This window comes from Falco biarmicus, chromosome 1 (assembly GCF_023638135.1).
Source record: "Falco biarmicus isolate bFalBia1 chromosome 1, bFalBia1.pri, whole genome shotgun sequence".
NCBI lineage: Eukaryota > Metazoa > Chordata > Aves > Falconiformes > Falconidae > Falco > Falco biarmicus.
The window spans coordinates 53,887,994-53,946,738 of NC_079288.1; the positions used below are offsets into that span (position 1 = coordinate 53,887,994).

General features: G+C 41.4%; 1 protein-coding gene across 17 annotated transcripts; it reads left to right on the forward strand.

The window, feature by feature from the left end:
- The first annotated feature begins 649 nt into the window (after positions 1 to 649).
- LOC130150074 (melanopsin-like) lies at positions 650 to 50,590 on the forward strand. 17 transcript variants are annotated; one of them, XM_056340681.1, is made up of 16 exons: positions 650 to 2,139; positions 3,637 to 3,702; positions 4,200 to 4,413; positions 5,818 to 5,941; positions 7,570 to 7,656; positions 8,708 to 8,815; positions 24,601 to 24,743; positions 27,075 to 27,208; positions 28,747 to 28,950; positions 29,363 to 29,534; positions 31,285 to 31,440; positions 32,568 to 32,675; positions 37,679 to 37,853; positions 39,967 to 40,053; positions 41,739 to 41,888; positions 47,136 to 50,590. In XM_056340681.1, the coding sequence occupies exons 6-16, from the start codon at positions 8,792 to 8,794 to the stop codon at positions 47,523 to 47,525; spliced, it is 1,743 nt and encodes a 580-aa protein (XP_056196656.1). In that variant the 5' UTR covers positions 650 to 2,139; positions 3,637 to 3,702; positions 4,200 to 4,413; positions 5,818 to 5,941; positions 7,570 to 7,656; positions 8,708 to 8,791; the 3' UTR covers positions 47,526 to 50,590. The 17 variants fall into 17 exon arrangements, 13 of the variants coding, with proteins under 13 accessions (XP_056196656.1, XP_056196673.1, XP_056196665.1 ...); XM_056340698.1 differs by lacking the exon at positions 4,200 to 4,413; XM_056340690.1 differs by lacking the exon at positions 3,637 to 3,702.
- The last annotated feature ends 8,155 nt before the right edge of the window (positions 50,591 to 58,745 follow it).

The following is a 58,745-nucleotide window of genomic DNA, read 5'->3' on the forward strand; positions in this document are numbered from 1 at the left end:
CTGTATCACCCAAAACCCCCAGCTAGGCTCTTGATGAGAACAGCTCTGTGTTGGGCAGGCTTTTAAATTCAGAAATTAGGCAAGGGATAAAAGTGAGCAGAGTGCAGAAGTTAGAAAAAGTAGTAAAGTCTAACAGTCAGCAATTTGTGCCGAGAAATAGCTCTTATTAGCAACATGAAAATAGAATAAGGCTGTGTTGCGTGTGATCAATGCTGTAGACCAACTTCTGTTTTCACTACCCTAATACAAACATATGAGCCCAAATGAAGCTTGTGATGTAACAGTAGAATTTGGTAGTGTGATTTAAGTGATTTGTTACTCAGGTCCCAATGGCTAAAGGAGAAATGGACAGGAGGAGTAACAAAACCGAATTTGTATGAACAGGTTTTGCTGAAAGACATCTTAGCATTTATTCTGTGTATCGTACCAAATCCAAATTTGCCATTATTTGTCTTTACTAGATTGAGGTGGGTGGAGTGACAGTTTAATTTCATTTTTATTTTATTAATAACAAAAAACCCATGGCAAATCTTGCCAGATGAGCACAGGACTTTTTCCCCCTCCTTGGCTTATGAAGCGACATGGTTGCTGTGATGCTGCATGAGGTGTCTTCATCTCTTTCCTCGGCATTAGCTGTTGGTTTCTGACAGAGCTGCCACACTGAACTTAACGGTATAGCTGGACAAATCCTACAACATTAAACATACCTGAGAGCTCACAAACCTATGCTGCCTGCCTGACAGAATCTGCATTAGGCACTAGCTGTTTTCATTCCTCTGAAGCAAATTTGGTAAATTCTTCTTGTATTCCATGTATAAAAATGAATGCTTCCAATCATTGCTTGAATGATGGCACTACACAGTTTTGACTGATGAAGTGGGTAAGAGATATTTAGATGATATAGCTGGACCTTTTCCATCTCTGTATTTTTTGGTTTCTCACTGTTCTACTCTTTTCATCTGGAAATTAGTTTGAAGTATAGCTGTTGCTGAAGTGTGTAAACCTCAAAGACACACGCCATGCTGCCAGAGTGTACCTCTGACAGAGAAACATTTAATTCCTGTTCTTTGTATCATTTGGGAAAAAGGTGGGGAGAATATTTGAAAGCATTGGGAAAGAGTAAGAGAACTGGAGTATTTATTTAATATTGTTTTGCTGTTATCCTATGCAGCTATATTTCTTGAATTTAGCTGTAGGAAAGCTTACTTTACAATCTAGCATCCCATTATTTTTCTGAAATGGCAAAAAATGTTGTTTTCTGTAGGCCAGCCTTTTCCTGAGCAGAACAGTCAGGTGGAGAGTTCAAAACTGCAGTTGCCAAAAGAAATAATTGGTAAAGGCCCACTTAACTTCAGCAAGGAGAATTTTTTCACTATATTAGGAAGTGTTTTTTTAATTGAAATGACTTTTTATCAAAGTGTTCATACAAATGCACACAGATGCAGGCACTCCCAGCAGCTTAGGGCATAGAATACGACCTGTTTATAGCTCTAATCCAAAATTTTCTGTAACATTTACGCATAAAATTGTGGTTTAAAAAAAAGCCACTCTATTTAAAATGTTTACAAGAAATATGAACCCTGTTTCAGATATACCTGAAATGGTTCTCAAAGTAGCATATTCCCTCCATCTCCTGACAAATATCTCCTTTTAGCCTTTTTTAATATCTTATTCCAATCTGCTTCTCTCTCTGCTCTGCAGTTTTGAGCTCTGGTGAAGTCTGTCCCTAAAGCCGCCTAGAGCTGATAGCTGCTTTTACATTCTGGCTATCCCTTATTCACTGTGTGTTTGGGGGAAAAAAAGTTTAAGTCATTTCAAAGCTTTCCTCATGAATTATTTCTAGAGGAAGCAAAGCTTCATCGCCTTCTCAGGGAACACATGCCTTTGGTGTTTTGGTTTCTGTGAGAAATGCAAGAAAGCAGCTCTAGAACTAGCTGTTCCTGCTTATGCCTGTTGCAAAGGGAAGGACACCAGCCTGGTCACAGAAGCCCAGACACCAGAGTCCCGTACCAGCTTCCTTCATGGTATTCATCAAGTCTCTTGATTTGTATGCCCTGCTCTTAGGAATAGGGTTTTATCTTAAATGTTTGATTTTAGTGATGTGCTGGATTTTCAGTAATATCTGGTTTTCTGAAGAAGGTAAGTGCACCTTGATGACTTCTGTACCAGATGGGATAGGGAATACAGAAACTCATATGACATTAGACCAAGAAAAGTCCAGAAATGGGCTCAGTCCATGACAAAGAAGAGATTATAGAGTGGAGATTATATGGTAAAGGGAAGAACAGTGTTCTTTTTTTCTGTTGTTTCTTCTGGACAAAATGTGAATTTAAGTATCAAATCTCTTTCTAAGGTGTTTCTCTTTTTCTGGAGCAGAACTGAAATTTGTGGAGATAAAAATCACAGAAGATCCTGCCTGAAAGAAAGATTAGATAAATGGAGTTTGTTTTTCTTTCATTTTAGCACCAGCATTTGAAAACCAGTCTCAGATTCACATGTCAAATTGTCATCCAGAGGGTATAACTGATGGGTTGTTTTCAGAGCAGAAATGAAAGTCAAGTTTCTCCTCGCTTCAGGATAAATGTATTATTATGCATCTAGTTCAGTTACTGTACACTATTGCTTCTGTTTTCTGAGGTAAGAATCAACAGTGGCTTTTGTATTCGCCATTAAGTCTTGATGATATTTAAGACAAGACTCTAAACAATTTAGAGGAGTTTGTAGTTTAAATTCCATTCCGTAACAACCCAGGACCCAAAGGCCTGGGTCAGCCTTGTTTTAAGAAAACTTTATGTGAAGAACAATTCAAAACACAGGACTATTGGGCCTAAAATGGCTGAAGAAATTGCTATGTGTTGGTCTTTGCTTCACAGTACATCTTGAGAGCTTCTGAAATTTATTACGATCTTATACTTTTAATGAGAACTGGATTTTTTAGTTTCCCTGGTTTGAGAGTTGGCTGGTGGGAATAGATCACAATGAAGGGACTTGCCGAGCCAGAGCTGGTGTCTGATCGCTGAGGTGCTATCTGTTGGGGCACAGCTCAAGAAGGTCACGTCGCACGTGCTCCCATCTCTGCACTCTGCAGAGTGCCATAGTTAGAACATGGCAGACCATTACCTGCGAGCTCCCCAGCGCCTGCAGAGCTGACGTCACCATACCGCTGGGGACTGTCAGAGCTGTGTCAGCTGCCATGGTGGGTCCCTTGGAGCAGACACTTAACAGGGCAGAGCATTTTCTGCTAAGTGGTCGGGGCTGGGACATCGGGGCAGTAATATGGCTGTTTCCTAACATGTATTCCTTCTGGATTTCAACAGTTGTCCCTCTGGCTCTTCAAGGACGTGCCAGTCACAGTTACTTTACATCCAAGGATATTCTTCCCTCATTAGCATATAGAAACTGAAGACCTATAAGGGCTTCCTTGTTTCAGTATATCTCTTTTTAAAACAGTGTTTGAATTAGGGAGCCAATACAAAGTTTGGATTTCTTTTTTTTGACCTTATTACCAAGAGCCCTTGTAAGTGTCGGTAGGACTCTGAGGCATTCAGCTTCCAGGATGGAATTCTCCAGGCCAGCTTTTTACACAAAAGGATTTTGTTTCAAGCATTTAAAGTGCGAAAATGTTTCCCTTTATAGAAATAAGTCACCTTTGACCAGAAATGGAAAACTTCAGTATAGAAGATGACAGTACAACAAAAAAAGGTCTGTGTGGCTGTCACTGCCATGACTTTGACAGCAAAAGTTGTGACTTTTAGGGTTTTTCCATAAGTTGTTGGAGAAAACTTTGTGATTGAATGGGGCCAGAGGAAAACTTGTGAGTTAGTAAAAAAATCAGAATGTCTTTCCCGTGGAAAATTCTGGTATCACAAAATGTGGCTTTCAACCAAAATGAATGTTAAAAGTAAAAATACAGTATTTTGTTTACTGAAATTTTGTCGAACCACCATAATCTGGAGTTGGTTTATATGACTGGTGGCAGCAAAGATGTTGATCTGAGGACCATGTTCCAGGACATGTCCATTTCCATTGCCATTCCAGTTCAAACAGCCTTTCTAGAGGGTACGTAACAGTGCCAGAAGCAGCAGCTAAGAGCTGGGAGTGTCTCCCCAGGGGACTATGAAGTTGAATTCCTCCCCCCTTGCCCTCTGGCCCTTTGACACTTGCATTTCTTCCTCTGCTGCTGTCTGCCTCCAACACAGGTAACACTGCTTGGCTGTGGCATGGTGCTGAAGCCCCTCTCCTGGGAGGCACGAGTTTCAAAGGCCATGAAGACTCTAAGACATGGCTAAAAATCTTCTGCTGTACCTGAGAAAATGAATGTCCTCCCCTGAAGAGTGAGACTGGGAGTGAATTTGGACTGGGTTGTTCTTTCCACAGAAAGGACTCCAGGAAAGGGTGAACCTCGGATGAAAAGTAATGGCTGAGTCCTGGTAACTCATTCCTGCTGGTGGGATATGGGGATAGGAGGGATATCAGCCCCTATGGGGAAAGTGGAAAGAGGCTGGGGGAAGAGGGTAGGAATTATGATAAAGCCCCTGTTCGAGCAGGGGCCACCACCTTAGGTATCTCTAGCTTCTTCCTCTCAGAGTGACAACATGCAAGGGTTTCTGTAGGTTTGGCATAGGCAAAGCAGAAAGAAAAAACCAAATGCATAATGAAATTACATTGTTGGCATTAACATATGCCCTCTGTTAGTGGGGGAGGAGAAGAAAAGAGTCAAGCTTGTACAGCTTTACAGTTTTGCTAGTGAGATGACCTTTACCTAAGATGTACCCTAGCTAAGCAGTGCCATGGTGTCTTTGTCCCTTGTGAGCAAACTTTGATGATGAGACAGGCATTCTAATCCTGTGATTGAATCTAACCCATCCCTTGCTGTTAACTGACTTCATTGATATCCTAAAGCTTAGTCTATACTTTACATGTTCAGCAATTGAAAAATCATTGGTTTTCCATGATGAGTAACCCTACCTGAGAAACACTTGACCAGGCAATGCACAAGGCAAGCTAGCCTGGCCCATACTAACTCTTCATTTTCCTTTGTAATTAAAATGTTTCACCTTGTAATTGAATTTCATTTCACTTTGTAATTAAAATATTTCACGTCGAATATGTGAGACTTTTCAGAGTTGTCAGAAGCTCAGTAGGATGTCATTGAGTGTTTGCACTGCATTTTATAACAATCCTGAGATTAATTCCCGGATCAACCTTGTAGCTGGTTGATTTTAAACCACTGGAAGACATGGACTGCTGAATTAATCCATTTTGCTCATTGGCATAGGATTCCATTCCACTTTTTATTTCACTCTTCCTTATTCTGCAGCTCAAAACACATTTCCAAACGTGCCTCTGTGCCATTCCAAAATGAACATGTGACTGTAGATTATCCATCAATCTTTGACAGCCTAGCCTTTCCTTTGGTCTGACAGCAAATCTGGAAAGGGCTTTGGATGCTATTCTTTTCCTTTTAAAGCTAGAATATACCAGTTCAGTGGCCATATATTTCTCTTTCATTGCACTCTCTTCTTTCTGCCAGTTTTGGGTATTTTATTTTTTTTTTAACAATAATGATGTGCTCACCTTATTTTGCACTCTTCAGTGATCATAGCATCAGTGGCCACAAGTATGACTATAATTCCTTAAAAAGACTGAGATCCCTGACATGACTGTGAGAGAAGGGGAGTGTGAAACTCACCCCCATCCCACTGAATCTGTAGCCTGGTGGAGCTTTTTGGTGCAACTCTGTCTCCTTTGCCATTCTAGATAATAGTCCTTTAACATACACCAAATTTAGCCTGCCTTTCTACCCTGTTTTGCTAGTGTGCAGAGATTTCCAAGGACCTGGTCAGGCAGTCTGTTGTCAGACCCATGTGCTCTAGGAAGCAGCATGTGTGAATAGTCTGTTGGATGTGAAACACCTTTGAACCTCACTGTGTCGTCAGAGGTAATGTTTTTTTCTGGAATGTCCATGTTCAGGCTGCAATGAAAGAAAGATGACTTTGGTGAAGGCTCAGCTCAAAGTGGACTGTTGAAGTGTGCAGCCTCTCTTGATTGACCGCTGGATCTGTCTTTGTGCCTGGATGTTTACGGTCAAGCTCTGCTCTCTCCCTGTCTGGTGGATATAGCACTCAGGCACTGCAAGGAGTGGGGTTATGGGTTGTGAAGGCACCTCGTGCTGAGGCGAGAGCCCCAAGGAGCTGGCTCATAAGAATGCCTACCCTGAGCATGGCAGGTCTGAAAGATCTGTGATCATGTCTTCATCACCAGTGGTAACTGGAGAAATACTAGCAGAATCTTTCCCAACAACTGTTCAATCTAGGATTCAGCACAAGAGTTCCAGCTGTTGGCAATTATGCTCTCCCTGTGGTTTTCCTTAGATAATGGTGTTTGTCACAACAGATCAAACCTGTTAGACACTGCTTCTTGCTTCAGTGGGAATGCCTTTAGTGGCATAAAATGATTTCGGTGTACGGTAGATGATGTCCTTCAATCTGTTAAATTTGCCAGCTGCTTTGGGAGCTTGTGGGATGGAAGGTGTCATAGAAATGTAAAGTGCTATTATTCATCCTAAATGACTCTGCTCCATTTTCTAAAAAAAAACAAAAACAACCAAGCAACCAAACAAAAAAATTATGTATACTTCTTTCCTGCATTTTGTTCAGCGTTAGACTGGTTTCTTTAAGTCTCCACATGGAACTACTACTGTTAGTCCCTTAGCCTAGGATCTCAACTACTCTCAGAGAGGTCATTTTTCTGACCTTTGTTAGGCAGTTGTTGACATTACCTACTACTTTAGTTACTTGAACAATCTATTCTCAGTGACTAATTGTAAGGCACTGATTTGCAGTGGTTTTTACCTAAACACGTCGTGAGTTTAAGCATGCAAATGCAGTTCATAATGCTCAGCGAGTCCGAATACTGTCTGGTTATACTCACTTGATTGATTTACTGTATTTTCCCATGTCCCAGGATTAATTACAAACAGCTGAAATAGAAAGGCCTGACAAAGAACTAATCTTGGTGTGAGAAAGAGGAAAGAGATGTGTGAGACAAAGCTCCAGTAAGCCTCTAGCTGGAGGCTTAGTTGCACTTAAATGCTGTCATTCATGGAGCCAACTCAAACTGTCAATCAAAAATCCTGTCAGTCTAAACAAGTCTGAAGTTTGAAAGAGTTTGCTTTAGTTGGCATTTAACTTTCCCTTGGCATCCAATTCTTGTCTTTAATTAGAATAGCTCACGCAAAATAGGGTTCATTTTGAGTCCAACTCTGTGAGGCGTTGTGTGTAGTGGCCTGATCTCAGAGAAGTTTCAGCTCCAGCTTGCAGATGTAGCAGTGAACAACAACATAAGCAAAGCAAGCAGTTCCTCATAAAGGACATCTGAACGGTTTGTCAGGTCTCTCATTTTTTCAGAAAGCAGCACTTCCACATTTCTGTAAGTAAAGAAAAGAGGGAACCCACCTGCAGGTGTTAGAGGGCTGATGACTTCTCATGTGGCCTCAGTTGCCTTAAAAATATTTAAAACTCCTCAGTGATAAAATATGCTGTCAGCCAACCAATTATGAATCCACAGGTTCTGAGACTGCAAAGACGGTGTACACTACTGGAATTGCGTATAATTTTTCCCCTGGAAGCTAATGTTTATGGAAAAAGTTGTAAGGTAAGCAAAAACTTTACCCCTCACAATACATCTAGAACATTAACAAACTATTTTCAAGGGCAGCAAAGGTAATCTAATGGATCACTTCATTTAGATAACACAGAGATGCAATGAACAAAGAAAAAATAACTATGTAACTGTTATGATGTCTAAAGTATGTGTCATTTGGTGGATCTGAGGTTGGAGAGTATAAAGGAATGGAGAGAACCGTAGTTTGCTTCCAGACATATCTGCAACCAGCACATCATAAGAGATCAAGTCAATAGGTGGATCTGTAAGAGACAGCAGCTAATACTGATCTTTTGTTTTACTGGGCATCTTCAGAGAAGGAAAGTAGAACCTCTCAAGTCAAATAATTCGCCAGAAACAAGGTAGTTCAACAAAGACTGAAAACCAAGGATGAAGTAATAATGATGAACATACAATACCAATGTCTAAACCTTTATGTATGACAACGATACCATCATTTTGTCTTTTATAATATAATGCATAACAGCATATTGCATTTTCACTGAAGCACTTTTTTTTTCCCCCCCTGTTCTGGCAGATTATTCATTTTATTGTAACATATCCATCATGTCTTTAGGATATTAAATGCCAAAGCAAACTTTGTTTTGAAATCTAGGCCTCCAATTCAGGAAGTTCTATTGCATTCTCCAGCATTTACAAATTATCTCTGTGGTATAGGTTTGCCATATTTGTAAGTTTTGTGTCTGTAGTTGAATTTCTATAATCTTTAAAATTATCAGAGATAATATGTTGGCAGAAATAGGTTTAAGGTTCTCCTGCAAAGCTGTGACCTCTGTCATGCCCCAGATGGTGAAGGCATGTAAGTCCCTGCAACAGCATGTTTAGATTGCTGTTTCTGGCTCCTCTCTCTGCTACTTCGAGCCTTTTTTCTCTAGACAAAGCTCAATCTCACAAATCCTCTCCATTCATGCCCTTGAAAAGGGGAGCACTGAAACCAATTATGTTGAAAATATTGTGAATACACTGAAAAAAAAAAACAGGGATAGAAATGTAACTGTTTTTGTGATGTTTTTCTGGCCAGAGTGTAGGAGAAAGAGGCTCTTGAAGAGCAGGCCTGCTCTTCTTATCGTGTTACAGCATCTCTGAAGAGCTCAGCTTTACAAACATGACTCCAAGAGGAGCCTGTGAGGTAAGAAATTCCTGTGCCCCATTCAATGCCACTCACTTTATTTTCTGTGGTTATTCAAGCATCTGTGGGACAGATGATGCTTGAATCTCCAGGCATATGCTGCAGGTGAAATTTTGATAACTCCAGGGTGAGTTGCTGGGAAATGGCTACGTTTTATACCCAGCCCCTGTTTCTTGACAGTCCTCTAAGAAACCCAGCTGTGGGTTTCGGCACGTGGCTGCTGACGTGTGCAGCAGGCAGGGCCACTCTAACCTAGCCATGGGGGTTCACGGGCCATGGAGATGGAGCACAGAGTGTGCAAAGAGAAAGCCAGAGCTGGGTTTGACCAGCCAAGAGAGGCTGGGGGTGGGCGGTGGGGGCCGGCTGCTGTTTTCAGCCACCTAAAGGGGGGTGACAGGGAAGGCAGAGCCAGGCTTCTTGCAGCAAAAGCATAAGAGGCCATGGGTGTGAGTCACTGCAAGGGAAATCCCAGACGCTGCTCTCCGTCTCTGGCTACCCACACTGCCTGCACGGGACTGCAGGGAGGAGGTATGGAGCAGGCAGAACCCCAGGCGCTGACTGCCCAAGGATGCCTCGCCTTGGGGGTGGTACTCTTGGGGGCTGCAGATGCTCACAGGCTGGGCTGGGCAGAGCTAGCCAGCTGGGATGCCCTGGAAATGAGCTCCTCTGGGTGTCTATCCTTTAAAAAAAAAAAAAAAAAGGAAAAAAAATGTAAAACTGTGGGGTATTTGGGTTTGTTGTTTTGTTTTGTTTTGTTTTTAAGTAATTTTCTTGTGCTTGAAACAGTCATGGTGGGGCCAGTCAGGCTGAATAACGGGATCGGTGGTTTGCTGGGGATAATGCTGCAGTTCAATATGCTTCCAGAGCTGTCAGGCTGCGAGCGGAGGAGGGCTTGCTTGCGAGTTGCTTTTTAAACCTTGGGATTTCAAATGCTTCTCGGGATGAGTCGCAGCTCGGCAGTCCCGCACAGAGTGGATGTGCAGAGGGAAGGGAGATGCTTTCGGCTGAACCCAAAAAGTACGTGACAAGAGGAAGGCTTCAGAAAGTGGGAGCTGGGCAGGGAGAAGGGAAGGGAGCATTTCTCTTCTGCTTCATTTTCTAAGGAATGGTTTAAATTAATAGCTTCTCCTTTAAAAGGGAAAAAAACAACCATCTCATTGAAGTTGTTTTGATGTAATGAATTTTGATTTATTCTTTTGTGCAGCTGACCCAGCTGTCACCAAAGGGAAATGTATTTTCTTTGTGCTGTTTTGTTTAGATTTTTAGGATGGACTTGGAGTTTTGGCTAGTGGGAAAACTGGCTATGCAGGGGAGGACATAGCAGGTGATTGCTTATGATGGTACTTGTTGCATCATCAAGATCTAGTTGATTAAACCTTATTGTGATTTGGTTATTAATAGCAGGAAAATGTCAATGAAAAAGGAAATATATATGAAGTCCTAAAGCAGATTTCAGAGTTGTTATCCTTTGGTGGAGCCGATTAATGTAATGTAAAGTGACCTAAATGAAGTGCTGTAGGAAGGTTTGTCAATTGTTCATACGTTTATCTAGGATTATTTGAAAACATTCATAAAGAAAAGAGGATTTTCTTGTGCATTGCAAATTAGTTATGATGATTGGGGGCAGAAGTCTGAGGTAGGTCAGCAAACCAAATACAAAGAATTTGTGTATCCCTGTCCTCATACCCCCCTGTCACTGTATATCCCAACCTTATACCATTACAATACCTTATAAATTTTAGGATAGAAGATTTCCTCCTAAATCTTTGATAACTTGCTTGGACTTCATTTCATTATCCAGCCCAACCCAGGCATTCAGAGAATACTAATATATTTGTTTCTTTTTCTAGTCTTAAGAGAGTGGAAGAGAAAGGGTTATGGGGGAACAGTATGGAAGAAAGTCCAGCTTGGGAGGGAAGCTGTGGGTGTCATTTCATTGCAACAGGTTGTTACCCTGGAATAAATCAGAAAGAAAAAAGTTGGACAAGCATTTTATAGAGTCCTCTTCAGTAATAAATAAGTGGCAAGTGAACAGGTGTTTGAGCATGTAATTTATAACTCCAAATTATTTAAATGCACTGGGTGCATTCTGGCACTGCTAGAGGTCTTAATTTTTAATTGATTTTGTCTTTTTAATCATATATTTATCATGGTGGCTGTGTGGGCTATGTTTGCTGTTAAACTTTCTCTAAAATTTCCTAGGAAGTCCCAAGTTTTCTTTCCGTGTCATTATATATTCACCAAATTTTGAACTAGTTCACATTCTGTATTACTTTCTCTTGCCATAAACTTAACTGTACAAAAACATGTGTATGTGGAAATATACCTCAGTAAGTTGATCAAGGGATTTAAAGTTGAAAATTTCTTTCCGTTATTTGACTGCCTTCAGAGGCTGCAAATTATCCTCCCCAGGATGTCGTGTGCTTCCAGTGTGCTGGGGTGCCAGCCTGCCGAAAGCGTGTGACTGCCGAAGATGGTCCACTTAATCCAGCAGTCCTTGGCCAAGCAGAGTTTGAAGCAGAATTCATTGCACATGCAAGACTGGGCCCAGAATAGAAATGTGTCTGCATTATCATTGCAGGTAATTAAACAAGGCTGATGACATTCCTGAACTACCAAAGCATGACAAAGCAATGTTACTAGATGAGATGATTCAGCCTTTGGTATCAATGTACCCAAGGGTTTCTCAAAATTATGCAAACATAACAAGAAACATGGAATTGCAAGACATGACAACTGCAATACAAGCCAAGCTCTCTAAGCCCTGAAAAGTAGGAAATTTTAGTATACTGGTGCAAGGCAAGCTGAGAGGCAACCATCAGGCTGACTTGCATGAACTGATTGCACTCTGCTAAAGCATTCACAAATATGGCCAGTAGACACTTCTTATAAATTCTGTGGTGAGGACAGTCATGCTGGGAAACACTGAAATAAAAAGAAGTTGTTCAGACTTTATGTGCAGCTTTGGTAGATACCAGGATTTAGGAGCATGCTAACAAGTACATAACTAACCAGTCAGAAATGTCTGGTACTGGATGGTGGTAGTTCAGCAGAGGATGTGACACATGCAGAATGCACGGCATGGTTCAAATACGCAGACTTGGGCTGCTGTGCAGCTGGATATGCCTCTGGGGCAGGTTGTTGCAGTAAGGTCTGAGCCTGAAGTCACCAACTCTTTTGCTGACAGCAGACCCAGGGAATGGTGTCAGCAGCTTCGTGTGACAGCATTTGCAAAGCCCAAGAAATAGTCAGATGGACCTTTCTGATGTTTGCCGTGCAAAAGGACAGGGCACTGTGAGAGGCTGCTGAGTTTAATTGGAGGATGCAGACCAGAAGATTGAATGTCAGGTGGGGATATGTGCCTGATGCCTATGGAAATTTACTGACTGCCATCAGCATAGCTGTTCTGCCAATGAAATGACTGGCTAGGTGAAACCAAGCCCACACCGATTAGATGATGAACACGATTTAAACAGCTACAGCTAGTCTAGAGCTAAAAGAGCAACAGGAAGGAGCGTGTTTTCTTCGTGTCTTGTTAAGTCAGCAATGCCTGGAAAAGGACTTGATCTCAAGTGAGCAGGAAATGTATTTGTTTTTTTAATTATAAAAATCACAAAGTACTTCCTCTGGACTTTCTGCAAATAGTTCTAGTGATCAATAAATTACTTGCCTTTTTTTTTTTTTAGAAAGAAAAATATGCATAGTTTCTAATATACCTGATATCTTTTGCTACAACTTCTATACTGAAACTTGTGCCAATATTCAGAAAACCTAGCTGAGGAAACCTTCACCATGATAGAAAAAGAGTGATCATGGCTTAGAAACACACAGTGTTGGCCTCACCGTGCCCTCGCTGACGTAAGAGGCCCCTCCCTTCGCGGCATTGCAGTAGACCATTGCACAGAAGATGGACATTGGCAAATGAAGGTTAGCGGTGACAGCAAGAGCAACCAGGGAGTTCCTGGATTAATGCTGGTGCTTTGGAAAATTCTAGTGGCGCTGCTGAAGGTAAGTGCCAGTTAGTTACTCCTAAAGTAGCTGATGGGGAAGGCAGGTTGTCTCAAATGCTGAAGGGCTGCAAGATCTGCAGTATTTGCAGTCCCTCCTCAATAGTGCATGAGGTAGCAGTTTGATTGTGTCCTGGATGATGCTTCCAGACCCTTAGGTAATCCATTTGCAATAGAATTATTTTGTATTCAGCCATAATGACTGTACAAGTGCTGTGAAATTGCTTTTCAACACTGTTATTAGCTCAGTGTTTACTGTTTGGTCACAACAAAACCAACAGTAATAAACTATTGTTCAAGTTCAATATGAGCTTGCAATTAACAGTGCTTTCAATGGGCTCTTTACTTGTGGAGAAATCTTAAATGACCCTCTTACCCCAGAGTTTTTGTGAGTAGATTGTCCCTTCACCTGTTTTTCTGTGGAGAAATGCTCTTTAGAGCGGTGCTTTTCTGGAGTTGGATGGACTGAGAAAGGCTCAGTGTGAGCTTAAATTTGGTATCAATGTGACTTGAGACACATACCATGCTTGATTAGACTTACTTTTGTTTGTTTTGTGAGATTCTCTGGTGCATATTACTTTCCTGGATTGCTTATTTGCTTTTTAAAAATAAAGGTTCAGAAGGAGTTAGTTTTTGCCTGAGATGAGACGTAGGGCTCTGTAGAAAAAAATTTGTGGGGACTCCCTGAGGCTTTCTGATTTGACACAGTAAAACCAGGGTGTTTTTTCAGCTAACCAGATTGTGGGCTTCTCTTTTTGTAAAATGGCACTTCCTCCTTAACTCGAAAGAGGACGCTGTCCTGTGCTGAGATTTTCTTTTCTGGTAGCTCATCATGGTTCAAATCGGTGTTGCAAAGACCATCTGGGAGTTGCTTCAAATGTACCCCATATCTGGAGATTATTGTGAGGGTTGGAGAAGATGTTGTTTCCTAGTATAGATGTGGTAAACCTATTCTAACCTTTCATAGAGGCTTGAAAAGTGGTCTGCAGAACTAAAACAAGAGACCGTGTTGAAACAACTACATTGTCCCTATTTTCAGTGTACTACACACATCAGTGGAGAGGGAAAGAATGAAACTCCTTCACTATCAAGACACATAGTCGTCTTGATGCTTCTCCAGACCAAAGTAAAGGCACTTGCTTTTGTGTGAGATGTTGTTAGTTCCTCCAAGATGAGCACTGCCATCAAATAATTACATTTTCTGAGAGGTGCAGAAATTGCTTTTAATATACACACCTGTTCCCACCAAATGTGTCAAAGCATGCTCCATTGTTTTAGTATTTTATAAATTTGTAAGTCTTTTGATTGCTGTAAGTTCTCTCTAATTGTGAGTTTATGTTGCAGTTCCTTATTAGTTTGCTAGTGCTGCTTCAATCTTCCTCTGAAATAAATCTTCAGTACTGCCGTAGCTTGCTACTTGTAAATGGAGTTGCCAGTTTCACTTGTTCATTGGATGTGGGTCTGTTTGTTCCTTTAGCAATGCTAAGTCCACAAGGAATTTATAAATGCTTCCTGCTCCAGGTGGCTAGAAAAACAATTATCTCCTTCTTGTATGAGAGTATGTTTTGGTCTTGTTTTGGAGAGTTAAGGGAGGTTGCGTTACTGCCAAATGCTTTCGTTTTGCAATAAAGATTTGCCTTTTGCTGCAGAGATGGGTCATCTTGAATATATCTCACCTGATAATGTCCTCCTTTTCCCAGTCATCTCCATTACCTCTGTTAACTGTGGCAGCTATGTGCTTTATTCTAAACAGAGTATTTAGAGTATCTAGTGGGAATCTGTCAGACTAAAATACATAGGCCATTGGACTGGACAATGTATCAGTGATCCAGTTTAAAATGTCTCTAAAATTAATCATAAAATATTCCAAATCCAGATTTTCATCATACTTAGGCACCTACCAGTGCAGTTAAACACAAGGAATATTTTCAAAACCACAGAAGAGCAGTAGGTGTATTGCCACCAGTGCAATCATAGGTGTGATGTGCCTAAAAAACTCTGGAAATCTGCCTTTTCATGTAGGACATAGAGCCACAGTAGAAGAAACTGTTACAAATGAAGTGGAAGACTTATTGCAGCCTTCTCATCCAAGAAATATGGTCCCTCTACAGATTATCTGTTGAAGTTAGTCTACAGCATCTGGGTGCATAACATGCATATAGGTTCATTTGGCTTTTGTTGTCTGACCCAGTTCCTTGTGGAAGTAAAATAAGATAGGCAGGAAGATTTTCAGTTTACTGAGACAGCATACTTGTCCTCAAGTAACTGAAATAATATTTTGTTTTCCTTATGGCTTAAATCAATAGGGTTTTAACTATATATTTTGGAGGATTTGTTCCTGGTGTCATGGAATATTTTGGGTTGGATGCATGGTCATCAAGTCCCACCTGCTGCTCCAAGCAAGGGTAACTTCAACGTTTTGTAATTCTCTGTGGATGGACATTGTGCATCCTCTCTGGGCCCCTGTTTCTGTGCTTCACCAATCTCACTGAAAATTTTGCCTGCTGTGACTTGTGACTTGTGCCTGTTGCCTCTTGGCTGCTCGCTGTGCCCCTCTGGCTCTGCCCTCTGCATACCCCCCTTCCATGCATAAAGGAATATTAAACAGATGGAAGCAGATATTGCAAAGGAGTAATCTTCAGTTTAGAGTGATTAGATATTTCTTTGATTTAACAGAAACTGAATGCTACAGTATTCATCTAATATCACAAATGTTCTTGAAGTTAACAAATGGAGAGTGCGCTTGCTGTGTTCCCCATGTTCTTCCCTTAAAAGCATCTGTTGCCAGGTGTAAGATATAGTGGTTGGTGGGCTTCTGGTCTGACTACTTTTATCAGTTTTCATGTTCTTAAATCTATATGATGGAATGATTAAAATGGTGTCAAGAAGCTGGGGGGTTGCTTTTAATTGCTCTCCATCCCCACCCTACCACCCATGACAAAAATTTCTTGTTGAAATATGGAAATTACCCTAGTTGGTGAAGAATGTCTCTGGTTTCAGGCCTTCAGTTAAGAGTATTTCCTGCAGAAGAAAAATCTGTTTATTTATAAATAAGGAAATGTAGAGAGTGAGATGAATTCTTTAGAAACCTGCAATTCTTTACGCTTAGCTAGTAGAAATTGTACATAAAACTTCACTGAAATGTAGTTAATAGGGGAAGTGTATTTCTGTTAGCATTGTGCTTTCTTCATCATTCACCATACTTCATTGTAGGTGACAGACTAGAAAAAATATAGAGAAGAGAATCCAGCAGGAACCAGATGACTGCACTGATGAAAAATATTAGCTAGATGTATTTTTAAAAATGGCATTAGAAGGACTATATAGTATTAGTGTAAGTTTTTAACTTCTTGCCTTAACTGGTTTATTAGCATGTGTTTTCATTTTGTAATCACCCTTTGAAAAGCTGATGTCAGCTGATGATTTTTTTTTCCAGAGTCCTGTAAAAATAAGCACGCGTTTTCATGGGATCTATTTAAAATGTAAAGCCCACTTCTCAGAGAGGTTTCTGCACACAGATCTTCTGGCAGCAGCTGTGTGGGTCTCCCTGAGAAGCAAGGCAGTGCAATGAAAAGACTGCTAACATTTAGATGAGATGCATAAAGCCAAAGGTGGCTGGTGAAGGATTTGTTCTCAGTTATCAACAGTGAGGAAGAAAAAAATCAGGTTTTTTTGAAAACAAAGTATGAAAGTTAAGATGTCCAGAAGACAGAGTATATGTTCAAGCTCTTTGAAGGCTCAGGGCAGGATGTTATACCTACTGGCAGAGATCAGGATTTCAATATGTGGTGCAAACATCTGTGGACAGGCAAAGACAGTTCTTCATGTACTCCTGTTAAAACCAGTAATAGGTGAGCATCACTCAGCAGTTGTGCTCACTGCTGCTTGGGCTGAAGCCTGGGGCTGGGCACGGGTGAGGGCTTGGTGCAGGCAGGCAGTGCGTGCTGCAGCAGCATGTTGCTGTCAGCAAACAGTGGCAGCCCATGAAATTGCTTTTGGTGCATGGCGGGTAAGCGGGAACATCCTGGTCAGACATCCGTGGCTGGTGAAATGGGAGCAGCAATGGTCTGGCAGGCTGGGATGAGTGAAGTGGACCAGCGTGAGCTACAGGAGCTCAGAGGAGGTGGAGAGGGGAGAGCAGGTCGGGTGAAGAGCCCACGTTATGCCAGAGGGTTACAGCACCAGCGAATTCAGAGCACTCTTGCCATAGAGTGGCAAATGTAGAATAAAGGGATCTCTTTTTTCAGGTGGACTTTATATGATTATTAAAGAGCTGCAGGTAGCATTAAGGCACTCGGAGGGAGAAAAACAACCTATGAAAGTATGATGAATGATAAGAGAAAAAAATGTTGTTGTAGTGTATAAATGATTTTTCCCTGAAAAATGCAAAATTTCTTATATTAGAGGAAATAACTCTGATATCATGTTTTGACTACACATGCTTTTTTCTAACATGCTTTAATGCTCTGAAAGATATATTCTGAGAGTTCTGCCTTCTGCTTTGTTGTTGCACTGTGCTAACAGTCATGCATTGCCTCATGGCCAAGCAAATATGCACTGAACTGTAATAGTCCAGCTAATTTGGTACAGTGTTAGCATTGATCAGATTTGTTCAGCGTGCGGCCTGCCTAAGCATGCCTAGCTTGTGTTGTAATTTGAGGTGCATTTGGACATAGCATCAGATAACTGTGGAGGCATTTATCCCCAAGGGGACAATATGGTATCTCAGGGGTCACATTAAGGAACTGACTGGGTGTGCAAACCTGTGAGAGATGAGAAGGTGACGATGGACTGAGCCCTCACCTCAACTGAGTATTAACAGCTTCTGGTAGTGGGCTTTTAATTGCTTGTTTTTCAAAAATGCCTAAGTCATGGTTGAATTTGGTTCTTTTAGGTTTTATGCATTCAGGTTAGATTTGGATGTGTTTAAATAAAAATAAAATGTATGTAGAGGAAAATGTTATGAAGATCTGGTTAATTCTACTGGTCTCGATTACACAAATACACCAGTACTGGAACAGAAATGTCCTCAGAAAACATGCCTTTGGTATCTTGCTTTAAAACTTTCAGGTCTTGGAATAAAAATCCATTGCCTCGAGGTTTCATTATAGTAACTTGAATTACGGCAGGGAAAAAAACCTGTGCTATTTCGTGCTTCCCCATGAAAACAGTGCAGCAAGTAACACAGTGCTCCTCCCAAGGTCGGGTTGTGCAGGCACACTCAGCTCAGTACCTTGTACTGAGTAAGCTGTTACATTTGCTGGCCCCTGTCCAAGCAGCGCAGATAGTGCTGGAGCTGGCACAAGACAGCTTGTTTTTCAGTTGGGCTGATTTTTTCTTACTGAGTTATATTTTGGTGTTTGTGGTTTTGTTTTACTCAGAGAAGCAAATGTGTCTTTTTGCACTGGTTTGGGTGGTGTGGCTGGGGATGCACATAGCAAACAGTGTCCGTATGATTTCCAGAAAAGACTTTGCATTTTAAGGCTTTTTGTCAGTATCCAGAGAGAAGTAAACGTGCCTTTGAGATGGCTTTGTAACAAGGAGACAAATATTAAAACATATTTTCACTTTTATTGTTTACTTCTGATTTCTGTATTCTCATGTGAATAATTTTATATTTCCTTATTAATTATAAACATATGAATTATTAATACCCCTTGTTTACATTGACTCGTAAGGCTGGCAAGGTAGACATCTGGGTTTGCCTACCTTGTTGAGTTTCTGACTGGTTTAGTTTCATGATATTGAGAACCCGATTAGGGTTTGATGGTGTTCCCTTTGGTTTTTTTAAGATTTTCCTACCCCCCGCCCCAGCCCCCCACCCCCGACACATGCTATTAGATTGCTTGCAACTATGAGAAGTTTGAGCACAGATATTGAGGGCCTGAAAGAAAGCATCTTGTCAAAGCAGGGGCTGTGCTAAACACGAGATCTTCAGGATACATACCCTAAATGAGTCTTCAGGTCAGACATTAAATGCTTTTTTTTCAACTATCCATTTCAGTAACAGCCTAGAAGCACTTGCTGGAATGGAATTAACTAGATACATATTTTATTATAGAAAAAAATTCTCAAGGTTTTTCTGCAGTGACCTCAGTCTGTATAAATACCTGCCTAGGTCTGAAGCAGATGCCAGACTTTGGTACCCAACTACCTTTGCTGTTTGTCCTGTTCTACACAGCACTGGAAGTTCCTGTTCTTGTTTGTCGCTTTTGGGTGAACTGCATCAAATTCACAGTTCCATCTGCTAAACCAATTGTCTTCTTGATTAAGTGCATGCTATAAATACGTGTTTGAGTGCTCTTGGCCTTGGCGTATGAACTGGTTGGAACGAGCTGTGGAAGAAGAGTGTCATCCGGAGACTGATAAGAAAAATAACTTTTCCACATGTGGATGGTCGCGGTTTGATTTGATTTTTGAGGACCAAATTAATCTGTATTTAGTCTGTAGTGTTGTAATGCAGTACTGTTACCAGAAGTTGGTTAACAAGCGAAGCTGGTGGGGATTTGAGGCGGGGGGGATGGGGGGAAGGCTTGTTTTTTTAATACCCAAAGGTAATAACAATGTTTTCAACAAGTATGCATTTTAAATAGATCATATTTTGAAAAATATCTGACCATCACTAGCTCTACTATGGTCACCACATAGCAATGGTCTTCTGTTTCCTGATTAAAAAGTTCCTACATACAAGATATTCATTAAGCCCCAAATTTCATCATTTCAAACCAGATGGTGCTGCATACTGAAATTACCTCTTACATTGACCATCAGTGAAATTACAAGGAACTTACCAACTACTACCTAATAGCTGGTACACATGGATTGCTCCTATTTCATCATACATAAGTATTGTTTACCATTTTTCTTTAAAATTTCTAAGTGTAACTGTATAGACTTCATTTTTTACTACAGTAAAATCAAACTCCTACACTGTGAATCCATGTAGCAGGTCAGCACAGGGAGGCTCCTATGCTGTTAATTCACTCTCTTGTTAGTGCTCATTAATCCCCTGTGTAAGCAAGCCCTTACTTAAGCTCATTTCAGTCTAAATAATTTCCACAAGATAAGCTTACATCCATGACCAAAATCAGAGCATAAATAAAGCTTCAGATACTCTTATATCCACCTAATGCCAATCATACGACCATTTTCCATTATTTTCTACCCCTACCCATTAAAAGGGATCTGCCCTTGCCCTCCTTTTTTAGCCACTATTTTTTTTGCCTTCTGCATTGCATTCTTGATCAATCTTCCAGTTGGAAAGCAGAAACAGATGGCTCTAATTATTTGGACATCATTTTGTCACTAAAAATCAAATTACGAAAGCTCTCATAGAATAACTTTTCTCATCTGTTCTGTTTTCCACCCTTATTTTGGGAGAAATAGACAAAGTTTATTTTTATATCTGGTGCCTGCTTCCTTTGCCAGCTAGCTGAGGGACAGCTGTTAATTATTTGTCCTCCATTTGCCTGCAGATCTGTTAGTTGCCCTGCCATGAAAACCCTCCAAGCAGTCACGTAGGTGACAGCATTTTGATGTTGTAGTCACATCGCATGTAATGGTAAGGCCATATCATGATTTATGAGAGTTGTCAGGTCCAACATCTCATAGAGTCAAAACACAAGTGATGGTAGAATTAATTTAGGAGCCAAACAAAGCAGGATAGCCAAGTATGCCAGAAGCTGGCCTTGCTGCAATTACTAACATCTTTATGGGCTGCTCGTTTACGTTGGTATTGTTGAGTGAAGCCATCAGGTTGTTCTGGACAGTGTCTTTAAAATCTTCATTTAGGAAGTGGATGTGCATTCAGCAGTGTGCTTGAGCTTCTGTTCCAGGAGCACAAATGGAGGGAGGCAAAGCCAATCTGAGGGAAAAATGGACAGGTGAACACACCTCACATGGGCCCTGGAAAACTTGCTTCACCCATTAAAGATTCAATATAGTGGTTGAATAAAAAGTAATGCCTGCCTTCATTATCTTTACGTTAAATCACATTGTTGAAGAGAAGGAGAAAGACTGTGCCTTATACAGAACAAGGTTTTCATTCTGCATTATGTGGCTGCAATGATACTGAGCACCCATAAACACAACTTACTGAGACAGCCGTGCTGAATCCAGGGCACCCATCCGTTACCATGGCAGTGTGAAACAGCTGAAGCTGGGAAAGCATCTCACAGCATGTCTTCTAACTTTGTAAGTTTTCCAATAGCATTCTCAAGGGGTCCAAGTTCACTGTTACTAAAATTAAAAGGAATAGACTGAAGTAAAGCTGCACAGTGTACTCTAGCATTTAGAGAGCGGTGGCATGAGATGGGTCCAGAATCCATGGTTTACCAAGTCTAAATGACAGGACCCTTCCACTACTATAAACTGATTTTTTGCTGATTCATACCAGCTGTCATTGACCATACATCATTTTGGTGCTAAGAGAAAAGCTAATACAGACATAACCTGGTAAGACTCAGCAGTGACAATGGCAAATGCAACCTGTTTTACTTAGCTGCTGCCCTGCTTAACAAGTCATCTGGAAAGATTTGTAATAGTTATTTGGGTTTTCTTGTTTTGGAAAGTGTGACAGCAACTTGGAATAGTCTCCTATAGTTTAATTTTATTCTTATTACTTGGGAGAAACTAAAAGTACCCCAAAAATGCGTGAAGTAACAGCTTTTGAGAACATCAGCAAAAAACAGCTTCTCATTAGAGCTCATCACCAAGCTTAGACATTTTTTTTCATATTTCCGGGCCTCATCTTCATACAGAAAAATATTGACGTTAGCGAGTATTTAGTTTGTAAATCAAAATTGCCAAAAAGGCCAGCTTCTCAAAGGTGATACTCTAGGAAAAGAGAAAAATCTTAGATGTTGTGAATATCTTAAAGCCTTGATGATACTGATGGTTTGTTTCCATTTTTGTGTTTTTCTGTCCAAGAACAGGTCTGTATTAGAAAAGCAGCATTTGTTCAATAGAGTAGATTTTAAATTCTCAACCTTAAGAGTATTTAAATCTTTATTTTTGTTTTTCTATTGTGAAATTATGCCAAAGTAGTGAAATAAATTGTGAGTTAAATGAGGTATAAATTCTATTTGATTAGCTTGCAGCTATTTGTACTGTTTTATGTAGAAAATGTCCACTAGTTTAAATTATTTTTTATCAGAGTTCAGGTTTTTCTGTTGAAATATATATATACACGCACACATAGATATGCACATTTATCTTCTTGGATCCAAATTGCAGTGTAAGAATGGTTTTCTGTCTTTATCAGCTTGCCACATTTCATACAGCTGGATGCCTGCCACATCCTGCTGTCCCAGGGTAACACCAACAGAGTGAGTAATAGTCATCTTTTCATTCAGATCTTAAAGCTGTTCTTACTGCTATTAACATTACAGCAAAAATTATCGTAGTTTTTTATGAACTCCGTTGAAAGCATGATGACTTCTACAAGGGCTGTGTAATCTAAACATCCCTCACTTCAGCTTCTCGCTGAGATTGCAGGCTCTGTGTAATCTCCGGTATTTATTGCTTTCCAAATTCCACTCTGTAAGCATCAATATTTTACATTTCAGCCAGTATTGCCAGCAAACTGTAATTTCAGCTTAGAAATGTGTCAGAAGACTTTTTTCAGCTTTTGACACAGCTTACCACCCTTAACTGAATAAACCAGGCCAAAACGTCCAATTCAGCTTCTCTTCGGCAGAGGGATAAAGCAAGACACCTTTGGGTGTGAAATTCATAGTCCATTTCTCAAATGAGTTTCTGCAGCAGTGAGTTCCCATATGGTGAAGTAAAGCATAATGCATATGACCGACAAGTACTGCTTGCCCTGAATTACATTTATATAATACTCCGCTACATAATAAACCTCTATATAGGGATAAATCCTGAGCATGCCTAACAGATAAGCTGGAAAGGAAGAAAAAAAGGGATCCTTTTCCTTTCTCTGCGGTTTAGCCTCTCTGGTATGCATTGCCAGAAATGAGGCAGGGTTCCGATGTAGTGCACGCGTGCTGCTAAGAAGATTAGGTTTGAGGGAAGAGGAAAGGAGTTTAACAGGGTTAATTTGCGTGCCCAGGCAGCCCCACTCTGAGAGCACAGCACCGTCTGTGCCTGGTGCCACTGAGCATTTCCCCTCTGGGCCACCTCTCCGAGTGCTGTCTGCCCTTATACTCTCACACCTTCTTCAAGGGTAAGTGCTACACAGGGTGACATTATTTCTTGCTGCCTAACCACTGGGAATAGCATTGACAGTCCTCCCGTGCAGCCAGCCACCAGCAGACACTCCCTTTCATTTTTTTCTGCTTTTACAGTGATGTTACCTTTGGTGAAGTGTCACATTTGTGGTAGCATCTGTCAAATGGCTGATAAGGCTTGAAATCAGCTTTCTGTTTTGAAGCCATAGCTTTTGTACCATTTACTGCATCGCTTCAGTCCCAGGAGCTTTGCTGTCAGCATTTCTGCTCCAGATCCACTCTTGCAGATGCTCAGGGTGTGTGATGCATCTCATCGGGTGCTCCCAACCACCGAATGCCAACCTGCCCTGGGGAGTACCCACAATGGGACCACACAGCGAAGGGGATAATGCCCACAGGTAGAACTGTTGTACAAGGAAAGACCTGTAGTATGTGCACTTCATAGGTGAGTAAGGTGTAATAGAAGGTAGAAGGAAGAAACTGCGGTATGGGAGATTAGGAGCTAGCAACAGAGCGGGGTGGAAAAGGGGGGGGTGCGGGAAAGTCTGTTCCCACCATTTTCAAATGGCTGCTTAAATACTACAGTGGGGTAATAGTTATAATCTTGAACCTATTCTATCACCTAGCTCCTTTTCCACAGACCCGTATCAGCCTTTTCCCATACCCCACACTGGCTGAGCTGTACAGTGGCAAAACATGGCAATGCAAAGCAGGTCCTCAGCTGTGACAAGGTGCCATACCTTTGACTAAGCTGTCCAGATCTGATCATGTGTGTGAGCGCTCTGCATTGCTTAGCTGCTTCTGACTTGGTAAATAAGGATCTCCATCAGGCAATTCAGACTCTTCTTGTAAATAATGCTAATGAGAGCTGAGTGGGTTAGCTGTAGGCTGCCCTGCTGCTGAATTTAGCCAGTGATAAATATGCATTTGTTTAAAAAAAAACCCAAACGCCAATGTAGAGAGTTGGTGGGGTTTTATTCATGTGCTGGAGATAAAGAGCAGTGAAAGAAGTATCAGGACTATAGAATGTATTTGTTCTTACACAGGTGATGTTACTGCTGCTGTTTTACCTCTGTATCCTACCTTTTCCACAGGGATTCCCAGGTTTGCAGCACTGTAAATTAGTGGATAGGAAGCTTGGGGAGACCCATGGAATTCAATGTTTTTAAGTGTGGGATTTGATACCAGTGGTCCTAATAAAACCTAAGTATGACAAGCTATTCCATGTTGAATCCAAGTTTGTGTCATCAGCTAGCTCTGCACCCCGAAGTGCAGCAGCTACCCAGAGTGAGTTTTATGCTAGCACATCTTTGCCTTTTTCATATCATCATCATAACTGCTTTAGCACTTTTCTCCACTCTATTTTCCCTGTTGATGTTTTTAAAATATAAATATGTACTGTTAAAGTCATGAAGGCTACTTGAGGGAAACTTGATTACAGGGATGTGGAAAGAGCTCAGGGACGTGTATTTGATTTGCGTGAACTGTGGAAGTGAATTTTTTGCCTTGCTTCAACAGGCTGAGCCCATGTCCCCTGGAATGGGTCCTGAATGGGCTAAGCTTTCCTTTCCCTCTGTCTTCCATTCAGGTTTTGAACATGGGCACCCAGCCACACGCTGTGACCAAGGCAGAGATCCCTGACTATGTTCTTTACACCGTAGGAACATGTGTGCTCATTATTGGCTTCATTGGCATCATTGGAAACCTCCTAGTCCTCTACGCATTTTACAGGTACAAAACTTCCTTTTACGGTTAATCTGACTGGCCTTGAGGTTCATGTGTGCCTGTGTGCAGATGTTCTGCATTGGTTCCCTCTTGGATTATATCTCCAAGCAAAGGCTGATGGCAATAAGTAGTGGGGAAAGGCAACCATCCCCCCGCCCCCCCCCCCCCCCCCCCCCATACATCCATGCACAACACTGATAACCTCAGTGTAAATTACTTATGTTTTAAGGAATCAAAGAAAATGAGAAAATAAATACCTTGTTTGAGAAACAATTCCAAATGAAAGTTTAAAGAGGAGTTTAATACTTTTAATGGCAGAAACCTCAGTCTCCCTGTTGCAGGCTTCTTCACTTATTCTCTAGAATGTGCAGAAACACTTGACAAAAACTGATGCTCTTCCCAGCAGCCCAGATGTCCTGGATGGACCAAGAAAGCAATATGCTACATAAGTTCATGCCATCAGTGTATTCCCTGCTTCAGGCAGCTCATAGGATTTCTGTCAGTTTGTATGCTCGCTTGGCTTCTGACAGTGTAATAGACAGCCAAAGCTACTGCAGCTAGAGTATGCAGAAATCTCATGGAAAAAATAAATAGCCTCCTTCTGTCCCACACTCACTGGGATATAAGCTGGATTTTAATATCCTTCTCACTCACTGCTTGCTGTCATCATGCTTACAATGCTAGAAACACTGGTGGGGTTATGAATCAAGCATTAGCTCCCTATTGTTAAATGTTTAAGATGAATAGGTTAGTTTAGTTGTTTTGAATAGCTGGCTTTTAATATGAGAAAGAGGAGAAACTGAATTCCCTGCAACTGTAGATACGATCGTGGTTTTTGAAATGCAGTGCAAGCTCTCCATTTCTCTTGAAATTTGATTTTTAGCTGGTGTAATAAAAGCATTAAATTGCCAAAGTACAAAAACCTTCAGACAGGTGAGCACATGTAAAGGCGTGAACTCTGCACCCTCTCTCACCCAGTTGTTGCAGGCAGTTACAAAACCCAAGATTTTGTTAGAATTGCAACAGCATTAAGATGGCTTTCTCAATTTCTTTTTCATTATTTCTTTATCAGCTTGAGGAAAGAAATTCATGTTAGCTGCAGATACCAGTATTTTAAGGCACATCAGAAAGGCCTCAGTTGTTCAACTTTGTACACTGAAGGAGGCATTTGGGGGAAAAGAAACAATTATTTCTAACTATTGAGAATTACTACATGCAGGTTGCAAGAACAAAGCTATTTATAAAATTCGGCTTCCTCCCTGTGTCTCACAGGGTGTGCAAAGTCACCTCTTTTTGTATTATATGTACCTAACACTGTGAAAAGTCCTGAATTCAAACTCTAGGTATCAAAGGTCTGAACTTCACCATGCAACCAATACAGTGGTTAACACTGAGGTACTACTAGCTGAGTATTACACCTCTCAGTATATCCTTCAAAAATGCCAGTTTTAAGGTAGACTTGGGTGAGCCAAACTCACAAATTAATTTAACTTTCCTGGTGGGACATAGTATTTGATCAGAGCGACAAAGGCATTTTCAACCAAATAACACCAAGTAAAAGCAAGAGGTTCTTTATCATGTTACCAGTATCTTTATTCCTCTTAGCCAGAGCCAAGGGTAATCTTGAATGCCAGCTGAAAGTTTCCGAAGAGGTTGTAACTCCAGATATCCCTAGGAAGTGAGACTACATAAGGTGGTGAGATGCCGTGGAAAAAACCCTAGAAGTGGTGGTTTTTATCTTTGGATTAACTTTGCTTGCGGACTGGCTGCCCCTTTCGCATTCCTTGTTGTGGCATTTAATGTTGCCTGTTCATCTGCAACTGAGAGCTTTTGTTCTCTTATGAGATGTATATGAACAAAGGCATTGTTTTCAAATCTCTGTGCATGCTCTGATTGTGCTGTAGCACTTTGGAAAGGGTCATTTAGTTAGTGGTAATATGGCAACTCCTCAGCTCGGGGCTTTTAAAAATTCCCCAAAAGCAGGTTCTTTGGCTCAATACCCTGCTTCAGATCCTGATCTTGTGCAGTGCAGGACATGCTCAGTGTTACTGTGCTTATAGGGAACTGCTCTTCTGAACAAATCCACGTATTTCAACACAGCTGGAATTCTCCTCCGTTTGAAGAAAAAACAGTCAGTTTTATCCCCCCTGCTATTATCAGTCATTTTGAAATGACTACATCTGTAGCTGGAGTAATTGACTGATGATGAGCAATTGATTGACTGTAAGTAACTATTGATTCCAACCTGGATAACAGTTGTTTATGCTGGTGAGCAAAGTTATAAAGTTAACTGTTCACTTTGTCTATTTTACATCACTTATTTCTCATGTTTTTAAGCAACAAGAAATTGAGGACGCCCCAAAACTACTTCATAATGAATTTGGCTGTGAGCGACTTCCTGATGTCAGCTTCTCAGGCACCCATGTGCTTTGTCAACAGCTTGCACAGAAAGTGGATACTTGGAGAAATAGGTACTTTTCAACATTAATACTTACATCACCAACTCTACACTGTCTGCAACCTATTTTAGGCGTAACAATCTTGGCTTGTGCTGTAGAGACAGCAGCACAAGATTCTTGAGTAACAGCCGCGGTTCTTGACATCATCAGTCAGCTTGATAGCGCATGTTTTGTGTTATAGGTTTGATTCTTTCATCTTACTTATTTTGGAAAGAGAGGAGTCAACATCAACATGTAATCATGTTACCGTTTAGCTTTTAAGGGCAGAGGTTATGGCTGAAGATGGCTAGAGAAGTTTTATTAAGTTCTAAATATTTTTCTTTGTATTAGTTTAAGAGGGAGTTAATATTTTTTAGAAATGTATGTTGATATCCATTAGCATGCTTCTAGGAATCTCACGTATGTTGATAGCCAATAGCATGCTTCTAGGAATGTCACATTTGATTCAGAGATTTAAATAACAATAACCAGTTGAGAGGTCTGCAAATTTAAGTTCTTTCTTTCCAACTGCAAGAAAGATACGGCGATGCATGCTCAAATTGTAGCTGAAATGTAGGTATAGCAAGTTTCTCAGAAGGCTTGATGCTTTGCTTGGTACTGCTCATCACATCATTGGGTGAAAATTTGCACCAAGTAGTGGCTGTGTATTGGTGGAGCAAGCCTGGAGACCATGTATTATTTAGCGGCACAGAAGGGCTGCTCTTTAGTTTGAGGATATTTTTAGTCTTGCCCCAACCCCTTAGGTGCAATCAGTGTAAATTATTCTGCTGCCACAAATGATGGGATTGATTTGGGCTGAGTAAGATGTGGTCCTTAACTGCAGGTTACTAATAAAGGCTTATAAAGTAGAAGTATGCTTTAAGATTAAATTTGATATTTTGACTGCCTCCCATTCCTGGTGGGCTGTTGTCTATAACCACACAGGATGACAATGAGACATCGCAAAAACTGACTCAGGTTTCTGAATCAAATTAGGGGCAGTATAACTCTGCAAGTTTTCATCTCTGCCAAAATGCCTGAATGCAAAGAGGGAAAAAAACTAGTTTCACATAAAAACTGTCAATTTTTTTAAAACTGCTGCTGTGAACTGTAGGAGCCAGAGCTATGTTTTGCAGCTGATCTTTTAGCCATCAAATTTAAACCACTTCTACATTTTAAGCTACATAAAACAAAGTCATTTTTTGAAACACCCATCTGTCATGCTGCAGCCTGTTAAGATCAATATATTGGGCAACAGTCCAGGAAAATGTAATTTTAATTAGATTGGATTTTCTTTGAGGCAGTTTTCCATTGACAAAAGGTTCCCAGTTGCAGCCCGCAGTGGAGTAGGACTTTTTAAATACATAGGTTTGTATTTCACTAGTATTTGTGGTTTTTCTAATAAACATTTAATAACTATGAGATTGTGAGGCTAAGAAAATTCTTCTAATGGGAGAGAAGTCCTCAACTCCTCAACCAGGAAAAAAATAAGAGGTTTATCTTGTCAGTTTCTGAGAAAAAAAATGCATGTGTTTTAAGAAAATCCCTGACATTGCCATTTTCTGCTTCAGGCTGTGATTTGTACGCTTTCTGTGGGGCACTCTTCGGAATAACCTCAATGGTGACTTTATTAGCTATTTCTGTTGACCGCTACCTTGTGATCACTAAACCCCTGCGATCCATACAGTGGACTTCAAAGAAACGCACCATGCAGATCATCGCTCTTGTGTGGCTGTACTCACTTGGATGGAGTGTGGCTCCGCTCTTGGGGTGGAGTATGTTGTCTGCTCTCTATCTTCTTCTAGTGTTCCCTACGTGGTCTGGTTTAGCCTTGCTCGGGGCATAAAAAAAATGGGGTTTTTGGTAAGTTCTCAGGGAAATGCCTAGCCAAACCTGATGGCTTGTCATTGTACTGTATATCTGCACCTACTGCAGTGCAGATACCCTCCTCCCTACCCCCAGGTTATATTCAAGCAGAATAAATTGCAGATGGAGTATTAGGTGTATCTGAGGGTCTGGCAGTCAGGACCTCCTCTCTGCATTCAGACCACATGTATCATATGGCCAGCATAACTCTTTAAGACTACATATACAGTACGGGGTTTGTTTGAAGTGCTCAGTTGTTGGATCAGCAACTGCAGAAGCTTTGGGTGCATGTGCGAATAATGTATTCCATGTATTTCATAGGTTCCTATGTGCCTGAGGGCTTGATGATATCCTGTACATGGGACTATGTAACCTACTCCCCTGCAAACAGAAGTTACACCATGATTTTGTGTTGCTGCGTTTTTTTTATTCCCCTGATAATAATATTCCATTGTTATTTATCTATGTTCCTGGCCATAAGACGTACTGGCAGGTAAGCAATGTAGTGAAATAAGTAAATCTCCTTTTCTTGTATTAGAAGATTTTCTCAATTTCTTTAGCTGCAGAAAAATCTGAATGAAAAATTAATCTGAATTGAAATTGGAGGTAAAGTGGCAGATCATTAACAGCTGTAACTGCAGAAATAATTTTGCCAATGTAAAAACTGGAATGGATGTATATATTTTGTAGTAGGGAAAGAAGTCTCTGGTGGTTCTAATCTTATTGCAGACTGTGATAATTAATACTACATCAGGTAATTTAATAGTTTGGATTATTTGTATTTCAGATTTGCAATATAAGGAACACAGTCCTTGTGCATTCCAGCACAATTTTTGGCCCCAAGGGATGATAAACAGCATGTAGCAATGGGGGCATCATCTGCCTTTGAGCTGCTCCGTAAATATATTATTGTCCTCATATTTTTTGACAGTTTTATTTAAGGCAGGCATCCCAGAAAACCTTGTGGTTCACTCAAGCATCACAACTGCACTTACAATATCTGGCTATGCTTGTTAGGACAATTTTTTTCCAAATTCTTTGTCTATATTTGAAAAAAAGGAAAAAAATCAGCAGGTGTTAGCCCTGTAAAGTAACTTCATTCTGTCAGTTATTTTCTCCTCATGAGCACATGACTTTGGTCTGATCCAACACCAGCTGGAGCTGTGGGTCCTTCTCATTGCTTGCAAGTCATCAGCTCACATGATTTTTCTTTGCATCTGCCTGCAGGCACTTGTTGAATTCATTTGGCTTCACAAAGCTAAATTCCATTTTTACAAGCCTAAAGTGAAGTTCTTACTGAACTCTATGTTTTTGGTCCTGGTTTTTACTATGCTTTGGTTATGCATATTTGGTACCAAGCGAAGGAGCAAATAATGCATGCTTATAACAATGGTGTCCTGCACACCTGTGAAGCACAGTGGCCGCAAGATTTTTTTTATGCCTTTTGCTCTCTAATACAGTAAATTCACTTCACAAGTGTGTTCACAGTGCACCAGGAAGGAGTTTGTTATCCTGCTGGCTGGTAATTACTGTCTTCAGCCTGAAATATATCTTCATGTAACAATGCTGATATGCATAAGTTGTTATTTCTATGCCAAATTATATAAAACCATTTTTTTTTAAATAAAAAATGTTCACCTGATGTGAGAAGACAATTTGGTGGGACATTTTTTTGGTAAAAGTATTAGGACTGCCTGTTGTACTCCCCCCCCTGAAAATACTAACATTCTAGTGAATAAATGTGCAAGTAAGTAAAAATGCCCCCATAAACATTTGGGGTCATGTTCCTCAGAGAATTCCAGCTCACGTTACCTCATCAGCTGGGATTTCTGCAAGCTGTTCCTCCCTTGGAAAGCAAGAGCCGTAAGATTTGATTTTTGCTTGCAGCTGTGCCTCTGTTCGCTCCACCTCTGAAAGCAATGAAGGGCAAGGGGTACCATTTTCTTCACCTTTCCAACACGAAACCTTCCTTGTGTTAGGATAAGGGTATGATATTCCCGTCCTCTAGTCCCAGGGGTTCTGGCTCAGTCCCACAGGTAAACAAAGCTCAGACAGAATGCCTGGGACCATTTTATTTCATTAATTACCTTCTAGAGTTTTAAATATCAGAAAACAAAAAAAGCATTAGAGCAAGGAAAGTTTAAATCCGCTTCATTTTGCGTATTGCTGAGAACATATTAGAGATAGTGCACCTCACTTTTTCTCCCTCCTGCTGACATATCTGCATTTTCCCCCCCTCTTAGAGATGTTCAAAGGCTGGGGTCCTGCAGCCAGAAATCCTACCTTTCTCAGTCCATGAAGAATGAATGGAAACTGGCAAAAATTGCTTTTGTGGTCATCATTGTGTTTGTCTTGTCCTGGTCTCCATATGCTTGTGTCACCTTGATTGCCTGGGCGGGGTAAGTGGACATGTAATCAAAAGAGCATGTATTATTCTAAAATGTAAATATGATTCGTACTGTCACCCACAAGAAGCAGATCTCCCTTTTGAAAGGGTTTTTAGTAGTTATTACGTTGGAGGTGATACTGCATTCTTCGCTATGTCCTTGTGGATAAAGCCAGAAAAGGGACTATTTGTCTATGTATTTTAAAACTATTATAATTTTCTACCTGCATTTTTGGTACACATTGTTTTCTCTCCCCCATGATACTTTCTTTGTATGAATTGGAGGAGTTTACCTCTTCTCTCCTGATACCTGTTCTTTCAAGAAGCTTACTCCGTACACTGCTGCCTCTGACAGAAGGCAGAAAAGAGTTTATATTCCCTCATATTCACCCTGAACTTCCATCTTTCTCCAACTGCTTTCCACTTCAAAGGGACCTGTTGTCTTCTCAGTGCATGTTCTTGATTTCAAGGTCGGTTTGGATGGGGCTTTGAGCAACCTCATCTAATGAAAGATGTCTGTCCCCACAGCAGAGAGGTTGGATGGTCTTTAAGGGTTGCTTCCAACCCAAACCATTCTGTTATTCTGTATTAATTGTGGTTATCCTGCACTGACATTGATCACATGTGATTGACTCTGGGAGCTTAATGACAAGAGGAGAATATTGGTTTCAAACCGCTTCCAGTCCTCTCTTCCTTCTGCAGCGTTTGCAGCTGAGTCACTGACACCCATTACTGTGCAGCGTGGAATTTTAGGTTTGATGCTGTTTTCTTTTCCGTTGACATTCCCTTTTCCCAGATGGTCACAACAGGGGTTGTTTTGGTGGTGTTTTGTTTTTGGTTTGTTGGGGTTTTTTTGCCTAGTGTAGAAACAGGGAAGGTGGTTCTTTGTGTTCCTGGTCATCCTTAAATAGATAACTAATTATTTGCATGCCCTTCATCTCCAAATGATTGAAACCAAGTACATACTATCAAATGCAAGCCTTTCGTCTGAGCAAAGAATGAATTTGAATGAATTAACATTTCAGGGGTATTTCTTATAAAGCGATCACAGCACAAAACCAGTTGAAAAGAGTATTATGTTTTAGCAATTTAATATTAATCCATGGCATAGCTGTGTGTGATATTTTTGCTTTGTTTTAGTCGAGGCGACACCCTAACACCATATTCCAAATCTGTGCCAGCAGTTATTGCAAAAGCTTCTGCAATCTACAACCCCATCATATATGCAATAATTCACCCAAGATACAGGTACAGTAAACATATAGGTATGTGTATAACTGTACATGCAAATGTGTTTCTTTACAATGAATGAACTACCCTCATTCCCTCAGCCTCACCCCATGCAGTCGGTGCTCCTGCCCTGGCCACCCCATGATGGGATCTGGGTGGTCAGACCCTGCGCCACGTCCACCCGGTACAGGGCATCCCAGACTGGACATGGAGCCCAGGGGTGGCCAACAGAGAACAGTCCCTCCCTTCACCTTTCTTCACCCTCACAACCCTTTGCCCTTTTATTTCCTTCTCAAGTGTCTTGCAGCCAGTGAATGAGTTTGAGCTGAAAGGTATGAATTCTGCTTTTCATCCAGGCCCTCTGACTGCAGTAAAGTAAGGGATGGAGAGTATAAAGATAACTTGTTCCTACAGAGTAGATAATTAGAAAGGTAACAATGTATTGTAAAAAAAGATTTCCATACCTTTCCGATGGGAAACCTACAAGATTAGGGGAATGTAAGACACTCCTCCAAAGAATCAGAAACCTTTCCCTTTGCACAAGAATGTCCTTTATAATCTCCTTTAACAACTTCTCTAGAATATCCCAGTTGCCCTCTAGAGACCAGCTCAGCCTTTCCCAACATGTAGGGAAAGCATGAGAAGGAACCACCTTGTGTTTCAGAAAGGTCACCTGCTCTTAAGGCATGCGTAGTACTGACACATGAAGAATTACTGTGTCTTCAGCTGTGTGGTCCTAAAAGGAGTTACAAAATGCTTTTACAAGGGAATAAGCTGGCATGGTGTTCTGCTGAATGGTTTCAAGCAAGGACAAGCTTACCTTGCACATCCCAGATGCTATGCAAGCTAAAACTTTTCTGAAGTCAACATTTCATTTAGAAATGTCCTCCCAGCTTCACCTGAGAAATGTGTTCAAGTGCTGGCAAAGTCAGTCACTTCTGTTAAAACTTCTGAAATATTTGGTTTCTAAAAATCCAGCAAAAATATTTGTGTGTGTGTGTGTGGCTTTCTGAGATATTTTTTGTTTGTTTGATGTAAGGAAAGGGATACAACTCCGCTGTGTTCTCAGCTCTATCTCCAGCATTATGTAGGCTCCTAAATATTTTTTTTCTCACCTTTATGACTCACAGCAGTATACTTAGAAGAAGCTATAGCTGACACAGAAGATACAGCTCAAAGCTTGCAATTTCCTCCCATAGCTGTATGTAATGTGTTTCTTAAACACTGGTGGTAAAAAAAAGACTTTACTCTATAAAAGGAGAAATGCTTGTAACAGAGCTGCTATTCAGCATATCTTTAGATTTTTCTGCAAGTCTTTCAAAGTGTATCTACCACAAAGGGATGCTGCATCAAAAGTTCCGACAAAACGGCAATGCTGTGGTGATAAATGTATAAGTGCCACTAGATGGCAGGGTTAGTCGTTGGTATGAGGTTTGTCTCGCCCAAGAAGGGGAAAAGCTGCTAACTTATATTGCCTGAAGAATAGGATCTGGGAGCTGGAAGTTGAATTCATTTTTTTTGAATGTCTGATGAACAGTCGTGTGGTGGTTTAAAGTCGTAAGGCCAGTGGCAATACACCCAGAAATGGTGAAAATACGTATTTTGTTTGAATATGTCTGCTATTGTAATTAACACCATCTCGCATCCTCCAAAAACCTCAGTCCATCTTATTCTTTGAAGATTGTGGAGCATTTTGGTTTAGAACAGGGCAATGACTAATCTCTGAGAGCTTGTGGAAGTTGAATGACAAATTTTGCATGTCTGGCTGATGCATTATGAACCTGTTATTTTTTTCTGATCCAAAGGTATTATGTTTGGTGATTCCTTACAGTAATTTTGCAAGGTCAAGTGAGTGTTTTCAAAGCAGCTACTATACATCCAACTGCTTCAATTAGTCTTTTTCCTATCAGCCTTGGCTTTTATAAGTAAGACTTTATTAAGAAAAAGGCTGAAGTCTGAAACAGGATTTCAGACACACTCTTAACAAGTGTTTTGTTTCATTTTTTCCTGCTTCCTAATTTATATTTCTAGACGTATCAACAAGAGAAGTGTTTATGGAGTTGTTGTGAAGGCATTTCATAGACTTAGGAGTCATCCAGTCAGGAAAAGAAGTAACATTGGGTGCCCCGTGATGACTCAAGCATGTGGTTTTAAAAGTGAAAAAGCAGCTACAGTACACCAAGAAATCAGCTGGTGAAAATATGTTGGCAGGAGCAATTTTGTTTGAACAGTGAATAATGAATATGTATGTAAAGATCAATGTTGCTGTATAATTTCCAAATCTTCTAATAATTCGCATTATGCCTTGAAAGTAATTTATCCAATGATGGATAAATGGGTCAGTCTGCTCAGGTCCAAGACTTAAGGGTTTGGGCAGGGGTTAAATTGCAATTTTCCATTGGAACTACTGAACTAAGTTAACTTTCTAGGAAAGGGCATCTAGACATCAGGACCTAAAATGTTCAGATATGGCTCAAACCAATGGCATGCCACTACCAAAGCAAGATACTTTTTGGCATAGAATTGCTGTCCCTGCATCATAACACCCCAACAGATCGAATAAGTCTTTTTGTGGGGTTTCTTTTCCTTAAGCAATCAAAAAAGTACATTGCAATGAATGTAACTGAAAATACGACAGTGATCTTTATGATAGTACTCAGTTAAGAACTGGTCTAAGAAGTTACCTGCTATACTACCCCCGACAAACCCGCTCCCCACCAGCACACAGGAGAAAAACACTTCTTTCCCTGACAGGTATCACTGGAAGTAACAAATGTAGGTAAGGAAATGTATGCAAAGTTTTAATTCACAAAATGCTCTTTTGTGGGGGAAGACAGTTTTCACTCCTTTAACAACCTGTATGTGAGAGAACATCGCTTGGCTGTGTTAGTTATTGCAGAAAATTCCTTACCTTTTGGAATTTTTAGGGTTTTTAATCATTTGTTCATAGCAAATGGAAATTCTGCATCTCCATGTTTCCAACTTGCTCCCAAGAGAAACACACTTATACAAAATGACTTATTCAAAATTGTTCCATCATAAATAACTGAATAATCATAAATAATTTTGAACTGCAGTATTTTATCAAAGAATTGTTTGCAATTACTACATATTTGACTTTAGGTGAATTTTATTTCAGTGGCTTATAAAAATATCATTAAATAAGTGCTTTAGTTTGTACCTATTATGTATTTCACACGTACAGTATTAAAACTCCTTTCAAAATCTGTACTGTCATCCCAGCCAACAAAATGTCCTTCAACAGTGCTCCCAAATGTTAGTAAAATTAAAACTCTGGTCCCTCAAGACATCAAAAATGTTCTTATGTTGTCCTTGAAAATATATTTCCCGAAATTCCAGCATGAGGAGGTCTCTGCATGAAATCCCAATTAATAAATGGGATGGTATGTTTTACACCAACTTGAAGTTATTGATTAGTTTCCAGCCCCAGGTAGACTGTGGCAGACATAAAAAGCTACATCTATGTCGGAGGGAAGTGGTTTAGCCTTCTCAGCTGGGGAAAAAAGCTGGCCGATGCTTTTTCAGCACCAGCCTGAGGTCTTCAACATGAAAATTAACTTATGGGGGCTTGGCATTTTCTTATGTCCTGTAAACCCTTGCTGATTCTCAAAACTTTTTATTTCCTGCACCACATTAGCTCTTTTTTTTTTTCTTTTTTTTTTTATCCGGCACCATATGGGCAGACTCCTGCACCTCCAAGCAGCTTGGTGGGGGTCTGCCAGCTCACTGGCAGGGGTCTTGGCAGAATCAGGAATGATGGTGCAGGTAGAAAGCTTTCTTCAGTACTTGTCTCCACTGTAGGCACAGAGTTGCTGTTCAGTTGCCTTTGAAGTTAGAGAGCAAAGACACACAGAAGTCTGGTATACTGAGAGTGCTGATGATGCTACATATTGGGGTGTGGTGGTGGCAGTAGTTTATTTTGTTGGTGGTTTTTTTTTGTTGGTTTTTGTTTGTTTGCTTGCTTTTTTAATTGACAAACCAGTAATCTCATCTTGTGATCCCAGAATTAGGTCTCTGAGGCTATAACACGTGTGATCATTCATGAGAATAGAAATGATAACTTAAAATGTACTAGTTATTCAACAAACCTGCTATCTATAGAAGCAAAGATTTTACAATATACACCTACTTGACTTGCATCTCAGTGTAAAGTCAATATAGCAACATCTGTCACTGATCCATAAATCCTGTGTATCAGTTGTTTTCCATATGCCTCCTTGCTGCCTCACTTCTTGACTTGTTCACTTGGGTTTGTGCCATTATTAGCTTTGTCTGTTGGGCTGAAATAATGGAATGGGAGGCACTGGGGAGGTGTTATACCAAATGCAGTGCTCTGGCTAGCATTGTCCTGCCAGCTCTCGGTGACAGCAAGGAGCAAGGCCAGCTGGCATTGTGCAGGGGAGGCTCTTGGGCTCTCCTGCTCCATGCAGGGCCAGGCCTGGAGCCAGGAGAAGAACACTCATACAGCCATGACTGAGATTATTATTTGACAAATAAGGCAGGTTTTAATTTCTTTGGGACCTTCTCCTCTATGCTTGTGCAGAGTATTAATTCCTGATAGGAATTTACAGGAGCTGCCGTGATACAAATAAATAACAATATCTGATTCTTCTGGCCTTCTCCCCCTCCCTTTTTCTTCCCTTGTCCTGTGCCTTTGCACAGTGAAGACCTTCATACCTGCTAACCTGAAAGTTTTTTGGGGTTAACATTTTAATTAAATCAGAAACAAATCATGGTCTTCAAGATATTTTCATTTCTTACTACTTATCCATGCAGCTCTTCCATATGTGTTTTGACGCAAGGCCCAGAAGCCACCTGCTATTTTCCTTTCAGCCTGTTGAGTAGTTTCCTCTAGATATACCATGCTGTTTCCATGAGACGACCTCAATCAAAACAGAAGCCATGCTGAAGTTATGGAAAGAGACAGTACTTTCACATGACTTTCAAAGCTGCATCTTCAACGTGCCGTTTATTTTTTCTCTTCTCCTGTTTTCCTTCAGAAAAACCATCCACAATGCTGTTCCCTGCTTGAGGTTCCTAATACGAATATCGAAGAATGACCTCCTGAGAGGCTCCATAAATGAGTCATCATTCAGGACCTCTCTCTCCAGCCATCAGTCTCTTGCTGGCAGGACCAAGAGCACTTGTGTTTCGTCAGTTTCCACTGGAGAAGCTGTAAGTCTTTTCTTGTTTCTGTGAAGGAAAGGGAGTATAACGTTTCTCAAACTCCCAAAATAACCAGCTCTATAAATACGTATTCAGAATTAGAGAATGGAAAACGGTGGGGGGTAACTACATTTTCGGGGTCATGTGAGGTCATTTCTGCAGCTTTTTGGGAAGTTTGTGCATGATTTCTCATCTCAAAAATTATCCAGGCCAGCATATCTGCATGGTTCAGATGCTTACTGGGACTATGGCTGTTCAGGTTGTCTAATATGAATAAAAAAGAGCTATTGTCAGGCGTTCCCTATGTCACCAACCACTTCCCATAATCCAGTATCTGAGTGGTCTATCCAAAAGCTTTCTTATTATTTTAAAGGAAGTCTATTTTCTGGAGGATAGGAAACTTTGATTTCCATCCCCTCCCCCCCTTCCAACGCCCCCCCCCCCCCCCCCCCCCCCCGCCCTGGATTTTAATCATGAGGAGTTGGAAGAGTCCTGCACCTGGAGCGAGGTGGGGTGTTTTGTAAGCAGCACACCCCAAGTCTCAGTAAGGCTGGTGACCGAGGGACTTAGAAATAAAAGGATCCTTTGAGATTCTTCACAGCCATTCTCAGCCCGACCCTGCCTGCCTCTCTGCGTCACAGGAGGCTGGCCTTGTGTGCAGAGGTGCTGGGAAGGGGGCTCCTGGGGAGGACTGGCAGCTGTGGGCCTGGGCTGCCCCGCATTCAGCTCAGCCGTAAGAAACCTCCCTGAACGATGGCTGCCGTCGGTAACCTTTCACGAGGCTCTAAATCACTGTGAGGGCTGAGCAGCAGACCCTGGGCTGTCCCCACGAGGCAGGTGGCAGTGGGCGGGCAAGGCCGGAGCTGGGCTGTCCTGTGTGGTCACCTGCAGGCTGGCCCTTCCCGGGTGGCTTGGGAAGGCTGGAAGTCCTTCATTTGGGAACGGACTTAGGACCACCAGGAAAACCAGCACGAACAGTGCACCGCTCTCGAACAAGTTAATTTTGCACTGCATTTTCTGCTGGAGCATGGAAGTCGCTCCTTTCAGGCAGCAGCACCAGGGAGATTTCTGAATTCTTTTGTGGCTGACAGACAGTAAAGCAAACACACCTGAACGAAAAATGTACTGTACTCCGGGAAACCAGGTGTCCTAGACGCTGCCAGCGCTGTGCCCAGGGTGCTGGCAAGAAATTCAGGCCTTTGGGCTGTGAAATCAAAAAATAAAACAGAAAACCCACTTTAAGTGCCTGAACCCTAATGAAGCAAACTCTATCCCATTACAAAAGACAGTTTCCTTTGCGGTCCGTGCTGCTGCGTCTCTCGCACATGAACCATACGGCTGCATCAGGCAGAGTTATGATTAAAATGACTAATTGCACTTTACTGGGTAGCCTCAGCCATACGGCTGGTGACGTAGTGAGCTGTTGGGAGACAAGGATCCTCTTCCACTTTATCATTGTATATTATGTATCACAGCAGCATTCCTGGCCATCACTGAACAGCCTACAGGTTACTGTATTAAAGATGGGTAATAATGATGATACTTAAGTATCATGAAATCTCTTAAATGGGGCGTGTTTTCTCATTCAAAATTAGAAGGTCTTGAAATACCATGCAATGGACAAGCTGCTTCTCAGGAGAGGCCTTGTCCAGAATTGACAAGCTTTTTCAATAATGTTTCATAAAATATATCTGCCATAAAATTTATTTTAAATTAAACCAGTACATAGAAGAGTGAAAGGCCTCTCTTAGTCTGGGCAAAGCCTTTTTTAGCATTCTGTTGTTCAGGTTTGAGCCCAAGGGAGTTTTGAAGTGTGTGATGGGACTCTTGTGGAGTGTGATTGACTACTGTACCACACCTCACAGCACAAGAATCCCCAAATTTGCTCGCCTTGGTTCTCATAGTCTTCAGGGCATGGGGAGCACTTTCACGTTTATCTGGTTGTTGCTATAACAGGGCAAAAGACCTTAATGAGACAGAAAAAAAAGTGACTCACTTTGTATAGGCTATGAAATTTAGCGTTTGTCTTGGCTCTTGAAAACATAAACAAATGCATAATATTTCTGTGGCAACGTAAATAAGAATGAGATAATCTATCCTACTGATTTAATTCCATTCACAGACCACTGACGACACAATGATGCATGAAAGTATCAACTGTGATGATTTCATAAACCACAAATTACCCAGATTATCCTTGCAATACGAGGTTAGTATATGCAACATGCAAATATTCTATCATTAAAAAAAAAAAAAGAGTATATTTATATTTTGTTTGGGATTGTTTAACAGCTTGAGCAAAGAGAGCACCCACACACATCTGTATCCCCCTTGAGATCATGGGGACTACTTGGCTGCTTACACTTGTGCTTCATTCTCTCATTGTAGATAGCATGTGTAGCGATGTGGAAATGTGTTGACATAGTTTAAAACATGGAGGATCTTCATTTACTTATTTCCAACCTGTTTTGCCCCTTTTACCTTTTAATTTTCCTTGGATTGAAGTTTATTCCTAAATTTTCTCCCCATTAATCCTTTGTCTGATGCCAAATGAGGTAATTTCAGTTGGATCACCCATCCCGATTCAAGAAGCTTTCAGTTCTTCACTGTTGGTCACTACTTGGTTTTAGTTCATTGGGGTTAGAAGGTTATTGTGCACATTTGGTTGGGGTTGCTGTTTAAAGAGATGGGATAACGTGGTTAAGAGGCTTCAGCCTTTGGCACAACTTTGGCTTAGGAGTCTCAACTAAAACACCTGCTGTTAGCGATGCACAGCACTGCATTGTGCTGAGATGATGCAGCCAAAGGTAATTTTCCTTGGAGCAACTGACAGCTCAGTGCAGCTGTAGAGATTTTAGCTACAACAGCAGCTGCTGAAATAAAAGCTAAGCTCAATGGCCTTTGCATGACAGCAAGACTGAGTGCAATTTTGGAATGCTCCAATAAAGTATTGATGGGCAGGAATGACACCAGCACCATTGTAAAAGACACAGCTGTTGCCAGTGTGTTGTGCACATGTTAGTGTAGGGAGCCAACATGTTCATGAGTCATATAAAGTTGTATTTACAGTTTGATTCTACAAGGGAGAAGGAATAAACGGGCAGCAATACATAGATGTATGAGCAAGGTGATGCAGTGGAATTGTGCACTAGCCTCCCACTTGTGTGGAGCCCTATCTATTTATCCATTCATCCAGATCTAAAAGCTGGTATGGAAAACAGTGGAATGATCTCATCTTTGATATTCAACCAAAAAGTCACCACAAAGTTAGGGATGATGAATGGCCCCTGCCTAAGCTTGTAAGTGGAATGGCATGGTTGCAATGTCACAATGGTGCTCCATTACTGGCATGCTCCTGGAAAATCAGTGCAGAGGTCAGCCGTTGCCTCCCATTTCCTAATGGCAATTCAGAGAAGAAGCAAGTTCATGGGGCTTGAGAAGCCCTGGGTGTTCTGGGAATCCAGCCGGGATGTATATAAATGTGGGTTTGGACCTGTCCATGTCCATGGTGTTGTACCAGCTGATGGTCACACGGAATGCCATAACCCATATTAAACAGATTGATTGTACTCATTCCTATCTTTAGGCTTCAGGTGCTATGCAGCTATAAGCCTAGCACAAGCAAGGAGATAAAAACGCTGAAAAAATCCTAGTGAAAAGAGATTAAATAATTTTTCATTATTTCAAAATATTTTATTTTTGTTCAGAAAAACAGTCCAGGTTAAGCAACAAGCTTAAAAATCAAACGTCTCCCCAGGAGAGTTTTGAGTGTGAGCCCTGTGTAAGAACAGCTTTAGTTTTCTGTAATTGTGCATGGTTTCTGCCAGAATTTGTGAATTTTTAGAACTGGAGAAAGTATGTAACTGTCTGAAATCCTTCATCATTTGTGATTAGACCTGGAGCGATGTAGAGCTTGACCCGGTAGAGCCAGCTCATAAGAAACTGCAGCCTCACCGAAGTCATTCTTTCTCAACAAGTCTGAGACAGGAGAAGAAAGTCCTGCTCCCAAAGACCTGGAGCTGTGATGCAGCAAGTGCAGAAAAGGTAAGTAAAAAAAGTCTCTGCTGAGGACTCTCCATTTTACTGTTAATCTTGCTACAGTACATCATCTCTGGAATAATAGCTCAGCCTTTATACCTTTATACAGATGTTTCATCTGTAGGCTTCATTTATACGGATTCCAGTGGCCTTTTCACCTTTGCTGTTATTACTTTCTTTGTGACTAATAAGAATGCCAATAATGTCTTATTAACTTTTTTTCACTGATATGTTGCCTGGTTTTATTGGAAAGCCAGCATCAGCTCATAGCTCTAAAGCTTCATTAAAACCTTTAGTAGCATCAAATGTAAGCTAACGTCTTTGCCTCTTTGTTTGTTTATCTACCCCAGCTCTGGTTCCTCCCATCCTGACACTTGTGCCCACATTGTGGCAGCATCCTTTTATTACAAAGTCAGGGCTGCAAACCAGAGTTTGACATGATAGAAACCACCCTTTTTCTTCTTTTCAGTGTACATTACAATGTTTTACTTTTGTTGAGGGGGAAGACAAGAAAGAAACTCCCATTTCTCCCTAAGGGTGGGAGAGTCTGGCAGCTGCCACCCTTCCCTTACTGAAAGAGGAGATGGTGAGTACTTAGTGCATCTTCTGTGGATGCACCATGCTCATTGCCCAAACCACTGAGGTTTGGTGTCATGCTGTTGAGAAGCACCTCATTTCCTTGAGGAACTGCTGAGGATGGGAGCAGTAGGTCACCTGCAAGTCAGCTTCTGCCAGAACTATAACACAAGTTTCAAAATGACTATTTGTATGGCTGGCACAATGCCAAGCATATATAAGTGCTGCATTTTCAAGAAAAAACATAGACTTACAATCCCCCGATAGTGGTTAGACTGAGTAGCACCCTTTCTGATGGAGGCACCCTTTAACGGGATGACTCTAGTGTGTGTAATGAAACACCCACACCTTGGACAGCTACAGCATCTGCTTCTGTCTGTTGTGCTCCCTTCCAGCTCCAAGGCTAATTGTCTAGAGACAGCGTAGCTTTAAGCAGGAGCAGTTCCAGCCATCCGATGATCCAGTTCCTGCATGTGTCTGCCTTGTCTTCTTTCATGTGTCTCCTTAAGATCAAGTCCTGAGAAACCTTGGTCTTCTCCTGTAAGTGTTGTGAATAGTATTGATGGAAAAACAATGGCTTCAAATGTGGCAGGCAACATGGGTTCAAATCTACTGCCCTCCGTCACTAGACCAGTGTGCCCAAGGTTGTAGGCAAGTGCGAAAGACAAGAGACTGTCTCCAGGTTCTGGAGAACCACTGGCTTTTGGTCTCACAAGGAAGGAGAAGCAAAATAAGTCTGAGGTGTTCTGCATAACATTTTTTAAATTATTATTAAATAAATGTTCCTGTATTCTTGAATTTCTTGAATTTAGCAACTGTGTACCCCACAAGAAGGCTCAGACACTATACTTTGTCCTTGAAAGACATCTGTTGGATTAATTCAATAAACAGTCTTTAAACATAGTACCTTTGTGCTGAGGCTTTCAGTGGTGGTCACTTAGATGTGCGGAGTTTATTTACATTGAACTCTCAAAGCCTCGTTTGCTTTTCTCAGTATTTTCGGTGAAGATTCCTGTGTGGTGTGAAGATCCATTGTGTGTTAGCTAAATGCAATGCATTGATATTCATGCTATCAGAATAAATATTTGTTTGTCAAGCTCAGTTAGAGATTTTCATTATGAGGCCACCCACTTATCCTTAAAAAAAACCCCAACCAACCCTAAAGAAACCCCGCTGCATTTTTATATATTTATTTTAGAATTTTAATAGCATTACTGGGTTGTTTATGACTGAATTTCTATTATGGCACTTCCAAAAATGGTCAAGTATGGAAATCCAGGTGTGTTTTTGGTGAAGGGTCACCTAACTTTTTGATTTAACAAAATATACATTTTTTTTAGGAAAAGAATCTTATGCTTCCTTTGTTTTCTTTAAGAAGACCATCTCAACAACATCTAAAAAACTGATGTACCTCTGAATTCTTTTAACTGACTGAGATCAAGATTCTTAATGCACCATTACAGATGGGTTGTCAAAAAAGAAAAGACATCCCTCAAGTGAAAGTAAAAAAGCCAATTGGTGTCCCAGGCTTGGTGCTTTCCAGAGCATAAAAACCACATGGGACTCTTTTCTGTGCTGCCACAAAGGTATGATCCAGCCCCATGATTTATTGCGGTTAATTAGGATGGTAACAGATTTGATGTAGACTGACACCTAGAAACCTGGCATGGCAGGGAAGAGGCCTTTTTGGAAGCATTAAAATGCAGGCATGTATCATGAGGATAAGATAGGTTTGGATACTTGATTTCAAAGGACAGTTGCCAAGTGTGCTCTGTGCATCCAGGTTTTGTGTCAAGGGAATTACCCAGCATGACAACTATTAAAAATACTTGGAAGTGGTGTCCTTCCCACTAAGCCGTATCCAAAAGAAACCCATCCTTCTGCAGCAGTGAAAACAGCACTTGAAGAAGGGAGGAGTGGTTTTGAGTTTTTTCATTCTGTTGCTATATTTGATTTGGAAAAACAGACTTTTCTTCTTTGTCAGATTGATTTAAATGACTTTTTTCAGCACATTGTGCTTGCCTGCACTTGGGTAGGTACGGCAGCTGGAGACACCGTTATCGATGGGGACTGGTGAGTGATTCCTGCTTATGGAGCAGAATTACACAATGCTTCAGAGTATATCAGTACCTAGTTTTAAACCCAGATTGACAGAAACGTGGGGAGTGGAGGCAAGGAGAGACTAAAAATTCTGACTTTTTAACATAAAAAATGAAAATTTTTGTGAAAACCAAAAGCATTTGGGTTTTTGTCTGTAAAATCAGGCTACACCTATGCTATGCAATAACATTCTCTCAATCTACTTGCTAAGACTGAGATGATGATCCCTAAATCTTAAAAAATAAAAAACAAAACCCAAAAAAACCCCACCATCTGCCTTCCCTTTTTGATTTAAGGAACCGTTTAGTCAGTATAAAGGTAGTATCACAGGCCATGGACTAGGTGGAGACAAAGGGGACCAAGATTACAGCCTCTGCTGAGCTGTAATCATGCTAGAAACTGATCTAACTTTTTTAAAGAAGTTTCAGCACCAAACCCCTATAAATCCATGAGAATTAAATGCCTGAACACTTCAAGGAGACTGAAGTTGAAGTAAGGAAGCTTATGACTAGAACAGGAATATCTGCAATAGAGAAAAAACTTTACAAAACTTGGGGTCAGTACTCGGACCGCTGCTGTGTAAGATTTTTGTCAGTGACATGGGCACTGGGATTGAGTGCCCCCTCAGCAAATGTGTTGACAACACCACAAGCTGTGTGGTGTGGTTGACACGCTGGAGGGAAGGGATGCCATCCAGAGGGACCTTGACAGGCTTGAGAGGTGGGCCCATGCGATCCTCATGAAGTTCAACAAGGCCAAGTGCAAGGTCTTGCATGAGGGTCGAGCCAATCCCAAGCACAGGTACAGGCAGGGCAGTGAATAGATTGAGAGCAGCCCTGAGCAGAAAGACTTGAGGGTGTTGGTGGATGGGAAGCTCAACATGGCCTGGCAATGTGTGCCTGCAGCCCAGAAAGTATGCTGGGCTGGATCAAAAGAAGTGTGACCAGCAGGTTGAGGGAAGTGATTCTCCTTCTCTACTCCACTCTAGTGAGACCCCACCTGGTGCACTGCCTTCAGCTCTGGGGCCCCCAACATAAGAAGAATGTGGAGCTGCGAGTGAGTCCAGAGGAGTGTCACAAAGATGATCAGTGGGCTGGAGCACTTCTATGAAGACAGGACAGGCTGAGAGAGTTGGGGTTGTTCAGTTTGCAGAAGAGAAAGCTCCAGGGAGACTTTATAGTAGCCTTCCAATACGTAAAGGTGGCCTACAAGAAAGCTGGAGAGGGACTTTTAACAAGTGCCTGTAGCAATAGGACAAGGAGTAATGGCTTTGAACTGAAAGAGGGTAGATTTAGATTAGATATTAGGAAGAAATTCTTTATTGTGGGGGTGGTGAGGTATGGGAGCAGGTTGCCCAGGGAAGTTGTGGATGATCCATCCCTGGAAGCGTTCAAGACCAGGTTGGATGGGGCTTTGAGCAACCTGGTCCGCTGGAAGGTGTCCATGCCCATGGCAGGGGTGTTGGAATTAGATGATCTTTAACGTCCCTTCTAATCCAATCCATTCTATGATTCTATGATTATGGGAAGCTCAAGCTAGGGAGAGACTTGGTATAGCTAGTTAATATGCTTTACAACTGCATTAAGAAAAACAAATAGAACTATAACTCTGAAAGGGGCTTTATAGCAATCTAAGTAAAGCTTAGTCATACTATGAATTTTATTACCTTCATGGGAATTCACATAGTAATGAAGTAAAAACTGTGTTTTACTTTAAATGTTGATTTTTCCCCAGGAAGAAGGGACTTCTAACTTCTCGCTGTATCTGGCACAGTGATTTTATAACCTTAACAGTCATTTTTTAAAGCAAGCCAAAACTGATCACTCATGCCTACTGTTGCTAGTGTATTTAAATATTAACTGACACTTTCAAAGCTTACTTAGTTTACTCTGGATTTGCATACTATTCACGAAGAGTTATGGAAAGGTCACAGGGGAGTTGTCATCCAGGCCAATTTAGAAATTAGCGTGCTCTCAAAATAGGCAGATGGGGAATGGTTAGCAAAGCAAAATCACAGCTGCTGTTTCTCCCTTCTTTGTTGGTGGAAGTACTGTTCAATAGATGAATGCAAACCCCCCGACTGCTCCAAGGCAGTACCAGAGCCATTTGGGGACACCATGATAGAGATTGTCACAAGGATGATGAAACATTAGCCAAATAAAGATTACAGTGTACTTGGGTCTTATCTGAGATTTCTTCCATGAGAAAGAGATATGTACAATTATCCAGTACTTTGAGATGTATAAAAAATGGAGAAATGTATTTTTTTTTAAACATAAAATAAATCAGGTATAGAATGGGCTTTTCTTTTCTTGTTTTGTTTGTTTGTTTGGTTTTTTTTCTCTTTGATCTCTGCTGATATTTGAACATGTAGTCTTTTGCTTCATTTAACATCCTGCTTTCCAAGCTGTAGATGTTAACACATCATGAATTTCCCTCGTTCTAGTCAATAATTAGTGTGTTTAGAAAATATGACTGGTAACTCAAATAGCGACTAGCGGTAATGAAGATTTTTAAATACTGGTTTCCACAGTCATATGCTGCATGACAACACTAAAGCTTATGTCTCCACTCCAGGTTTCACTCTCCTCCAGCTGTTTGGAGAAGGTGTTTGGGCAGCCAGTCCTACACAGTCCCTCTGCAACACTCATGAACAGCTGCCTAAGAACAGCTTCTCTGCCTGTCCATTTGAATAGCAGCAGTGTCAGCAGAGGAGGAGACTCAGGCACTTCACATCTGGCCACTCAAGAAAGTCAAGTTAATGGAGTCCTGGGCTCTATCATTAGCAATATAGTCCCCCGCATCATCATCATTCCTACCTCAGAGACCAACCTATTTCAAGAGGAACTGGAAGAGGAAGAGACTGAATTATTCCAGTTTCATAACAAAAAGGGAAATCTGCTGGACTTGGAAGGGCTTAGCTCATCCATGGAGTTCCTTGAAGCTGTTGAGAAATTTCTATCGTAAGTTTGTCAGAAGAAAACTTTCCGGTAATTATTTTCTTGGCATCTTCTCCACTTAATTATACCAAATAACCAAAGCCTTGTAGGTTAGATCATCAGGCTTTTTGTATGTTTATACAGTAGTCACTAGGCAGCCTTCAGATTTATCTTTGTCCAGACCAGTTCAGGCGTGGAAACAGGCTTTCAGATTGTGCTGCAGGAAATGAGCAGTGGAAGATCTGGCAGCAAGATTGAGTGGCATCGGTCAAGTTGGCCGCCTGCTTTGGTGGGGCCCTGATTTGTAACCACAGAGAGAGGTGCCAGCAGAAGGAAAAATGACTGAGCAGGAGCAGGGGCAGCTACTGAATGTTTCTGCTACCTGTGCAGCTCTCTTCTGGGTGGTGATAGGAAGCCCCACAAGACCACTGCTTCCACCAGCCCCAGCAGTAATGCAAATGGCTAGATGATGTGAACTGTTTTTTAATCAAATTATTTTCAGCATTGCTTTTGTTGTGTTTTGGTTTTTTAAATAGGCAGCTTGCTAGACATAAATAAATTGATGGTATAACTGGGAAGTGACTGCTTGCCTTTAAAATTTAGTGCTAGAAGTCTGGATTTTACTTCAGTGTTAGCATGATCACCTGAATGTCCAAAGGCAAGGTGCTATACCCTAAAACATACACTACTACTTGTAGAAGCATTTAGAGCACCTTCAGAGTTACAATCTTGACTAAATATGGGTGTATCCTAATGAGTCTGTGATTTAAAGGGTGAATGTTCACAGCTGGCTTGACAAGTCATTGATAAAAATAAAGCCTTGGCTGCTACGTATCACTTGTCTCTCCAGAGGAGATTCTTCTCTTCTCTAAAACGACCAGCAGATGTCTTCTACAGGTCATTTACCAGAGGCCTTCAGAGCAGGTAAAACATCATATCCAGGAGACAACTCCACAGTACTGTGGTGTTTGCTACAGGATTTGTGCTCACATCGTTACCTGTGGTTACTGATTGTGTTTATTTTATCTGTGCTTCACATTATGGGTCAGGTTCACAAGACTCTCATAGCATTTTATTCCCAACTGCATTCCTCCTTTTGTTACTCATTTTCCTGTGTTCTCCACATCCTCCCTTTCAGTCTCTGACTTTAACTGTAGATAACTTAAACTATGTTGTTCTCCACATAATATCAGTATAGCTTAGTAGAAAGCAGGCATTTCTCTGGATATAATAGTGCAAATGTTTGATCCAGCGAGTCTAGTAGCTTTCAGACATCCACGAGAGGGAGAGTTTATGTTCAGAGTCTCAGTTTATTCCCTTGACTGTATCCTAGATCACACAGAGACCACTGAGAGCATTTCCAAGTTTTGTGTATGCACTGGCTGGTCTTGAAAGGTAATTTCTCTTTTCCTGTTCTTCTGATGCAAAAAAACAGATGGAAAGCATAGCAGTATTTTTTAAAACAATTTCTTTGTTAAAAAATAAGACAGCACAAATCTTGTTTGCCGCTAGCTAGACAGGAACACCACTGAAGAACAAACTGAAATCCAATGCCTCCAAACTTGCAGACCCGAGGCTTTGCAGGGTGTCAGCACAGCAGACCGTCAAGAGGTCCGAGACACTTGCTTTTGGTACAGGCTGTGCTCTTTCTAGGGAAAAAAAATCCACTGCTGGGTTACAGAGGTGATTGCTGAGACAGGCTGCCTATTGCAATGCTAGCACTCTTAATGCTGCTATTATTTGAGGTACTCTGCTGTCTAGAGACCCTCATCAGAAATGTGGCCAACATACCAACATTCCTTACCTTGTAGAGAAGAGGGGAAAAGGGTGGTGGAGCCACATCATGTGTGTAGTCGTCTGCACGCAGCCCTGGTGCACGGGGCCAGGGCAGCACCGCGCTGCAGTACCTTTGGCTGAGTTGCCGAAAGCTGTGCCCATCAGGTGCCGGGTCAGGAATCACGCCGAGGTCAGCTGCAATCAGTTCAGCACTTCCAAAGGTAATTCCTGCATTTGAGGACTGGCACAGTGAGCAGGCAGCGGGGGGCAGCTGCTGGGGACTGCGATGGGGATGTGCTCGCCTGCAGCTCCTTGGTGCCAGGTGTTCATCCTGTGTGGGGTTTTGGCCACAATGAGTAATAAAATGTTAATTAAATGCAAAGTTCATAGAAAATGAAAGAGGCTTAATCCCAGGGTAAGCATACTGTCCTGTCATCTCTGATTCTTTTCATTTTGTTGCTGAACCTGTCCTGTCTGATTTGGTGGGTTTTTTTTCCTATGTCAGCTGTGCAGTGACCAACCTTCTTGCTTGTAATATCCTCAGCTGCTGTATCTCCTTTCTTCTTGAGCCAGATGTTGCTTAGCAAGTGTTCTTATAAGGCTTATACCTGACTTTTACTGTTGTAATTACTCCAAATAACAATAAGAAAATGTATTTGCTGTTCCAAGATATAAAAACATGCCCTAGAGCAGATTTTGCACTCAAGATGTTGACAGACTTGTACTGGTGAGGCTGTAGGCAGGATATTGCCGTAGTTTCTGATGGGATGAAGAAAGTAAGACCCAAAGTAACAGCCAACAAACTCCTCTTTACCCAGACAAAGTTTTGCATTCTACTTAGTCTACAAGATGACTTTCCAGTGATCTCTTGCATATGTGCTGGTACTAAAAAAGTGTCTCAGAAAACTAGTGGGCTTGAGGTACATGCGAGGAAGTGTTTCACTTGTACACTGTTAATGTCATATACAATTAGTACCACTGCTTCTGAAGCTAATGTCAAGTTTACTGTTTACTTCAACTGATGTACGCTAGAATGCCAAATGACATAGCGGTAGAGAGATAAAACATAAAGTTGTATGAAATACCAGTTAGACTTACTACGTTCATTGTGAGATTTTTGCAGAAACATCAGTCACAGAGTAGAAGAGTCTTAAATTGACTACCACAATGCAGAAAAACTTCATAAACTTCTTTGCTGCCACATTAGAATAGAGGGCACATAAAAATGTACAATATTAACTGTTGCTTCCCATTTCACAAAGGAATGTACTGGTTCACTGAAATGGAATAAAAATTCTTAGGAGTTAAACTAAACTATCCATTGTTTGTTTTTTTTATTCAGTCATTAATTTCAGGAATGAAAAGGTTGAGTCAAAGCTTTTGAAACCTGTGCTCTGATCCAGTGAACAGTAAGGTACACATATAACTTTATTTTCAAGTCATATAGACTGCTCACATGCAACCAAGCACTTGCCTACTTGAGTGCAGAGCATCTAAAATTAGAGTCTGCCGACCTGGTAAAATCTGAAGTTGCTCAGCAACTTTTGAAATATGATGACCTCAACTTGGATGTCAGGAATCAGGCAAACAAAAGTTTTAAAAACTAACCACAGTCAATACATTTGAACTGTGACAGCAATCTTTGATCTTTTTCCTAAATCTGAATGACTGTTAACCAGAAATGGTTTCTTTCTGCTAAATCTTTGTATAACACACTTACAGGATATGCTCCTATTTTGATGAGTAACAGAAATTTCAGACCATAAATGTAAACATTTTCTTTTATAATGGACAAAGAATTTTTTTTAATAGTTAAATCAATGGTTTGATAAAGGTTTCAAATAAGAATTAAAAAATTACTTACTTGAATCTTAATGAATCTTGCTGCCTTGGGTTAAAGGACGGACCTAATACCACTTTTTTTCCAGAAAGCTCATTCAGTTTCCGGACATCCATCCATTTACCTCCTTTCAGGAGATACCCCTGAACAAGAAAATGTTTCCACTCTGCTGCCTGAAAAACATTTATGTTGTGATGAGCAAAACTGGAAAATACTGGGAGGCAAATACCCTTCTTTTTAATTTCCTTAAACCACCCCTCACTTTTCTTTTTTTACATCTGCTCTTCACTGATTCCCTGTGTAGGTTATGCTTGGTATTTTTTTTGTCTGGTTCTTTCACAAATAGGTGAAAGCTGTGCAAGCTAGTGGGGAACTGGAAACTTAGGTGTGTATTATGCAGTGTTTTAAGCATGGACTCCTTTCTCGCATAGAAGTAGATCAAAACTGACCACAGTGCATCGGTATCGATTCAGCAAGTGCATGTACTAGGTAACTGCAGGGTGAAGTCAGACAAGGCAGAAGGAGCTGAGATGCAACTGTCCCTCCTGGGTCATCTCAACACAAGCTGATAATTATTTCTTGCTTTGCACCTCATCCATAACCTCAGTCTACACATCAATGTTCTGCCTGCACACCTTGAATAGACAAGTATTTAAGTGGAGAGTTTGGTGCCGGGACACCTTTGCTGTGCATGTCACATTTACTTGTGTATTAACATACACTATAGCTTACTAAGAATTCGGATGTCTGTCCATATATTTTACTTCCTTTAGGATGTGTCTGGCTTGCACTCATGTCTGCACTCTGGTTGCACTTGTTGGTGCTACAGGTGGTAGCAAGACATGAAAAGCTGACTGCAAAATGTCCGTCAGGAGTAAATCCACCGTTACTAATTCTCCTGTGTGCTAGTATGGGATTATATCTGTGTGCCAGCAATCCTAGTGCCAATACTTCGTGGTAAATTTTTCTGAGAGAAAATTTTTGTAGGGCATAGAGTCTTGTACAATACATTGACATATACATTTTTATTCTGAAACATTTTTACTCTTTATTTGTGGTTATGTATCTGTAGGCATTTTTACTTAAAAAGGCAGATGTGTTCTTCACCTTAAAGCAAAGCTTCAGAAGACCCTTGTCATCTTCAGGACCTTGTGCTGGACTGAATGAGCCAGACACAGAGGCAGTAACATGTGAGGAGATGGACTGCTGCCATTACCAGCAGTGCATGTTCCCTTAGGGTGATGCACTCCAGCCCTTTCCATCCATGCTGAGGGGCTGGTCTGATCCCTATGGAACAGTAAGACACATGTGCTAGTGGGTGCACATGAAAATGGTATTTTCCAGAAATTTATAGGGAACTAAGAGTGGATAGATTTTCATAGGGACAGCAGAAGATGCCTCCCTAGAGTTTCTCCTTGGCAAATTTCAGGTTCCTTTCCACTGTAAGCAGGTGGTAAAGCTCTTCAAAGGAACAGATGGATGTATTTAACGTTAACAACTAATTTTCCACGGGTGTGCTCTTGGAAACAAATGATCCCTATTTCCTGAGATGAAGAAAAAAAATCCAGCCCAGAGCAGACTACAAGTGTGGAAAATGTGAGACTGAACGCATTTGACTTGGGTAAGCAGTCAATGAAAACAGCAGCTTATAGTGGAAATTGTGGAGCCACCAGGAGTGCAGCAAAATGGCCAACTCCATCTTCATAACAGATGTAAAAAGCTGTATCCAACCAATTAATGCATCCAAGTGTTTTTGTCTAACTCCATCTACGGATAACCCAACAGAAATTAACTTGGAGCCACCAGCAGCTTTGCCACGTTTGGGTCACTGTCATCAGACTCAACCATCTGGGCACAAGCATGTCGAGGAAAGGGGGATAAAAATTTTTTTTTATCTGCAAGAGCAAACTTAATTTGCCTTGTTAAGCTCAGCAGAAAAAGACTGAGGGGGATATGACTGCTATCTTTACACGTGTCTAGGGAGGAAAAGAGGCTGTTCAAGTGAGGTGTCAGTTTTGGCACAGTAATAAGTTAGCATAAACTGTCTGAATTAGTGTATTCTGAAAATTATATGGGGTTTTAAGTGTTGGGTTGTTTTGGTTGGTTTTTTTTTGAGCCTGGGGCATATGCATTTTAGACACAAAAGGAACAACTGTGTTTTATACCGAGCTCAAGCCTCGTACAAGTGATGACATATAGCCAGCTGTAGCCCCAGTGGCAACCATCAGCAGCCAGTCTCAGACACCAATTGCTTCAGTAAAGTAATATTTTTTTATTTTTTTTAAAGTCCAAATACCCACAAAAATCAAATCCTGGTATTACAAATGTCTTGAGATGACCAGTTTGTTTGTGGTTTTAAGTAGGCTGAGCTTGTTTTGAGTTTCAGTGCACGGGTGACCATCAGGAGAGCGTACAAGGCAGGAGTCGCACTGGAGAAATGCAGCACATTTCTTGATGATGTACAGCCATCGAGCAAATAACCGCTTCCGATTTGCTGAGGGGAAAAATTGCTGAGTGACCAGTAGGATCTCTGTCATCCTTTTTGAAAAATTTAGCAGAAAATTGCCTGTCCCCTAAGGTATTTTGTAATGTGAAAGTAACTTGAGCTTCAGCAGCCTGGAAAGGACAAGCCTGCGTTTTGTTTTATTTCCCTCTTTGCTGTCATGCTGCCGAAAACCCACATGGTTTTCTAAGGCTGGGAGCTGACTTGGTTTGACCTTCTCCTCCTGCTCCCAAATTATGTTTACAATTGCAGTGTAGCTTAAGACCTTCTTTTGCAGCATCAGAGAGTCTGGCAGCAAGTGCCGAACCCTCTGACAGGCCTTTGGGGCTCTCCACTACATGCCTCGCCTTCCCAACCTTTAGTCTACCAGATGTGCTGGTCTGTGAGGCCCACAGAAATAGGCAAGTGAAAAGAAGTCTTCTGTAGTTTTCCATGGTTTCACTATCTTGCCTATTTTGGGAGTGACTGGTTGGCTTTTTCCTTTCTTTTTTTCTCACGGATGCCTTGGCATGCCTCCCAGCTGGCATAGGGTTCTTCCTCAGAAAGCCTTTGAGTTTGTGCTGGTATGGATTTATTTTCCCCACGTGATGATTTTTCCTGGAACAGCTTCTGAGTGCTGCTGTAAGTACCTGACAAATGGTCCTTCATAGCTGGGTTGTCTTGCCACACTCTGGTGCTGCTGATGCACTGAGCATTTGCTTTTGGGTGAAGCTCTTCCTGTCCAGCAAGAATTAACAACTAAGATTTCCAGAGGAGAAATGCCCACGGCATGTTTCCGTTCTGACTAAGGTGCTTTTCCAGATTAGTGTAAGATAAGAGCTGAAAATGGAATATCTGGAGGGTGCTTTTAACCACCCCACAAAGTTTGCTAGTTTGAATCTCTCTTCTTCACAGGCGTCTGTTTCAGAAAAGGCTGTTCTGCACTTCTGGAACATCAACGGTCTTAAAATACTGAACACTCTGATACCACAGCCTACAGATAAATCAGTGGTTTCAATGATACAAGGAAGAAAAAAGGGAGAAAATCAGTCAGTGGACATATCAAGGTTAAGGGCAGGTAGGAATCTCTTCCATTCAGCTCCTAGAGTCCAGATCTGTACTCTAGCAAACACAGTGAGGCTCAGAATGAGTGACTGCAAACACTCAAACAAGCCAGACCCTAAAATAATCACAAAACTGCGTAAAAAGTAGGGGTCCACCACAGTGAATTTTCATGAGTTTTGATCTTCTCTTCAAGATTTGTTCTCCAGCTTGAATAGACAGAAACATGATTTTTTGCACTGAAAAATGAAAAAAAACCACCAACCAAAACCAACTCACAGACTTAGACCAAGGGTCCAGTTAACTTAATATCCTGTCTCCAACGGTGACCAGCAACAAGTATCTAGGAAGAGAAGAAAAACAGCTATCAATACTTTCCTGCTATGCTCTCCCAGCCTTCAGCAGTTCTAGACCAGAAATTGTATTTAAATAGCTTTCACAGACCTCTTTTTTTTTCCCATGGATTTATGGAATTGCTTCTGGGACTCATGTGAAAGCCTAACTACCAAAACACCCCACAGGCTCTGTGGTTTAATTGTAATTTACACAAAACAGAGCCTCCCTTTGCTTGTTTTGAGGCAATGCCTGGTAACTGCATTTGTTGCCCTCCAGTTCTCACAGAGCGTGGCTGATCGCTGCCTGGAAGGTGCCTTCCCTGGAGCCCCACTGAGGCTGCATCAACTCCACTGATGGTCTCCTCTCCCAGAGGACAGGTCCCATCCCACCCACCTGAACCAGGAGCACCAACCCATTGGCACAGCAGTGCAGTGAAGCCACTGGATACCACAGGCAAACTGCAAAGCTGCTTTTGTTGCTTATTCTGGGAGGAGACGCTGCATCATTTTGCCTTATCCTTGCCCCTGGACACCCTGATCCAGACCCTTTCCCCCTCCTCTCCCACGCTGCTGTGCATCTGCCCTCTGCCTGTTCTTCTGACAGCATCACTGGTAAGATGGAGAAAAAGCCTGAAAAACTTGGAGCAGAAATGTGATGTGCTTGCAGTTAAAGAAGTATCTGCAAAATATTACAGACCATTTAAGCATTTGGCAAGCACTTTGGAGATAACTTATCAACAGGCTGTCTCCCAGCTCTTCTGGGAGGGAGGAAAATGTAATTATCCTCATCTAACATTAGCAGAGGCTGGGATGAAGCATGAGTGTGTGCCCAGATGGTAGCAGCATTGTGGCAGTCTCTTGCTCTCCCCAGCCCAAGCCAAGACACCAGAACCTTCAACCTCTCTAAGTGTAGCACGTGGTCAAAATCAATAAAATACTTGGGTTTCCTCTGTAGGTATTACATCAAAAATACAAAAGAAACCCCTAGATGCAAACAAGGCAACATCCATGAAGTTGGATCTCAACTGGGATCCAAGTTTTGCCACAGCATTTCTAACAGTATAATACAGTGAATTTCAATGATGGCTTCAAACAGCTGGAATTGTCACCAAAATGTATGCCTGAGACCCACTCTAGGACACATAGCAGGCACTGGATTAATATCTTCGCTCCTTAATCTGGCATGCCTCACAGCAGTAACCAGGGATTAATATAAAAATGGTATTTCTAAAAGCAAGGTTTCCAAGCCTTCTCTCCCAAAGAATATAACTCTTTTTAATAACCAATTTGGAAAAACTGTGGCCCACGCTTCTATTTCAGCCGGCAGGATGTTTTCTTTTTTTGCATAGTAACTGAACTTTCTAGTCTTAATATTATAAAACATTGGCAATGACAGTGAAAGTCCCAGCATCTTTTGAATATGCTGCATGGAATGTCCTGTTAGAAAATTAATATTATGCTTATATTGTCTTTGAAAGGAAATAGCTATGGGTAGCATAAGGATGAGGGCGCACAACACATCTGTCTAAATGTCCTCATACTGCCCTGGTGAAGCACAAGGGACACTGTCACCCCCAGCGCCTGTTCTGCCTCCTCCAGTGCGGCGTGCCCTGCCAGAGCCACCCCTGCAGGCAAGCGTCGCCTCTCTTCGGCTTGCAGGCAGGTGGATGAGGACTATTTTTGGTGCAGCAAACCCCCAAAACCCAAAAGGTAAGTAGGTATAAGCCCTGACTGGTTTTCTGCAGCCCAGAGTGGCTGGGAGCACAGGGTGCCTCGGTGGGAGGTGTTTGTCTCCCCAGAGTCAGGGCATGGAGAAGCGATGCTTGCCAGGGGCAGCCTCTGGTCCATTCAGGTCAACTAATATCTTGGGTGAATATATTTTCCCTGCCTGTCTGTCTGCTGCAGCTTAGGGAGAGGCCAGTGTTGCTTCAGTATGCATGACCCTTGTTTCCCTTTGCCGATGTGGCTTGCAGGACTCACCCAAACATATGCAAGTGAGTCAAGCCTTTCCTCCCACAGGCTGGACGGAGAGAAAGGCGGAGGAAGGCCACTCTATTTTTATCTGCCAGAGACATGCAGACCTCATGGTGATGGGGGACAGATAATTACATAAGAAGTCATGCTAAGATTTCCTATTTAAGTCTATCTGGCCTCTTCCTTATCTCAAGTGCTGTACTAGCAGTTCCCGCTCTGAATGCCCGTGATCAAAACACAAGGCATTTTCCTGGAATTCATTACATGATGTAATAGCCTATTTAATGAGCGTGTCTTTTCCATACGCTGTTCTTCCTGGCGAATGCTTACAGCTAGGTCCTGCTGCAGTGGCTATGTTGGTAGCACCAGACCTGTTGTAGCCCCACAAGCAAAACCATGGGGTGAGCAAAAGAGGGTCATTAACCATGGGGGGAAAAGGACTCGCTTTTGAGCAGACTGTCAAATATTGTGGTTGTTGCCTCCACACTGCTCCTGCCACCCCTCTTGAGGGAAAGTGTTTTGCACAGAAAATGCACCTAAAAAACCCTTTCAATTGATAACTTCAGCTTCTGTAGCTGTTAAGTCCTGGGTGCTTTCATGCTGCTGTGATCCAAAATACATCCACCTATGCATCACCTGGTGTCTGCAAAGACAGCCGGGGCAGGCAGGCAGGTCCTTGGGCTTAGTCTCTCCCCTTCGACAACAAGGGTATTGCAGATATTTTTAACTTTCCCCATGACTGATTTAGGGATTTTGTGTCATGCCTGAACAGCTGGCTATGTCCCACTGAGCCCCTCTTTACACAGAGTTCGTCATAGGTGTCTCCACAGTTTGCCAGTAAAAACACCTTTTCCCAGTTCCACTAGCAGCAAAAAAGGGGAGCAGTGACAGCAAGGAGGCTTTATAGCTAAAGGACAAGTGAAGCTGTGAGGTCCTTTAGTGACATTATCGTGGGAAAAGCCACATATGTTGCTGCAACTCGAAGCAGCAATCTCTTTTAAAAATGTCACCTTTTATTCTCCTGCTGCTCTAAAGCACTCGGAGGAAACAAGCACACTAAAAACAAGGCAGTGGCCTGCAGCTCCCGGGAATGTCCTGGGCCACATGCCACAGGGGTGCTCTTGGATTTCAGGTGACGCAGAGGCTATATCCAGCTCCTGGGCACCGAGGAGGATGGAAACACTTCTCACCATGTTAAAAACGAAGGGCTAGACTCCAGCCATCTAAACACAAGTAATTGGTTGGTAGTTCAAGGAGAAACCAGAAACGCTTCCTGCAAAGGTTTCTGGTGTATTACACGTGAAACGCAAAAGATTTTAAAAGAAGTGGACGAAAGGTCTCTCTATTTTTATATAGCAGAGTGAAAGTGTTAGATATCTGTGGCAGTATTTAGTCTGAAGGAAAGCGAAATTGAATCTGAGTGACATAATGAGAAAGTGTCTGGCAAAGCCTGGTTCGGAGGAAAGCAGCACAGACCCATGCCTTCTAGAATTTAGTTTTTAAGATGAACATGCAATGGAACCAAAAGCTATGGTATAGCTAGAAGCTACTGTATAGTGGAGTCACACTTTCAGGAGGAAAGACAAAGGTGTTGGCTTTTTAAAGCACAAAATATATGAACTGAGAAATGAAACTAAATTTCAGCGATATGAGCTGAAACTTAGAAGACTTGCACAGATGAGAGCAGCAAGCGGGAACACAGTGTGTAAGAAGCAAGTGCAAAATAAAGGGAGGCAGGATGAAAACTGCCTAAAACTGGCACAGCAGGGTAACTTGGAA

What these genes read in the sequence shown, in the direction of transcription:
- LOC130150074 (XM_056340635.1), top strand. Translation starts at nt 12,737, where the DNA reads ATGAAGGTTAGCGGTGACAGCAAGAGCAACCAGGGAGTTCCTGGATTA. An exon ending in GCCATAAGACGTACTGGCAG is followed by an intron (nt 29,535 to 31,284) that starts GTAAGCAATGTA and finishes CCCCCCTCTTAG; the next exon opens with AGATGTTCAAAGGCTGGGGT. An exon ending in CAGTTTCCACTGGAGAAGCT is followed by an intron (nt 37,854 to 39,966) that starts GTAAGTCTTTTC and finishes TTCCATTCACAG; the next exon opens with ACCACTGACGACACAATGAT.